Raw genomic sequence first — 72089 nt, 5'->3', positions numbered from 1 at the left:
CGATTTTTTATTCCTGATTGGAAAGTTCAATTTAAGGATTTTTGTTTTATTCACACTTTTCCATACTTTTTCATACTTTTCCATATTATTTCAGTTTATTATGCCACTTTTCTTCAACTGCCGCTCTACTTTCAGCACAAAGATTAACTTCCGCACAAAAGGCTTGAAAGTGCGGCAGAAAAATTTGCTCATTTGAGTTGAAATATCCTTTAAGCCGTTTTCAGTAAAGATTTCCTATTTGCCACTCATACCGTTTTCACTCCCCTCCACTCCCATCCACTCCTCTCTTACAGTTTTTTCCTTTACATTATTTTTCCAAATTGTTTCTCAACTGAAAATTAAATTTAACATTTAAAGTTTTGTTCGCACTTTGTGCAGCACAGCAGGGCAGCAAGTGCCGCCACCGGTCCCGGTCCCGGCTCCGTCTTCAGCTCCGTGTTACTGCAAAGGTGCGTATGCAAAGTTTTCCAACACAAAAACTTGAATGAAATGAAAAAATCCAAATAAAATCATAAAAGCCAAATAAAAAATATTAAATGGGAAGCAGCACGACTTTTTAACATTTTTATGGATTTCGAAAAACGTTTTATGACTTAAGTAACCGCGAGTCGACACCGGAAGGAACATTAACCGTATTTGTTCTGAAATGTGCGGCGCGGCTAATGTGACTTTAAAGAGTTTCTCCAGCTGTAGTACCTGAAATTTATTGCATGTAAATAATTTCAAGTGGTTGGTTGCCCGAATGCAGTTTCACTTTAGGTTACTTGGGTTTCGGAGTAAAGAGAATCTCCGGTTGTATACCTAACAGGAGGTACAAATGAAAACTGCAAGTATCATTAAACAGTATATTAAAACGATGAAATAGTACAGTCAGGAAATAGTAGCAGTAGCTTAGAAATGCCAAGTTATCACTAAGTGAGTATGCCTAACAGACTAATTAAACTATTTATGTGTAACTTAACGGCGAACTTATTGTTAGGTTCTGATCTGTAACTGGTTTGGTTCTTTACCTTAGTGGAGTATAACCATTTATATAATTACATTTATGCTAAAGGCTTTGGCGCATTGTATTCAAGGTCTCCAATTGGATGGTGCTTCAATACTGAGTAAAAAGGATTTATATGACATATTTGAATACTGTCAATGTTTTACAATTTAATATCAGTTCCGGTTGTGAAAGTTTCTTCTGAGTTATCGAGAAAATGCGAACCGTCCAGCAAGAGACAAAGCTAAAACTAAAACATAAAAAGGCTTAACACACTACACCTGCCCTCCTTGAGTTTCAATTGAGAAATGGATATTCTACTGTGACATCTAATCTTGAGTAAGACTTTTACTTTTAGTTTGAAGCAGAGGAATGTAGTTACCTTGATAATTTCTGTTTTTATGTCTAAATACTTATTATTATTTAATATTTATTAATATTACTAGAATTGCATTTAAAGTCATTGAAGGATTAATATGCATATGTTGTTATAATCTCATACCATTTACCTAAATTCTGTTCACAAAGAAACAGTTTATATCACTTTATTGATTTTGATAGAGGATTTAAAAAGGGTTTGCAAAACTTTTAGAAAACTAAAATCTTTGTAGTTTGACATAGTAATTTATAGCCCCACTCGCCTTTATTCAAATGCGAAATGTGTTTTTTCTTTAAAAGGTATTCTTTACAGATCTTCACTGAACCTAATAATATATTAATGAGCACTGCAATTTTGAAATATGCATTATAAATCCGAACGTTAGTCTTAACGGTGTGATTATATTAGTGTACTACAAAAACAAGAAATTAATTGAACTCCAGAAAAATAAAGAACGAAACAATTTGGACTGCTAAAGCAAGTAATCTGAAAACGACTTGGAAATAAACACAGCCGTTGTAGTGCAGAAAGTTCAAAAATTTCTTGTAATATGACATAAGATGCATTTTTTACGAGCGTCAAATTAAATAGGCGAAAACATATACATTTGTATTAGCCTAATCAATTTACCATTCACTTATTGAAAAAAACTACAAAGCACTAGAAAAAAAGTTGTCCTGAGTCTTAAACATTGCATACTAAAACAGAGTATCTGGCAACCTAGAGGTTGTGCCTCATAAGGGGATGGTACAGTGCCAATAAAGTGACATTTTTTTCTAAAACTTAATAGTTATCATCCGAGTAATGGTTCCACATCCTCTAATGACGCCGTATTATCATTCCAGAATCGAATGAATAACCAAACGGAATAACCAATTAACTGACTAATCCACAAACATACTCTTACTCTGGGCTCTGTGCTTTTATGGGCGCCCTAACCCACACTTACCTTCACGCTTAATTTCGTTAATTTACCACATGCTAAACTTTCATTTTATCGCATAATTTTCTCAGAATTTATTTGCAGCTGCAAAGGAAGGACGAAGAAGAAAATACAAACGAGAAGGAAAAAATTGTCTAATGTGCGACGCTAAAATTGCATTATGGCGCCGCAATGGCGACTTGAACAGCAGCGAGAATGCCGCCATGTTGTCATTTAAGTGAACTAAACGCATTAGCAGCGACAAAAACACACGACAACAAAAACGAGAACAAAAATTGACACAAAGAAAAACTGTCAAGCAAGTAACGAATGTGCTGCCGATTATGACACGAACGCTTACAGCGAACGCTGCAGTGATGCGGCGACTGGAGGCTTCGCCTGGAGCAGCAAAGCAGCGAGCTGTGCACTTCAGCTATTCACTATGCAATGAGTAACGCACAGCCAAACGCAGTCCCGGACGCGCAGTGGAAATTGGGTTTTATTGTTATTCCTCGTTGCGCTGCAGTCAGCGTTTGTGTGGCCACTTAGAGCACACATAATCCGCCGCCGCATCTATAGTTTCATTGTTTTACAGGCAAATGGCGACATCTCAGCATTACGACTATCGCATTAGTCTTAGCCGTTCTCGTGGCAAGTGGACTTCGGGGTCACATGCCAACATGCATTATGCCAACGTGGCGGAGGTCGGCACGCAGGATGTAAATTAGTTTACGTTTTAAACGTAATGTTAAACGTAAACACAAGGACTTTACGGTTTGCCAAAACGAAATAGAAAATATAAAATAAAATAGGGAGTTGCGTTGGAAGGTGTGCGCGCAGCAGGATGTCGCTTATACTTAAGCAAGGTCACATTGTAGTCAATTTTATGCGCATTTCTCCTGTGGCGGGCTTCCAATTGCTACTTTTACTTTGTAGCATCTCAACGCCAGCACTTTTTCCAACGCTACGCTTTCGATGCCAATAATTATGCTGTTTTAGATTTGTTTTTGCTTTGTCATTGCACAGAAATTACAACGACTTTACTATGTGTCAGCAGTAAGCGCAGTCACAGTGCCCATCTAGTCCCTCTCCTGCCTTGTGCTGGGAATGTGTATCTCCCTGTGACGTTGTTGTTATCCTTAATTGGCAATTAAGTGAACACGATACAAAATAATTAAATTCGGTACACTCCATGTGGTTTTATCGCAGCGCTCCAACGTAGGTGTTCTACCCTCTTCATGAATGTTTCTCGTGTCCTTCGCATGGCTTGTTCACAAGTCAACACGCAGATTTGTGCTACTTTGTGCTTTTGTAACTTATTGAAAGGTAATTAAAAAGGACATTTTATGTGCATTAAAACAGCACTAAGCAGAAATTTTTATATTAGAAAAATAATGTCTTTAGGTTTTGTTTTTGTTGTTGTTGTTATTATTATTATTATAATTAGAACTCACAGAGACTTAATATGGTAGAAATGGCATGGAAAAGTTGCCAATGAAATAAGTTCATTCATAGAGCAAGTGTTAGAGTTCGCATTTCTCTTCAAAAATTTTGTACAATAAAAAGAGCTTTGAATAAAAAGTTTAAAGAAATACGATAGATTGTGATTAATAAATCTTCAACAGTAAATTATCTTAAAAGTTGAGACAAGCAAGTAATATGTGCGAATTGGTAGGCTAAATAAGTGTCGATCTAAAACAACGTTTATCAGAAAGTTTCAGAAATTACCGTCAGATAGCGCTTTCAGGAAATGCCACCAGTGAATCAAGATAGGTTTGTCATTAACTTAAGTCTTAGCTTGAGTTTTATAAAAGCGGCACCGTCAAGATTATATCGTAGCTTTTGTATGTGTTCTTTATCACTGCGGATGACTTCCGCAGTCTGTTATCCTTATTTATAAGTTCTTGACCAATAGCAATACAAATATTATCAAATTCGCCCTGCGATTTCTTCCTTTTAAAACGACTCAAGAAACCATTTCGTGGGATGCGTTTTAACACATCACATAAAATTACATTCAATATCTTGTTAATATTAAAAACTGTCAACTGCAATTCAAACGTTTAAACGCAGAATTCAAGTTAACGTTTACAAATGGATTAATTTGATAAGATGACGGCATATATAATGCTTACTACGAGTATAAAGTCAAAAATCAAATTTTTATGTATTCTGCAATGAAGTCTTTAAAGTTATACAGTTATTATTGTGATGTTTGGCTTTACCATATATATTAATTACAACTTTCAACTATCATTACTTCCGATGTTTCTAAATTTGTTTTCAAATACGAATATTTTTATTACCATACTTTCGACTGTTGTAGGAGACTTCTCTTCCAAATAAAACGCCTTCTTCTCTGAACTGATTGTATTTGTTAAATAGTAGGGTATGTGGTATATTTAGGTTAATTGAGTCAAATATTTTTGAACACCTGTTCTTTCAAGTATGGCTAGTTTGTTCAACACTACTTCAGTAAAACCTACAACTTTTACGCCTGCAAATCACTGTCGCTGCAATGTGAGCCTTATGAACCTTCCTTCGTGCTAAAATTTCTAATATTATGAACGCTGACATCACACTTGTAAAATAGCATATAAAAGCAACGAAAATCATCCGCATTATATACCCAAAATTAATTATCTCAAAAAGTGATTTACATTCCAAATTATAAATAAAAACAAAAAATACCTATTATATCAGTTAGCGCTGTAAAAAAGTGTATCCAAATAAATTCTCATTAAAAGATTTTAGCGTAACTATGACAATTTCGATAAGTTAATTAATAGACTGGTTAAGATACTCGTATCTGTTGTCAAATAAATATTCTACTAAAATTAAGCTCAACTTTACTCATTGAAATTCCGTTTCCAAGTGAATGACCCATCAAATAGGCAAATAACGATGTTTACTTTCCAAACTTGTAACCAAGTCCAAAGTACAATGGATGGAGGGTCATATCTTATTCGAGTTACTTAAGCACACGCACATAGCTTTAAATTATTTCTTCCAAATGACTTCCTTCCGTTTACGAAAAACTCGATTACAGCTCATATTTTCTGCCACTATCTTCTACTGCCCCCTTCTCCTGCTATTTTTTTGTTTTTCGTCTTTCTTTACTTTAATTTTATTTTATTCATTAATTTCACTTTCTCATTTCTTGCAGATTTTAATGTTATTAACAACTCTATTCTGGCATATGCTGCCACTATCATGTCCTTTTGCTTTTGCCTTTGTGGGTATGTTCAATGTTCAATGTTCAATGTGATATGGTTTTAGTTGATGATAAGTTGGTTCAGTTTTTATGCGCTGCGTTTCCGGTTTGAGCTAAATATTTCTGTGGTTTTCAAAAGTATGGCAATTCTGTGTGAGAGCCAAACAATAACTTTTGTTTTGCGTTGTGCTGTTATGTTGTTATGCTGTGTTGTATGTTGTGTGTGTATGTGTGTATGTGTGTGCGTGTTTGTGAATTTATCTTTAATTTTTGTTATTGTGGTTGATGTGCTCGTCTGTGATTGTCGTTGTGCGTGTTTGTGCTGCTGGGCATTATCTTTTGTCACATTTGTGTGTGATTTCTTCAAGCAAAATGATTAATGAGCTGCAGTGCGGACAAATAGCAGGATTAACGTGTAGTTTTTGCATAAACTTTCGGTAAGTTTTTGTGTGTGCTTCCCTTTAAAAACAACTGTGGACAACATCACTTTGTGCTTATTGCCATTTATATTGCATGAAAATTTAAGTTTTATTTTTAAATTCAAAATTGTTGCATTTTCTTTAATTAGAATAAGTCTAAAAGTAGGCAATCAATTTTTGGTCGAACAAAGTCTTTTGCAGCAAAATTGCCTGGCACCTTCAAGAGTATACAGCAAATATTTGAACGCAATGTTTTTTTAAACTGAATCGAAACTATAGGTGAACTACACATCATATATTTGATCAACGTTCTATTGCTATTGTCTTTTTATTAGACAAACACGTGTACTTCTTTTGGAAAAGGCTATTGTACAAAAGACGAGCCACAAGACCTTGACAAACAAGCTATACTGCTAAAAAAATATGGATTTCATTATCTATACTAATTCTTAAGATTTTTACTTGGTTAGGATTACGAAACCTAACCAGTAGATTAGTATTTGATAACACAGTAACAAAGACAAATACAGATTGTGTAAGTATTTACTTAGAATATAAGCGTTGCTAGTATTTCCAAGTTTAACTACTATGTTTTTGTACTTTAGGCACGTCACTGATAATATAAAATTACTCACTGCTAAAAGATCATGAATAATTTTGTGATACTAAACGCACTTTGAAGTTAGTAAGATAGCACCTTTTATACTTTAACAGAGAAAACATAAAGCTTTTTCTGTTCTTAACACACTCCCCCATTAATATCTTTGCCTTTCAGTTGCTAATTTAATTTTTCTATTTTAAATTTTTTTTAATTTCGTTAGAGTTGCTCTAGAATTAAATTTGCGTTGCAATATCAATTGCAATTCACGTAATTGCATTCAGCATTGTAAATGCAACTGCGTGATGCGTTTTGTATATCAAATCAAGCGAGTATGCGTGAGTGTGTCTGTGATTGTGTGTGAGCGGAATAAAGTTGTCTCTGTGTGTGATGATGTGTTTTGACTTTGTAATTTAAATGCAAATTTAGCGACAGACAACTGCGGCAAAAATTCACTCAAACTGCAGTAGCAGTGAATGCACGTACAAAAACAACAGCAACTGCAATTATACAAACACTAAATGCAATAATACAATTACTTTATAATCACATCCAGTTCCATTATTTAGAAGCAACTACGCAACAACGCAACTACCAGCGCAACAGAACCTTTTACCGAAGATGCGTTCGGTTGTGGGGTGATGGGTGTGTAAGCGTTTACATAAAATATGGTTAAGTTAGTTGGGTAAATATGCGTAAGTGTGTGAGTGTACTTACAGCATAAATAAACACACACTTAACTACAATTATTAAAGTAGCGAACCTAATTTATAAAGGAAATTATAATTGACATACAAAAGGAACTCACATACTATTACCTTCCAATTATTCCCTATTTGATACATGCTACTTGCAACCCACTCCTCTCTACCCATACTCTCCGCCTCAGTCCAGTGTTTGCAGACTAAGAGGGCAGCGCATAGCATAACCGCGTGTCCTATCTCATCTGCTAAAACATAATATTTGCTTATTCGCGTACAAGTGCAGTACTTGTTAGCTTGTAATTGCATTTGTTCACCATTCAACGCTTATCCTTTAGTTTTGCAACAAGTAATACACCCTCAAGGATATTGGCAATTTGTTAATTTGGTGTGAAATGACGTTCAAAATTTAATTGAGCAAGACAAAGTTACTGTTGCGTCGACAAATTTCTATTCACATTTCGATTAACAATTTAGATTGCTGCCTGCACCCGAACAGACTTACGGTAACATGAGCAGGGGCAAAAAGAGAGTGAATCCGAAAATATAAACAAAATGAAAACAAATTTTGTCATTCAAGAAGCTCAAGCCACTCCACTAGCCATATTTCAATACAATTTAATACGAAATAACTAAATAATTTATAAATGAAGCTGTCATGAATGTATTATAATAAATCGAAATTTTCTGGAATTTTTTCGAAATTTTTCGAAATCGAAATTTTTTCTGGAATTATTTTCTGGAACAGTTGTAAGCACTGGTCGTTTTGATTTATCAATTAAATCTGACATAAACAAACTAGGCACAGAACATATGTTATCCGTCTTATAACACTCTAGCAAGGTGATTTCATATTATAATTAATTCTGCATCTCACAACCGTGGTATTTTTTTACAACAAACGTTTTAACTTGAACGTTCTACGGTGATAGAAAACGTGTATTAAAATTATTGCATAATTATAGGGATAATGAAAAACATTTGTTTGCACATCTTACAGTTCATAACTATTATATAAGTTTACCATACGCGTTTTCGATTGGTAAATCCGGAGTAATATATTTAATCGAGATATTCTTTTAATCCTCAATATCCTTAAGCGAAATATATAACACTCGAGATTAATTTATGACACTCTAGACATTTTGCCAGAGCAGCAAGATTACACTGAAATTAACAGCTATTTTATATGATTTGACAGATAAACTGTGATTTCATTCGATATATATATGCATTTGTGAAAAATGTAAATATTAGATTACTCTAAAAATTTTCGATTCGCCAACAAAATTTGGCAAATCAAGAGTAAGTCCAGGTAAGTCCGTATAATTCAGCTTAAGTCGCTCCATCTTAGTAGCTTACGGCTTTCACTACTGTCCAATTATATGAAATATAGCAGCCAGCAACTGCTTAAATTCAGTTTTCAAATTTTCAACTACTATGTCCAGCTACTGTAGCTACTCGTGTATTGGGCACAGCTTCCAGTACAGACATCAAAACATAGCTAACGAATTTTTTCCTATTTTTTATAAAATATAAAAAGGTTTGTTTGCAAAAGGTAAAAAGATTTGAATAAAAACTTTCCGCGTTTTTATAAATACGCTAGAAATAATCGTTCTCAAGTAAAGGCACTTTTTGTAATGTGAAAGATCACTTTAATGAGAACACAAATAAAACTCCATAAAAATAGTAGAGTAAGAATTTCTTCTGATTTACACTTTAAAAAGTTCAGTTCAGTTAATGACCGAAGGTACTTTTTTACGTTGCCATGACGAAAAGGCGAAGGAAAGTCAACAGCAGAATTCGGGAAACGCAGTGGCCATTTCGACTTTAATTAAGCAATGAAGTTAATTTGGACTCAAAAGATGCAAGTGGAGTTGCGAAATTACTGTGCACATTAGCGAGACAAACCTGTGAACAAGCGCGTACTCTTATCAGTAACAGAAAAATCCAAGATCTCAAATGAAATTGGCAGCTACAATATGAAATGATAACGACCGCAGCGGACAAGAAGCACAGCAGCGTCATCACCATCGTCAACGTCATCGACATTAGAAACAGTAATTTGCAATCTACTTATCACTTCTAGAGCATGCATTGATGTTGCCAGCATAAAATTCAATTTGACGCAAAATGTTTAATGAACTCTAAAGCTTATTTTCCGTCTTTGAAGCAAACTGCAGCAAGGGCACAGGAGAGTGTTAGCGGCACAATGCACGATACTGAAATAAAACTAAATAAACTGAAATACAGTAACGCGTAATAAAAACACGCCCACTTTACTTACGACAACAGAAATCATTAGATGAGCAGCAAAGATTTAAGTACGGAACACGAGAAGACAAGACACAATTTGAAGTTGCATTTTGCATAAAAGCGCACTTAGTTTTTAGTTAGGAATTCTCGCCACCCCACTTTCTGCAAATTATGCAAAAGCAAGAAATTTTCTTAAGGGTTGCAAAAGTAACGAATCAAAATAAGAAAAAATCGTCAACTTATTAATACAAAAAAAAAGTTGAACGTAATGAAATAAAAACGTAATGTAAATAATTTTAAAATTTTCATAAAATTGCGCATAAAATAAAAATTAAAACGATACGCTCTGTTTGACATTTGAATTAATTGAAAACATCGTCAAAGCTGAAGCTAAAGCAGAACTGAAGCGAAGCAAAGCTGAAGCTGAAGCTGAACTAGTAGTGGAAGTCGAACGAAGGGTAATAGTAGCAACAGTAATCAACCATTATGAATACCGAAGGAAAAAACTGAAACTCACTGGAAAACAAGAAAATTATTTAACTGCAAAATAAAAAAAAAACAAAAATCAAAAGCAAATGGCAAAAAAAATTATAAAAACAAATTAAAAAACATTTAAAAAATTATGAAGCAGAAATTAAAATGGCAAAGTGACAGCAAAATTAATAAACATACAACAGCAATGTTTTTAAACGATACGCAACAACAACAGCAACAACAATAACAACATAAGAGACAATTATCTTATGTAATAAAATTAAAAAGCTGGAAAATTAATTGCGATTTCTTGCAAATTTTAATTATTCACGAACTCTGACAGCACCAGCAACCATGATTAAAATAGAAAATAGAAAGCATAGTTTTAGGCAAAAACAATCAAATGTGAGTGATAAAAGTGCACACGTGGACCATTAAGCAAGTAAATTGCTAAGACAATTCTGAAGGACATAAATGTGTTAAAATACGAAAATAAAATAAATTATAAATAATAAAATAATAATAATTATTACTATAGCACCTGTTAATTACGAGTTTTTTAATTCACGTCTTTAACTGCATACACACAATTGCATATATGTATGTATATACATACAAATTAACTCCTGTGAGCTTGTTTGTTTCAAATGATTTCATTCTTGTCTTTTATGCTAATCCAGAATCAGCTATCCTGGATTGTTAAAACGCTGAAGCATTTTTCATATTCACCAGATCCTGTATTGTCTTTCTCAATGACTATCTTAGAAAAGAGTTTTAAGAAGTCTTACATAAATTGATTAGATCCTTAAGTCTGTGAAATAAACTTTAGAGGCTAGAATTTATTTTACACTTGGTTCCAGGGCTAAATAGTACAACATTAACTAGTTTCCATCTCCTGACTGCCAATGATGCACATATATCATAAATACCAAGGCATTTATAAAAATAATTCTTCTTACTATGCACTATTAGTGAATCATTTTTGAAAATTAATATATGTACCGGCATTCTAAATTATTTTAAAGTGTATAAGAACTTTTAGACTTTCATCCCCACCGATATTGAAAAGTTCTTTACCAATAATTTGGAAGGATGTAGCTTGACGTAACTGCTCAAGCACATTTTTTGATCAATTTCACAATATATAAAAGCGGTGTTGATAAGGGTTCAGAAATTTTCTGCCAACCCAAAAACAAATCTTTTCGACAAGTATTTCGTTTATTTGTCACCCAAGCAAACATTTATACCAAAAGAATATAATATGTCTTTGCATCAAATGCTGTGAAACTGATATTCTCATTAAATTAAACTTATTTATGATTTGAACCCAAAATTTACTATTTTTTTCCCTTCAAGTTAGTACTAATAACGCAAATCTTGATAATGTTGCTTTGAATCCGATCTCATCTATTGTTTGACTGATCTCGTCAGGTATGAAATTGAAATTCTTTAACAATATTCTCTGGAGAATAAAAAAAATTGAATGTACAGTTTTTGATCAGTTAGATTTAGTATCCGACATAGTAGTTCAAGACTTCTAAGTCTTCTTACGGCTAAGACTTCATAGCGAGAACACATGGTAAAACAATTTAAAAGTCACAAAAAAGCCTTTTACATAATGGAATGAATTACATATGGAATTATATGTAACTATAAAGGCAAAGAATTGACAAAAATAAGAGGCGATAATCAGGCTAGGCTAACCACTTACGGAGAATCGCCTTTATATTCAGACTTAGCAGTAACTACTGAAGTAATTTAGAAGTCATCGTTTGGATTTTATATCATCTTAATGTTTTCTTATTTTAAAAATAATTTAAATTTTGAAATTATAATCAAAATATTTAAAATCGTGATATGTTCAAAATTTACAACCAATCAAATTGCAAATGTGAAAAACAAGCAAAACAAGAAAATGTATAAATAAAAATGTAGACTACTTTTAGGATGATTTGCATACTCTTCCGTAGAAAATGAGCAACGCAAAAAATTTACAAGCAATTTTGGCAAGCACTTACCTCCATGTTAGATCCGTTTTATCCCATTTAGGTCCTTGCAGCACATAACGTTTCATCCGACTTCCATGTTGCAGATTATCCGGTGAGAAATTATTCGTGTGACTGCTGTCTCCAACGCCACAACGTGGCTTCATGATAAGCTTACGTGTGGCAGCGTCGATTTCGCCGGTCACTGGAATGTTGCCAAATCGCTGCAAAACAGAAGTTGCCACAAGACAAGAAGAAAACATTAAACAAAATTGCAAGCAGTAGAAAATCAGAAAGCAAAATGCTTGGAATAAGAAGATAAAAAATATGCTGGATGTCGTATTTGTTGCATTGTTTTGCTATTATTATTTTTTAAAAAGTTTTTTTGAGTATTTTTAGGTACTTTTTCTAAAACAACTTTTGGCTCAACGCTAGCACTTACCTGTAAGTTTCTTATGGCATCCTTCAGCTGCTCTTCCGTACGTAGTGCGCCAGTTTCGATGTCGGACTTTGGTAGATAATCATACTCCATCAGGTAATTGTACTGCAAAAGGAAGAAAACGGATACATAAAAATATATTAACATACTTTTAGGTAAAGAAGCCAAGATAATGCATATTTATGCAAGTTATAATGCCACAAATTAGGCTAAGCGAAATTAAAAAGTAAATGCAAATTTACAAAAATTAACAACTATATTGCAGTTTATTTTTACCATTCATAGCATAGTTTTAGGCGATGAGCATTTGGAAATTCTGTATAACTCAGTTCCTTGTTACTAATAAAAGGACGAAGTTTATTAACTGCTGTATGTTTTACATTTTAGTTTAATGACAGTAGAGTTGGTGCCTATCAGTTGCTCAGCCTAAAAGTATTTTTGGCAGCTGTTGTGTGAGTTCTTTTGAGTGTCCTTTTTCATTTATTAATATTTGAATGTATTTGCATTGCTTCAACTTTTATCATGTTTTTTGGCACTGTTAACGCTATTGTATATAATGCCAAGAAGTAGGTTACCTTTAAGTGTTGAAATATTTCCCAACAATAATTGTCATACATTCGATAACTAGTAAGAAGTAAAATTTAATGCGACTAATTTTAGTAAAAGAATCTAAAATGTAGTAAATTAACCAAAGCAAAGAAAGAAATATGATAATTTAAAGAAATTCTGGTTATAAGCTTGGTAAGTTTTAGAGGACAGTAGTGAATGCTTTGTCAACGCTTGCATATTCATTGTATATGAAAGATATAGATTTTTCAAGGTGATCTTAATTAAGTACCTATGATCAAATTTAGCAAATTTTTATAATTGTTGTGAAATTTTCATTTTCAATAAAAAAAGTAGTTTTGAAATTCCAGCTTATGGCATTTCTCAAACAAAAGTATTGAATGATGAGTTTAAAATATAGAACCCCAAAAATGTGTTTTTCTTTATAGTTTTTATTATTACTGAAAATATTTTTATAAGCAGTTTTTGTTAGCTTCTTCTTCTTCTTGTTTTTTAGCACTTAAATTACCAACATAAATTACAAATTTTTTACACAACATTCAATGCTTTCGTATGATGGATTTACGGAATTTTTGATATATTTTCGATTTTCCGATTTTATTGGAAATCATAAAAATATTAAGTATACTGTGGGTTACAGTTGGTTACAGTGGCCATAACGCCACGTGAATTGAAGAAAGAAATATCTGACTGATTTTAAAAATTTAAATACGTCAAAGCAAAATATGAACTTCTTATGTATTAAAGAGCCATTGGCACCAGACAGAGTATTTCTTATTAACTATTTAAAGGCAATTTTTGTCCTATGAGAAGAAATCTATTTTAAATGGAAAAGGATCAATTTCGAAGAATGGATATCAAATCAACTATTGTAAAGTTTTTAGTTTTTTATTCGAAAAATTTAAACCTAAGTAAATCAACCCAGAGAGATTATTAAAAATTATATGAGAAATATTAAAGGAAGTACTTCATTGTTTTGCTATATATAGCAAATATGTGACGCACATATTAGCTGAGATATAAAGCATATTTTCTCAGCATGCTACCTGAACTACTTGACCTATATCAATTAATAAAATAATGGATTACAAATGAATATGATATTCCATTATAGTTTGAAGGGTAACTAATTTTTTTAAAAGTTTTCCACTGTGTTAAGTGGAGTCTCAAAAATTTTCTAAATAATATGACCGCTTTGATTGTGACAGAATGGATTCACAATAAATTTTTACTCTGCGTATACTTCAATTTTTGAATAAAAAACGTGATTGTTGAAAAAAATTTACAAAACAATTCAAAAAAAAAAAACAATCTCCTAATACAAAAAACAAACTGCATGAATTTTATTGGGTTTTAATGCGGAAAAATCGAACTTGCAAATTTATCACAAAACGTCCTTCCAGAGCTATTAACACGTCAAAGCGCATACCCAGTTCGAGTGTCAAAAATTATTAATTTAAAGGGTTTGTCTTTTTCGTATGACGTGAAAAATGAGAACTTTTTAGTCATACAGCGGCTAAGGCTGCGTTTTTCAAATATGAAATCGATTAAAATTGTTTCCAATCTGGTTGAAATATTCAAATCCCTTGCAAAATCCACGATAATCCCTTTTACGATTTGTGTTCGGCTTTCATTTTTTACGCTTTTCCGTGTTTTTAATTTTTCAGTTGATGAATTGTGGCAACGCTGTTACCGCGGAACACACACCCCCACAAGTGGATACTTTTGTAAGTTGCGATTACACGTTTACGTGGCACCAACTCCACTCGTTTGATGTTGTTGAGCATGCCACGTCGGTGGCGGGGAATACACGCGTTGTAAATTGTGAGTGCATCATTTGGTTACACTTTAAGTGAACCGAAAAAACTACAAAACAAAGTAAAAATCCTGCAAGTTACTAAGCAAGTGCACGAAGGTGACATAAACGTGCTATAGAAAAAACAAGGACACGGCAGCCACAGCAACTACGATATTAGCAGTAACCACTTCAACATGCGGACCAGAATATATGTCCCAATAATGAAACTAAACATTTCTGCTCGATAGCTGAAGGATAACTACGCACCCACATTTTATGTAAAGCAGCAAACAGCGAACCGTTGAAACGTAGCAGATAACCCCTTCTCTACTGCAAGTTTGATATACAAGCAGCTCCCATACTTACTGTGTCACTTCACCTATATATTAAGCGCCACATCATCAGTGCATGCGATATTTCTACTCCGAAAAAAAGATATATCACATTTTGCAGTTTCAATTTGTAATAACTGTCGAAACTGTAGAATTTTATGTGGTCATTCGTTTTATTAGCTGAGTTTGTGTATCTGCGAATAAATTTGTATCTGTTTCTGTTTATTAGTTATCACAGATACTTAGGAGAGCTCATATCACAGGCGATATGCCAACATATTTGCATTGAGAGGAGTTATACTTTCGTGTATGAAATTGACGATTTATGAATGCAATTTGTTGCGCCATGCATCATTACTGCTTTCGCATGTAAAGTACTAATGGCCCAGTTGAAGAATCTGGTAGATGTAGAGATGAAGAAGGGGTGGGCTGTAGGTTTATGTATTACTTATTACTTATTCTTTTAGATTTTTCACAAATTCAAAATTTGCTACAAAACAAGAAAGAAAACTTCGTACAGAAAGGTTTATTGTATATCCGTTTAATATATTATTTTTTACTGTACAGAATAGTAACATAAAGGATTTTAAGAAAACAAATCTAAAGCTGAAAATCTAAGGTTATTTTACAAACAAACAGTTCTGTCTCTATATATTAACTAATTATTCTAAGTTTGCGTGAGCCACAGATACTCTTTTATCTTCTATATAGTAATATTTTCATTATTGCATATCAGCATTCTATTATTTGCCATTCTTAGTAGAAGCTGAGGTTTATAACTATCTGCCTTCGTCGTTCTCCTGAAATGGAATTCTATACCTAAATAAGGTTGATTAGTGTTGATCACATGAAATAGAAGTCTACACAGTTTGTACAGGGTACAATATGACTAGTTTCATAAAAAATACGAAGTGTCCATCATTGTTTTTATTTATTTAAAATAGTCCTCCAGTCAACGGAATCTTAGAAAGGTTCGACTAATTTTTCAAATTAATTTTTTATACTCCTGAGTCGAAACTGTCTTTGACGTAACTGTCTTGTCGATCGAACTTTTTTGTATAATTGGAATTGGAATTAATGGAATTGAAATAATTTACTTGCAGTGGTTATCATAATAGAATTATTGGCTGACATTCATTATGGAACTCAAAGATGATATTCTAATCTTCAGTGACAAATTCAATGTGTATAACTCGCTTTAAATCAAAGAAAAGGTGCAGTATTGGTTTTAGTTTAGCCTTCTGAAAGTGTAATTCTCGCTTTGTTTGTCATTCAGGTGACGTCCATGCCGCCCTTCATGCGTTTATTGCAACAAGTTCCATTGCTTGAAGTGGAGCTCTTCTGTATGAGACCGAAACATCAGCGAAAATAGGTAGTTGAGATACTAAATAAATCGGATATTTAATGAATAACTAAAGATATTCACATCTTCATGGTTCTTCCTTTCATTCAAAACTTTAAAAATAAAAATAATATAAAAAACTATCTAAAATAAGCACTCGTCATTGAAAACAATTAAATTTTGTACTGTTATTACAACAAAAACTTATTGATAATAGATTTGAATAGTCTTCAAAGAATTCAAAAAAATGGGTTTTTCGAGCACTTTCGATAGGTGTCCAAAGCCGTTCGAACTACATATGCTTCTTTGCACTTTAATCCCATCGAAATGAATCAAAAACCGATTCATTGGTGCCATCGGTCGTGACAATAATTGCTCGAATTACACAGCAATTTTGGTTTCCACATCTACAACAACTGTGCCATTTGCAGCAATGAAATGCCATTGTCGGTGTTGGACATCGCTGATGCTGTTCCTGTTGTTGCTGTTGTGGCTGTTGCTGCATTTGTTGCTGCCATTGACACTTGACATTTGCTGGCTGCTTTTTACATTTGTCATGATCGCAACGAATCACAACAAAACCAAGTTTATTTCACTTAGAATTCATTTAAATTTAGATTGAGTTGTGCAATTGTTCGTATTATGCGTTCGTCATTCAGATTTAATTGATTTCATAGATAATTCATTAATTTTTCCATATTTGGGAATAGCAACTGAGTTGAGCTTTAAAGAACAAAGAAAACATAGCGCATAAATCTTGTAGTGATTTATTCTTCTTGTTTAAATCCTTATGGGTTTGGTAATGAGATTCAAGAATTCTTCACTTCACGGCTACATATTGTTTTTAGCGGGAACTGAGATGAATTAGGTGTGGAGATAAAGTGGTATTTATTGACTAATAGTTTTTACTTATTAATTATCAGCAAAGAGTCAATGGAGAGCGGTGGCAGTAGAAATGTGGAAAATATTCAATAAATAATTGTATATCTAAAATCAGTGAAATAATATTGAAAGTAACACGTTATATGACTTAATAAAATCTGTTGAACATCTTCCCTCGATAACCTATTAGAACGAAACATAGACTAGTGTACATGGATTAAAAATAATGGGTTCACTCTCATGGATTGGAATAAATGAGTTTTTCTTTCATCTAACGGAAATGTTAACTGGAGAGTATTGTTTTTAAAAGATCTTTATAATGCCGCTCACATTAAGTGTTTATTCAGTTTGCTAAACATTTCAAACAGAAAGTGCATGTAAAAGAGACGAAGAAGATTTCGATTATCATAAAAATTATATATGAGTATATCCTCGATCAATATGACACTGATAAACTGATTTAGTAATGTTTATTTGTCAGTCAGTGTAGATAGCTATGTCTTTAAGCTAGGTATTCTATTAGCTTGAATATATAGCTATGTGTTTATAGACTTTTTTTTGAATATAGTCATCAAAATCGACAGATGAATGAATGCATTTAGTTGACTACTGCATAACTCCCATACATGAGGTACCTTTCGGATATAGTTATAATTATTCCAGAGTCGATATCAAGTTCAGCTTGTTTCTTTATGTGTTTGTAAGACATGAATTTACAGAATCATTTTTACAAAAAATTTTAGTAAAAATACTAATGCAAAGCAAATTAATTTGAAAACAAAGAAGTCAGATACTAATATTTCAAATTCACTAAGAAAATTAAAAAATTAATATAAATTCAAACATGCACCTTTCAACTTCTGATCTCTCAAAACACAAATACTCTCACCAGCATTGAACCACCCTGTATTGAACAGTTTGGTGTACTGATATTCTAGAACATATGATGGCACATTTATTCTCGGAATTGAATTTCATTTTTGAACGTTAAGTTTAAAGCAAAATTCAATAAATATAATTAGTAGGTTGACCTTACTTGCGTCAAAAAACTCATTATCCTTTACTCACAGCAATAAAATCAAAAAATAAAACACTTACAGTTAAAATTATCCTTTTTAATTTCATTAAATTGCTGGATTTTAATATTTTAAATATTATTGGGTCAGATTCCAATTAATCAGATTGACTGGATTTTGCGAGTTGAAATGTTCAACAGAATGAGAATCGCACAAAAGCCGTTTGCCTTATCGGCAATCCATTTTCATTAAAAAATTCAGTGAAACTTAGTCACTTCCAACAAAGCCAACAACAAAAACAACTCAGTTAATAAATTTATTACATATTGAATACGTAATTGACAAACAACAGTAATTAAAATTGTCAATTCACAACATTATGCCACCAACAACCAACAAACAACAAGCAATAGCAACAGCAATGCCAAGTACGTGCAACTTGTTCAGTTAAGTATTTTGTTAAAAAATTATTTTTAAATTTATATATAAATTACAAAAAAATCTGCAACAATATTAAACAATCTGAAACAATGGAGCACTGAAAACAATATATAAAAAATTATTTAAAATTATTTAAGAGGTGCTGCAGCCGCTTTGCGCTGTCAGTGGCTTTTATCGAGCTGACAATATCAGCAGCAAAAATAGTCGAACCGTTACTTGAAACGTTTTTGTTATAGGAAAGGTGACTGCCTGTCGGTGCCCCAATGGGCGGGGGATAAGTTTACACATGTGTGGATTCAAAGCCGATGAGCAGCACACAAGCTTGATACGTGACCTGCAAATTAAGCGCTCAACAGCATAAACGGAACGCTGCGGCAATGACAATAAATTATCACGCGCCAAACCGAAATTAGCAGATTATTACGGTCGATCTTTGAGGCTATGAAAATGAGCTCTGCAGGGAAAAGAGAAATAGAAGAATTAGTAAAACATAAAAAAGGAAGATGTACTTTCCATTAAAATTGTTTAAATTACGATTATAGAGGACGAGACTTGAGAAAAGAATAAAATAGAAAAATTGATACAACAGAAGTAGAAACCAAAATTTGGTCAAAAATAGAGACAAAAATTTCTTCAGAAATAGAGACAAAATTTTGGTCAGAAGTAGACCCCAAAATTTGAATACTTGGTGTGAACATAACGAGTAAAAGTAGAGAGATTTGATTATCAGAACTTTATATATACGATTTTATACATTATTTCATTTTTCCAATCATGCATACGAGTACACTAATAATCTCTTTTCTAATTCACAGGTAGAAGATAAGATTTCTGTTGGTGATAAGTGATTTTAAATAATTCAGATTATTTATTAATAGTTAAATCAAACTGTATGAAAAACATTGTTTGGCATAAGTAAACTGCGCACAGATAATAAGCACTAAAGCTTATTTCTATAAGAACAAAATTGAACCCAGGATTATAAAATGGCCAAATCCATCATCTGAAGATGATTATCCTCCCTCAAACTCGTCCATAACTTTTAAAATTAACTGAAATCTTGTTCAGAGTTATAAATTCAAAGGGGATTCAAATGGATTCAAGAGTATTTAAAGCTCACCAAACTGCTAATAGAATGAAAGTTCGGGTGATTTAAAATCTTACTATTAAAATTTAAAGAATATACACACACACCAACCTTTGTCTGCCGTCAATTAATGACTTTTTAAAATACGTTATTGATATTGATATTAATTTGGGTGTTCATTTTTACTGCCACCGTCTGGTAAATTTCTTAGGCGAGCAATTTTTAACACAGGAATGTTAATATTATGAATACAAAATATGTATAAAACTAAATTATTTAAGATAGATGTTTGAGTGTAGACCGAAACATTAGTCAATACTATAGAAACCTCATAGGAAAAAGACAGGCTTCTTGTCGTTGTCAGTATTTTTCTGCTGCAATAATTCTAGTTATGTTGGTTCAAAATGAATTTTACTAAACACTAAACTTATGAAAAACTGTGAATTGCCTATGGACTCAAATGGTTTTATAGTGGTTAAAGATAGTTAATTACCTTTACCTTATAGTAAGAAGTAATCCAGTTCTTGATCCTGGTTTACTAGCAATGATTCAATAACACGTATCCAAAAGAGCTACCATCCACTGAATTATATTGGATGATTCAATCATTAATCCATTTTACTGATGTCTTTGTTTGGAACCACAAAATGGATAAACTTTAAAATCATCTTTTTTCTTTCATACTTTTCCAGTATGAATCTTGAACAGTAAGCTTAGAGCTATTTAGATGAAATAGACAGAAATATTCATTACGAGAAATAAATAATTTCATTTATGAAACTATTAATAGTTGATTAAGATAATTGTAAAGAAGTGCCAGCTAAATGCACTAATATACAGAATAAAAATTAAAAATATATGTGTTGAAAACCTTTGTAAATATATTAAAATACAAAAGTTCTTAATATCAGTGTATCAGATTTAAAAAACAATGAGATCTACTCTATTTCTATATATGATCAGCATATTTGAAAGCACCTCCACAATATCGTAGCTCCACTAAGAGTGCGTACATCAAGTGATCGATTGCGAAACAAATAAAAATGTGCATAAATTTAACTCCGGGGAAGTAATGAGAGGTTAAATACGAGTGCACAGTTCGTCGCAGAGGAAGGAGTTGATTTTGAGCCAAAGAATGAGAGAAAGTCAATGGCTAACTGACTGTATCGAGTGTTGATGAATTTTTATTAATTTGTTTAATTAAAATTTTTAACACAAAAACAATGGAAGTCTGCTGGGGTTTGAAAGTAGGTGTATATGTAAAAACTTAAAAACGCTGCAAAATATGTTTAAATTGGAAAAAATAACTTTTTTGAAAACAACTCCGTCCATTTTTTTTATAATTTTACGTGTTTTTACTTTTATTTCAGGCGTTTGGGGAAACGATTTTTTTGAATTTTGTGATATTTTAATACGTGCGTTTGACAGTCCAGCAATGGAGGCAACGCATTCAGCGGAAGTGCTGCCATTATTATGATTCATTAAGCAACTTTTATTGAGTTTTTATGTTAAAAATGTTTACTCTTGTACATGATTTAAGCATTTATGGGGAATGATTTTTGAATGCATTAAAATTAACTTGTTATAAGAGAAGATATGTCCGTGAAGCGACTATTGGATAGTTCATTTGAAGAGAACTGAACACTGAACACTATATGTTGTCTAACTTCGAAATCATAACTTATTGAACTAAAAATAATCACAGAATAAGAAGAAAATAGTAGTTACTATTACGCCTATCACTAAATCAGTACCATAGGAAACTGCTCCACTATAAGTGAACCAAGAATGGCTGATAACAGTGATTCGTTACATACAATCAGTAGCAACAAAATACGGCAAATTAATGCCATCAAACTGCATGGTAAATGCATTAAAAGTGTAGCACATATCACAGCAACACAAAAATGAATAAAATTCTTTATTGCTGGCAACATAATGTGGCCTATGAGAAGCATTTGCCGTACGGAGTTGGAGGCAGTAAAAGAGTCACTACCTTCCATTTGATTCTGCACCGCAACGATATCAATAGGAAAGCAACATAAAATAAATAAAATGTATCTGCAGCAAAATACAAATTGTTGTAGAGTGTGCATATAACTGCTGCAGGTGGTGCAGGGGGACTGTAGAACTCGTACTTCTGATACTGAGGGAAACCACAACTTAGTGCTTGCGTCTAACCAAATGTGGTAGACACAGGAATTTATTTTAGCTGCAAATTCTTCAACTAAGGAATGTGTGGCTAATGGGTTTTCGATGAAGAAGCATTACAGATGCATTTTGTGGAATCACTGCATGTTGCATAATGGAAACGTATAAATTCGAGCTTATCATTGATTATCGGTTATGAGGATATATAGTAGCGACATTTGATACTATATTTTTCCAAGAAATAAAAAAAAACTTCTAGCTGAAGAAACTATGTCTTACAGTATAATTTGAATCAGACTTGCTGCCTCTCTCAACAATATTTTTCAGTGCAAAAGACGAGAAGAATAATATTCAGTTTCGACTATGAGGAGTGAATTAAGAATTTTATAATAAAATTAACGTCGATGATTTGTTATAAAATAATGGATTGTACAATATATTATGAGAATTGTATGCCCGAACAGATGAACTCTCAAAGAGAATGTTTCAATTTTGAAAAAAAAATAACATTTTCCGACACTAAATTAGTAGAATGAACAAACTTCCATGTTTTAATAAGGAATAAATAAGTTGAGAAAAGAACATCAAAGTAGAAGTAAAAATCCAGTGATGAAAAGGTTATTTTGCTTAATATATCTCTCTGAAAGGTTTGGATATACACCTGGCGTTATGTAAGCAGATGTTAAAATCGTACTGTATTAAGCAATACTAGATAGAAAAACTCATCGTTTTATTAAGAATAAATTTAGCAACCTTATTGCAAAATTTATGATCATGGTGAAGTTGAATTACAATTATAGTTGTATATTTTGAAAGATTAATTTTAATTTATTGTTAAAAAGTGAGTTTGATATTATATTACTATATTTATATATAGTAATATATATTATATTACTAATTTAACTATATACATTTACTTATTTTACGTTTTTATGATAAGAAACAATAATTACTTCAGTGTGAACATATTTTTGATTTAAAAAATTGCATAGGAGATACGTAGTTTCGACTTTTTAGACACCTGACAGCTATTCTGTGTTCTTGTCAGTTATGAAGTGCATCCATTGTAGCACTGCCAAGGGGAAACTGTGCTAAGGTGTTCAAATGTGCTTTACAAGTGTCTCTTACTCCGATGATGTTTATGTAAGATTAGTGTCAAAAGCAATCTGTAGTTCCAAAACTCGATGAAAAATGTTAGTATTTGTTGTATTAACCGTCACAGTTTATTGAATAGTGATGAAAAGAATCTAATACAAATGTTTAACCAGTGTTATATATATTGTTCACTTCACAATAATAAGTTAAAATAACTTAATGATTGCTGTAATGATATATAATATAATATAACATTATAGTAAATTACTTCTGAAGTAAAGTTATTGTTATTAATATTATTAACGGTTCATCACGCTGACGGACTTACATAGAGATCTTGTATCAAGTGCTTAACTATGTACATATGTAACTAGGCACTGAAACTTATCATCGACTCTAATACTACTTTCTATATGATTATTATATATTATACCACACAGTGATTTTGATGCCAAATTAATTAAGTCTCTGTTATCTATGATATTGATTTTAGTATATAATTATATGAGTATAAACTCATTTTCTAATATTTTCTTAATTTTTGACTTAATTGCAGCTGCTGCGAATATTAAATTCAGTAGTCTAAATTTAACTATAAGATTATTTTAAAAATAAGTAAATGTTCAATTTTACAAAAGAATCACTCAACTGATATCCCAAAAATGTGAAAGTAAAACACTTCCTTTAACAGAGCCACCTGCTCCAAAACCGCAATTAAAGAGAAAAGTCTAAAAAATCATTTCCGGTGTTTCCGACTTAAATAGTTTGTATTAAATTTAAGGGAGTAAAAAAACATGTTGTGTAACAACACCCCTTCGGAAGCCCTGAAGTCACATTTACGTGAACAGAAACGAAGAAGGAAATTAGAGCATGCTTGGCAAAAAACTGCAAACAAACAGACAAGATTCTCCTATTGTCGAAAGTAGCAATTAAAATCAATTAAGGCATTTAACTTGCTAGAACTGTGAAGTGATTATATATGCAGTACCCGTGGGAATAGTGGGAGCCTTAATGATGATGATTTGGACTACTGGTTTACAATGGAAAACAAGCGCAAATGGTACACGATAACGTTATGTAGAGTTTAAGAACGCACGCAGGACGCATGTTAAATTTAAAAATAATTGCTGTCTGATTTCCTTGAGTGTAAACAAACAAAACATTTACAATACAAGATAGCATTTTAAAAATGCGTAAGTGTGCGTGTCAACTGCGTTGGTATGTGCATAAATTGAATGCCATAATTGAGTTTCGCTTAAGTGGAATTCCATGTCATATTTCTGCATGTCGTCCTGGCTGCAGTCTTAGCATTAATTCAAATGAGGAATGTTAAGTATTAGCAGATACAAGCGGAGGAGGACATACGAATACATCACATTAGCTCGAAAATTATTGCTTTTCGGTGTTGGCCGCTTGCCATTAGTGCTAACAATTTCACGTGGCTCGCTAATCAATTTGAAAGCAATCAGAAGCGCCGAGCCTTGCAGCACAGCTGGTCAATAATCAACTGACTATATAACATGACTCATGACTGCGTCGCACATACTGCTGCTTTCAAACAAAACCTCTTTCATTCTCTGCCCAGTAAGATAGAATTATGCAGATCACGTTGCTTGCGTCACGTTTGACGTCTATTGACTGGAAGGGCTTCTGGTCAAAACTTGCAGTTTCTCGAGTTGTTAACAAAAACGCACAAACTACAATGTGAAGCACAAAGCGAGAAATCATTGCAGTACGAATTGTGTAAAAATACTAAAACCCGCCTTGCAATTTATGCAATGACAGGCTTCTCGTGCGCCTGCAGTAAGGATGCAGTATTGTCATCCTTGCAAATTGTTTATGCTGTAAAGTTTAATTGTCGTAATAACGAAATGTTTACGAAACTAAAAAGTTTCCATTTTGATTCAGCAACTACCCTAACAATCCGGCACCAAGGCAAATAAACAAATCTAATAAAATTAACTTGCATAAATAAACAATTAAAAAGTCAAATCCGGAAAAGTTTCAGTCTGGATTAAATAAGGCAACGTGATTCGAAAACGCCACGTTTTAGGCTTTGGTTTAATAGTTTTAGGGCGAGTTAAAATTTGAACGGACTTAGTTGAATGTGAAGCACTTAAAATATAAATTGCCTGACAATATCAAGACGATACTACAAAGATTCTGTGAACTGTAAAAGGGATTCAATAAATTATACATGTATTGTGACGTAAAATCATGGGGATATTAAATAAACCAAAACAAATTTTAATAAATAAAATGTACTTAACTGATCGAAATGTATAAGATCAATAGATATATATTAAATAATATAGAATATTACCGGACACACAATAGACCGACTACTCTCATTGCTATTAGTCGAACTGTGTGGTGCCATAGTGATACTATAATGGCTCTAAATAATACTGACCATAGACACTATCAAATTTAATCCGACATCTCACACATATATATATGTACATATAAGATTTGTATGCTGCAATATAAAAGAATAAGAGAATACAATAGAAACTATCCTTTATTTTATTAGACAGTTCTAATAGAAGTAACAATTTTTTCAAATTATATTGCAGCTATGGGATGTGGTTAACCGTTTAAGATAATTTTAAAAAAGTTTGTGATCCGTTCCCAAAACTTTTATCCCAAAACGTTGCTTCAAAATAAGCACATAGACCGACAAATGAGTATGGCTAAGTCACTTCGATTGTCGATCTATAGGTAAATATACAAGCTATAGAATCGCTGATAATCGCTTACTGCGTTACATACATCTTGACAAGTTAAAGTAAGAAGTACTTTATGTAAGAGAAAATGTTTTAAATATGCATATATATATATATATATATATGCAAATATGGGTTAAATCATATACAACCTCAAAATAATTTACATTAAAGACGAAAACTATTAAACATATATCTTGAAAAATTATTAAATTAGTAAGATTATACTTCGAGTTTTAGATTAATCAAAGAAAGTGAATTGTTAGCAATTATTATGATACTTTTTAGTATTGTCAAAATTTATACTTGCATATCTATACAAAAATTTACATATTTTCTTTTAAAAGACGCAAGCTCTTGCGTTTTTTATTGAGGATCACTGTTTTCAGCAAAATTATGACCTACGAAAAACCTTGCTTAAACGAAATTTCTCACTTGCTCCAATTTTCAACTTTTTTCATTTGTATTGAAGAAGAACACAGTTTCACATCAAACGTGACCATGACTGAATGCATAACATAGTCATAAAACACAGCTATTATAAAGGAAATACAGCTTTAAGTCTAACATTACAGAGTTCTCTGATAATGCCAAATATCTTTTGCTGGAAATATATACAAAGTTTAATAAATGTATACACATTACATAGTTAAGAAATAAAATGATTTTTTTACAATGAGTGAATTAATGGCATACTAATATACTTCTGGCAGATTCTGTGGAAAAGTAAACGATATATATTCAATTAGAAAGGTTTTTAGTTTAGAATTGTTATTTAGAATGTTTAGAACAAGCCATGTAATGGATTTTAATCCTGTGATAACGAACTGATTAGTCTTTTGTGTATTATTCACACTTGTTACATTTATTAGCAAACATGGGCTTAAGGGATTCTTTAACTATACTTAAGACTCAAAAGCGTGTATGCAATTGACGCTTATTTGTGTTTATCTAATTGCAAACTGCAAATGCATTTCAGTTCGCAATTTCAATAGGGCCTGCACTTATGTGTAAGTATTTGCATTTATATAAAATAGAAATGGAAAAGTATCTGTCTCACAACTGAGCTCTTTATTCATGCCGATGATGCTTGACTGAAATTACTTCACTTGTTTTATAACAAAAAGCTACAAATGCGTACGCGCGTAGCATTGAGATAATCTCTTCACTTTGCAGTGAAAGTCGCCTGCATCTGCGAACGCATCTATTAGTATGAATTCTTAGTTAGTTAGTGGCTTCACATCATACGGGTATCTGTGTGGTTTCATGCAAGCGAAATGTATTGCAGCAATTTGTTTGACGACAAATGGCGACCACAGCTCGCAATCCTTGAGTACGTGTGGCGACATACAAACGATAATTTTCATGTTAATGCCCAGCCAGCAAATTATCATAGCCGCACTTTCCGACATTTCACAGATACGAGGCACGAGTACTGCAGCGACGATGAAGATACGTGCGACTCTGCACTTTAGTCCAAAGTTAAATATGAGAAGATAATTTTATTGACAAATTTAATATCGTTGGAAAATTGGATTTCAATGATTTTTATTGGCTGGTAGTTGTTAGTCGTATAGCAAAGAGCAAACTTTAATATGTCACACTGCGAAGAGTGTAATGTGAAGAAGGCACTTCTTGAATACTTAATCTTTTACTGAAAGAATGTTCAAATGAGTATATATCACTTAATTAGTATGCACATATTATCACTTAATATGTGTACATCAAAAATTATTTAAAAGAAAAATGTTATAGTTTTATTAAATTTTTATTTATTCATTCATTTATTATTTTTGGTTCTAAGTTATATGCATGGAAGCATATTTCATTTTGTCTTGTATCCACTATTTGCAACTAATAAATTGGTCCAAATAATAGATAAAGAAACCCAATAAAATAGCGATAGAAAGATATACAACTTCAGTGTAAACTATTAGAAAAAGTACTAGTCTACTAGTATTAGTCAACTGCCAAAATTATTATTTGATTAGATTAAGTGTTTCACTGATGAAGAGTTCATATGTCTCATTATATAGATTTAGATTAGACAAATTTCAATGATTTCATTCGATGACATCAAAATTATTTTGAAGATTACATTAGAACTGTGGTGAATCCTCTGCAGCCAAGCAATGTTCTTAGCATAGTCAATTACTCACGTAACATTACTTTCATGAATCTATAAACTCAATCATAAAACTCTATTAAAAACTTATTCCTTTTTATAGTCGAAGCTGAGAAATCACAGAACCAGTAAGTAATTATTTCTTTAGTGTTAAAGGTGGTCAATTTCTACAATGAGTAAAAGAAATTCACAGTTTTTTTCCGTATTACTATACACCACTTTTTGAAAGAAATGCTATAAGAGAGATAGATATCTCTCTCAACGTTGTCCAGAAAAATGAAGCCGGTAGCTCTCGAAAATATTTGTAAAAGCACCAAGATGCTACTTCTATATTACTATGATCAGAAATCTAGACGAAAGTGATATCAGAAAGTCAATTTAAACAGCTCATTTCAGCTCAACGGCTTTGACTTAATGGTGAAATATTGCAACAAAACTTTAGGTACCACTTGACTTTCAACTAAAATCCCAATTTTACACCTATCCTTTATGTAGTTAAATGCAATGAATCGTCATGCTTCTTAATTGCTAAGGCTTTATTCTGAAAATTATTTCTTTACTGGGAAGACAAAGAGTATAATTAATTTAATAATTCATACACTGTATAGCGATGTTATGAACTTCTTTGTTATTCTATACTCATTCATTCATTGAGATATAGTATGCTAAGTAGTCTGTCGGTGGCATATGCAGATGACAAACACGATTTTATTTATATTTTTCTACACAAATAATAAATATCCTTTTATTAAGCTCATAAAAATTTACAAATTAACAGCAAAGTAGAACCCCAAAAGAGGGAGTGACATTGCCTAAAAGTATTAAAGCCAAAGGAAAAGTATTGACCACACAAAAAATTGTGACTGAAGCGTTTCCTCCACTATTTAAAACAAAAAATAACTGCCATAGCGTCATAGCGACAACAGAAATATATGCTACAACGATATGAATCATGAAGTTGCAGAGTTCTTCCTGCTCATACACATATCAATCATTCGTTACTAACAGGAAAACAAAAATGGAGAGAATGGTATTAAAATATGGAAAATAACAGAGACGTCCGAAAAAATATAAAGTTTTTCTGCGAAAATATTTTCGATGATTTTCAGAGTATTTCTACTTTCACATTAAAAATGTCAAATTGCATATAAATTGGTCCTTCAATTGATTTTATATCATTGACGTAGTAAGCCTTCACTTTATTCATGCACGCAGTTAATGCTATAATGTTAATGTTATATTTTGAATATATTGAGAATATTTTAGATAAAGTTTTTTTGGGTAGACTTTACTTTAGAGTTTTATGTCTTAGTAAATATTCACTATAGACTACAGAATCATCTCCGAATTTTACGAAGTAATTCCAAGAAACATTGTATTGGAGTTTGGAACTGTGGGCTCAATAAACTCCTAGAAACACTTCTTTCCCTCTGATTCTAAGTATACATAGTACTATATCACTGAACACTGTTTGTGAATATATAGTATTGTGATTAAATAGGAAGAGTCAAAATAATATAAGAAATTTAAACACCTTACTTTTCCTCCCGAAACGGTAAATATTCTCACTACTCCTCTGTCTGTGCCAAATATAAGTGTACTAACTACCAACGCCGAGACTCTCTGACTAATGTTTTGCATGAAGCCAGCAACAACAATAACAGAAGCAGCAAAACAAATCGTGTGACAAATGCTTTTACAACAACAACAATGTATATCACCTTGTCTATGGCACAACTTAATATTACAACAACCACATTTGCAGGCAACACAAATGTTAATGAAGTAACGTTAATTGTACGAGAGCACTTTAATGAAAATTAATGAAGGAGCCAATGAATTATGAGATTTATTAACTTTTATTGCTGCCTTTATTGTTGTTGTTTGTTTGCAATTTTTCGTGATTTTTATTAATGATAATTAATTAAATTGTTTGTAACTATCCAAGCGCAATATATAGTCCACATATATGTATGTTCAAATATGAATTGTTGCTCTAAACGACCGACGCTCAAGACATTATTAAATATATTTTGATTAAAGTTGGCAATACTGTCATTATCTTATATGACAATTTATCCGATTTGTCATGATCTACCAAGTAGTAGTGAATATAATTATGTCTAATCTAGTTATAATTCTCCGCAATTATTTGATTAAACACATCTCTGGTTTTACTTCACAAGATCCATAGTTCTCAGGTAGAGAGTCTGATAGAAATTAGTTCTCAGTGCCAGATTTTAGCAAAGAAAACGGAAGAAATATAATTTATAATTTGTAAATTTGTAAAATATAAATTCGCGAAAGTGACTAAAGGATTTACCACAAAGGGTGAATGAAGAATATTTTCAAAATCGGAAAAAATATTAGCATGATGAAGAGAATGATATAAATTCACAAAAATCAAATTTTATTTTTTCAGTGCATCTTTAATGTTTTTTTTTTTTGAATATTTTTTAGATAACAGATCACTGCAATCATGTAATTAAAGTTTTTTGTATTTAATTATTTTAGTTAGTTAATTATTATTCATTGTGGGTAGTGATGGATTTAATGGGCTTTCATAAAATTGTATATAAGGTGCAAACAAATAGTGACGAGATGACAGATGATAACAATTGTTGGCAAAGTGCCTCAACTTTTATGTTTTATACTGAAACCAAGACACGTTTAATGTAATTAAAAGTAATTAAATAAAAAATTCAGACTTTTAACTTCGCATTGACATTTAAACTATTTGACACATCAAAAGAGACACCTTATACGGCGCGTTGGCTTAATTGGTAATGGATTTTTTTATTGGGGACTTAAATAGTTGTTAGTACTTACGGTTAAGTCGTATAAAATCCAACATAATACATACCTAAAATCAGAAAAGAAAAATTTTTATTATAAAATTAAATAAAAATTTATTATTAGCAAAAAACTTTTTAAAATATAAGAAAATGTCATATGTCAATGACGTCAATTTAATGTAATTTTACATTAAAGGATCAAATATAGATTATTATTTTACCATACCATTAATTATTAGAATAATACGAATAAGACTGCCTTTTTTTATATTACATTTAAGCCATCTTACTATCTATTCTGTAGTATTAACAATATCGAAGATGATAGTTTACCAATTATAAGAAGTTCGTTCAATTTTTTACTCTTCCAGTCTGCTAAATTTTTATTAAAAATACAAAAATTTTAATAATAATTTTCATAACTAAATAAAATCTGAAGATTAAATTAATTTATTGGATTTAAAATAAATCTTCTGTGAAATGAAATTTATTTATTTAATAAATTTTTATAGTGAACATTCCCAAGTGCATAAAAATGCTGCCAGCGCCTGAAAATTTAACAGATTTTTCGATGATTAAAATGTTGCTCTCAATTGATTCATTATGTTTGTTGCAGGCAATAAAAGCTATCTTAACTCAACAAAAAATAACAAAGCTTTATCTTCATCAGTGGAACAATATTGTTGTCACACTATTGACAGCCATAATTCTACCGAACACAAACCACCTCACATCCATTAAAGCAAAAAACAACAACTAAAACTGAAAAAATAAAATTAAAATAAAGGAAAATGAAATTTTTATGGCCAACATACCTTAGTTCGACCAAGGCTGAGATATGTAGGATGCCCACAATAGAAAAATTGCCACTGAACCGAAATGACACATGCTCTGCTTCTTGCCAAATACATGACTTCATAGCGTTCATTGCAAAGCCAAAGATGTTTACCTGACTACTCTGGACAAACAAATAATGATAAATGCGACAAAATGCATACGGAAAATAGATGAAAAATAGTTTTGGCGTGGAATAGGATGCGCTCAACTCTATGCATGCCGTCTTAGAACTGCTCTGCCTTACTCGAATAATATATCGACTCAGGATTTAATAAAAACAAAACATTAATATAGCCATGAACTATATTTCAACAAGGTTGCTGATGGTGCCACTCGAAGCTGTACTGCCACTCAGGCACTAAATATTCCGTTTAATTAATTAAAACAAACATTGATGAATGTTTTGCAAGGGGAAAATGACTTGCACGAACAAGAAAAATTATAACATACTTTTATTGCATCTTATAAACTTATGAACAACAAATACACGGAGTCGGTGAGCAGCAACAGGATTAGCCAGAAGTACACTTCCATTAGTGCACACCCAGTGACCAACGAAACTAGCTAGTTGCATTTACTTCAATTAGCGCAAAGTTCCTTGCCACACCCTCGAGTATGTACTGCGCTATATTTGCGTAGCTTTTATGTAAGTTCATTTAAGAAGCACTTGTTGATTGCCAGGCAAGTTGGCAGCTGTTGAATCCCAATGCAACACAGCGACGCAACGACGCAATGACGCAATGACGCTCAGGACTTACGGTAACATAAATTAGGAAGTACCTACCAAAGGCACACATATGAGACCTATAAGAGTGCTAGTGCAGTGGCTCACTACATCGAACAGCTACGATAAACTGCGAGTGCTGCACCCACCAATGTAAGCACGATAACCCTGATATCCTTTGCGCTGAAAATAAATATTCCTGTGCAACCAAAGGACACTGCAAGATACTGTGCAGTATAAAACAAAAAATAGAAAAACTTAGTTACACTCATAATAAATTGCAAGTTAGCACAATGTTGTTGCACTTTATATCTATCGGTTGGAGGCACCAGGCAGAGCCACAAATAGATAGAAATGCGCATGGAATCAAGCATAGTAGTTGCTTACGATGTTTAAGGGGCGCAACAGTGTTGCTATCGTTTCTCAAAATTAGCTTATAAAATTCAATGGCTTAGCTGCAGAGCAATGATTCACGTGTGTGGATCCTCGCTTCCACATTTCCGTATGTGAACGGCTTGGCTTGTTTTGTGGCACTGCATTTGCTTTATTTACTGGCATTGTTTGCTTTATGGCAAAAGTCCTGGAGTCAGCAAACTCTTTCCGCATATGCAACGCCTTTAAAATGAAATTTTTATTTATTATCCTGTAAAAGTGCATTATATCGAGCTAAGGAGCGGCATTGTTAAATTTTGTGCGGAGTCATTGAGTTGGTAGGGTTCTTTGTTTGCTCAAAGTGAAATAAAATTACTTACGGATAAAACTTTGTGACTCGAGCACAAAGACGTTGTACGCTACGGCAGAGCTGATTTGGAAATTAAAGAACTTAAAAGTGCAAATTTCAAACAAATTCCATGCGTAATCAATGGAAGGAAATCAATAAACACTGCAATAAAAATTCTCTTGCTTTTTTTACTAATTTTTTTTATCTACTTAACAAGCAGTAGTTTTTTTTTAGCTATATAATATATTATTGAATGACTCCGTTCGTAATTTGTACAAGTAAACAATTGTATATATATAATTATGTTAATTTTATTACCAACAAGGGCATTTCAAAAATTTTATAATTGAAATCATTCATAATAGAGAAATGACTACTAATGTTGACGGTAATCATTACCGCTTAATGTAATGCTTAGTAAGAACGAAGAATGAAGCGAAATTCAAATAGGGATTGGACATACTATCAAACAAAATAAAGCAATGTAACATAGAATATTTAAAACAACAATTTTTCATGCAAATATTCGGGTCTATATAGTCATGGAATTATCTTTTGTTTTACTACTTAGCTATTTGGCACGGTTTGTGAAGTAGATAAATGTAGAAAGGTAGGAAAAATGGACACATCTCTGAGTTATGTGGATAAAAATGTAGGAAATTAAACAAATTGTTACGAAATCAATTTGATGCACTTAATATTTGGAGGAGTTTTAATTATTCCTTAATAAACCACTAAGTCTGCCCAAATTCAATACTGAAATGAAATTAATTATAGCGATTATAATTTCATTTCAGCTTGCGGCGGCTGCATAAAAAGACTAGAAAAACAGTCAATAAAGTAAAATTATTATTTTTAACGAATTTAACGAAAAACTATGCAAAAACGTGAATTGCTAGTCATTTTTATTGCATTTTATTAATTTATTGTTGTTTTTGTTTTATTAATAACAACTTTAGTAGCTTAAATTGCATAATTCTGCAGATAATAATAACAAATATTGCAACTGTTCGATTGAAAACAAACGCAACTAGTTTTTGCCGACATCAACGTTGTCAACAAATGTTTATATACATATAAGTAGTGAAACATGTTGAGGGGGATCGTTTACGAAAATCAAGTTTGGTTTCATGCAAGATTTGCTTAGTTGGGCAACTCAGAAGAAATATAAGAAAAAGTAGATCTATCGAATTGTCTGATTCTCTATTTTTCTGACAATATACTTGTCTGTTTGCTACCTTCTATATGATATTTTGTGAGCTTTTAACAAAAAAGCAAAAGTGTTGAACATTTTTATTTAATTTAAAAATTATAACATTTCGATTAGTGGTATTTCAAAATACGTTTAAATATATTACATTAAACAAAACTAAAACAATATGAAGACACATGTCAGTCAGTATAGTATGAAGTAATGACTTCCCCTCCTTTAACCAAATATGATATAATAATGCTCAAGTTTTCAAAGTTATGTTGCAAATAATTATAATTGTAATAATAAAAAATAATAATAATAAAAAAATAAAAATTCAAATAAAAGCTGAATTTATGTACAGTTAAGTATAATTGACTTTAAAAGAAAATATGAGTTAACAATGTCATCAGCAAGCTTGAAAATGAAAAAAATACTTCACATTTCTATACTTCAACTACTTCGTTTTTAATATAGATTCTGAAGTTTACCCAAGGTCATGCGATCTATCACAACCATCAATTGGTAAAACAAATAAAGAAAGCTAAAGGCTTTCCTTATAGTTGATAGCCCTTGATCGTTAAAAGCTAAAAACTGTATTTCAGTATGCATGTTACTTCTGTCACACCCTGTAGTTACAGCGCATTTTTCTCGAACACATATACCTAGATATAAAAAAAAAACTAAAATCACTCAGTATCTGCAGCACTGCAGCAAAATTCACATTGCACGTTTGCAACTAGCAAAACTTTACCAATTTTTGAAACAAGTTAAGTATTCCCCCAGGATGCCAATAAATGCAAAATAAGTCAAGTGTCATTGAGCAGTTGACACAAGTGTGAGTAGGTGAGCCAGTAGCGTCAGTGGTAACAACTCCAAACAAAGCAGTCTACAGCATACGTAGGCGTCAAAACTTTGACAATAAGTCAAATGGAAGGTAATAAAAGTTGTTATAAAAATATGAGTTCGAAGACAAAAAGTGAAGAAGCACAACAAGAATGAAACCAAATATGAGAACGGAAAAGTGTTCTTCAATAGTATGCAAAGTAAGCAAATTTCCCAAGATTTCTAGATATGACACGGCATATGTAAAGAAAAGTAATTCACTTGCAACTTAACTTTAGTCTCTTCTCCAGCACAAAAGTTAAAGTGGCTTATTTCTATACATAAATTGGTGAGCCACAACGACACACAAAAAAAACGAATCTGCCAATGCCAAAGTGGACACTAAAAACAATTTGTACATTTGCATATCTATCGAATGTATCTTTCGATCGGAACTATTTCGATTGCGCACATTAAAATATTTTATTTGCATCAAGCTGTGCTTGCCAACGCTGCAAGGATGCTCATACACGAGTATTCCGTATGTGAGCACACATATGCAGATGCCAATATCATCGTCATCATAATCGGAATCGACATCATCGAGCACAACAGGGAGTTCACAAAAAGCAGATGCCATACGGTAATTGACACCTTGGAGGACGACATTGTTTATGAGTTGCTTTGGGTTTTGTTTATTACGTCGATTTGGAATCGGTATCACTTTGCAAATGTCATAAATTTTTTATTTAATTGACTTGGTGGGTGGGCATAGCTCTCATTGTACACTCTTCGATTGTTCGTTTATTTACAATAAATTTTTAATATTTTTTTTACAACTTCAATGTCTTTGTAAATGCAGTCCATATAATGTTTGAATGAATAAGTACAGTGCAATTACAAATTGATCCATTTACAATGGAAAAAATATTGATTTGTTTTGTTTTTTTATTTATTTGTTGGTAATTATTTTATTAATAAACTGAAATTTAATTAAAAATTTCATTAGTGAAGAATTTTATAAATTAATAAATAAATTAATAAATGAAGAAGAAGTAAAATTAAAATTTGTCAAACAGCTTCTATATCTTAGCCCAGGACTAGTCCAGACAAAGCAGCTGCAATGCCCAACGGCGGAAGTAGTCTTATCGCATCTTCTCAACTTCAGCTGAAAAACCAAAAAATGACAGCATGTGATGATATATATTAAGATAACAAAGCTAGCCTGCTCCTGGCCATTATTATATTACAAGGCATAACAATGGATATTAGATGTCTCCGTGTGTTATTGTTGATGTTTTGCACCAACACTGGCGTCTTGAACATAACCTAACATAATCTGAATTTTTGCGGTCTGAAAAATTAATATTTTACTATAGTTATAGAACTACAGTTTCACAAAAATAGAAAAATCTTTTTAGTTTTTGCCAATTTAATTCACTACTCTTCACATGATAACATGATAACATGATAAAAAGGCCCATAATGATCAAAATTACGGTATATAATTTGAACGTAATTAAGACTGGCCCATTTTTTTTTAAATTTTTATTTCGTATATACTAACGGTAATACAAATTATAAAAACTGAAACACAATTTGAAAAATTCTCATTACATTATTTTCAAAGATTAATAAGATTATAAAAGATTAATTACTTATAAAGTTATACATTGCTAATAGTAACTTCTAAATAAATTTTAACGATACTTTTTGATAAATAATAATATAATGCTAATACCCTTTATGAATGTAACCATTTGATTCAATTATTGCTATATTATCTTCGATTAATTATCAAAAATTTTGCGAAGTGATTTTATTAATGAAAATGATGCAAGACGAATTTTGTTAATAAATTATAAACATTTAAAGGAGTTGTATCTATTTCGTGATAAACTTAAGTAATACTGCAGACCTTTGAATTCATTGAATATTATATACCAAAATATATGATTCTGCTACTAAAAAAATTGGTTACTGTAGCGATTCCAAGCAGTTGAAATCCAATTAAACTGCTAACTACAGATATTATGAATAAGTTTAAAGTGAAAATTCGATTTACGATGAACAAAATAAGAGCAAACTTGTATATTGAATAAAAAAATCTCACAACGCAAATATAAACTATCTAATGACGTTTAAAACGAAATGTAAATCTGAATATAAATAAAAAAGTATAAATTATACTTTTTGAAAGTACTTTGAATTTCCAGTAACTCAGTCTACATTAACATAGATGGAATTTTCATTTAGTTATAAACGACTTATTCAAGTTTTAAATATTAAAACTATAAAGCGAGCCTCAATCTAATACAAAATTTGTTAGAGAACACAAAAAATGCTAATTTCAATCGAGAAATCAAATGTAATAATGAAAGTATTATTTAATTTTCATTTAATTGCTTATAAAATACATAATTTAATAACAAAACAACAAATTTTAGAGAATATTTAATTATCTCAGAGCTAAACGATTCACTACAGCAGTTGCTTGCAATGTAGCTCGCCGATGTGTTGGAATTTTTTTGCGGTTGGACCATACATCAAAGGGCATTAATTAATTTCATTAAAATGATTCAACACGTGTGATTAACAAAATGTGTCACTAAACGTAAGAGTAAATAATATTACTAAAAAGTGTTTATTAACAAAAAACGGAGGCATAAGCCTAAAGTTGAAAGCCAAACCACATAAAAGGGCAGGTCATTAATGGTGAAAGAAAGGTAAGGGACCGCAATAGAATCTAAACTTCAATTGGCTTTAAGACTATCTCTAGTTTGGAATCTCAGATGATTCACGCTCCCAGCTTGAACTTTAAACATGAAACGAAACTTCTTTCTTACTGACGTTCACTATCATATGTGAGAGTGGAGACTTTGTAACTTAATTATTTGTTGTTGTGGTTTTTTAGGGTATTTCCATTTGAATTTCATTCATATTTGTTTCTACTGTCTATTTCATAAAATTAAACCAAAGAATGACTCAATGTTTTAATTAAAATTTTGTGGTTGCTGCTTGGTACTGTGTTCATTGTCTTGTGTTTATGTGGTTTTACCTTTAAATTTTTAAATTGATGTTCGCTCGAAGCTAAAGGTAACGGAAGTGTCAAAAGGTTGTATGTCAAATCGTAAATAATATTGCGCGTTCCATATTTAATATGCATAAAGGATGAAGCCATAAATTACCTGCTTCAATATGCAACATGAGTTGCACATAAAGTGGAATTAATAAAATTACTTTAATTTATTTAATGTTAATAATTGAAAGCATTAAAGTAATGGAAGTACAGCATGAATCTTTGTACAGTACAAAACACTTCCCACATGTCAACTAGAGGCAACAATTGCAGTGAAGACACAGCAAAGAACCAACAGAGCATCAAAAACTGTCTTGCAACTTGCAACCACGCATTGCAGTTCAACTGCAACTGCTGAAAGGCTGTCGGTTCGGTACCCTTAAAAGGAAACCTGCGCACACCTTAAATGTTTAAAAATAAAATTCCACTTCAGAGTAGCAGAAACTGGTAAGCCATATATGGATTAAATGCCAAAAAGATGTTTTTCTTTGTGAAATAAAGGAATGGTATTCGGCCATTCGGTGAGTTAATATCTTTAAAAAAGCACACAAATGTTGAAATAAGCCTAGTCAAACAGTTTTGTGTTAATCTTTTACACACACTCGGTACACTGAAAATCATAAATAATAAATAATATTGGTTAAGATATGAAACAAAACAAACCGAATCAACAGAAAACATTATTAGATATTGTAAGCAGTTCTTAAGAGGTGCCCAACTATTCTCAACACCACACATGAGAAAGGATGACAGATAGGAATAAACGGGGTACTAGCTCCTAACGGAGCGGAGCACTGTGATCATGTTAGATCTTTTGTGCTGACGAAGATGAAACTCACTGTTTCAGCACTGGCAAAAAAATAAAGGTTACTGTAATAAAATGAGCAATCAAATTTAAACTATTCTGGTACCCTGAACTAGAATAGATAGGGTGTATTATCAATTGGGAGCCCTTTTAATTACGTTATATTACGTTAACCGCACTTTTTAAGACGGAGAAAGATTACCACCGCTCAGTATCCATTTTTGGCTACGCAACAGAATAAACTATATATATATTAATACCACAACGTAAATCATCATCATCTCACTGAAAAATTTTTATCCGTTCTTAAGGTCCCATAACATTTACATGGTCTCCTATTCGAAAAATGATGCTATAGTGAAGGTTATAAGAAGTTTGAACGTATGTATAATATATTTCGAATAAAATATATTCATCTGATCGCACAATTGAAGGCCTGTGGTGATACAAACAATACTTTTGAACAAAAGAATCACAGAGGAGTCCTGAAAGAACTCACCGCCATCTTTTGACTTTGAAATGAAAAGATTCACGAAACATAATTACTATAGAGCAGACATTAAAAATAGAAATCATACAAAAACTATTAATTAAAATAAACTTTTAACTTTTCACTGGACTAGACACAACTTAAAAAACCGAATTACCTCAATTTCAAAACAAATAAACGCAATCTTTTTGGACCTCAATCGCTATGGGATTCTGAAGTCATTGCTTAGTCCAATTTACACTAATCAGATAGATATTTGCACAGTTCAATTTTTGTTAGTCGTTGCAACTGTGCAGTTTATTATTGTCAAATGCAACACAGTGTCCATATGAATTGTCAATTCATATGTCAGCTGGTTGTTGTTTATGCGTTCGTTTTTGTTTAAGGCGGTTGTAACGATCAAGTGTAAGAAAAATAATTAATTTTAAGTATAAATACTAAATGAACATATTTTATAGTTTTTAATGCATCACTACATCTCTACAATCATAAATAAATAACTATTTGAAATAAACGTGATCGTTTTTTAATTGATTTCTAACAGTAATAGTTAATACAGTCTGAATGTAAACTAATATATATCATATGTATGTATATCATGGACATAATACAAATATATTATAAATTTATAGATAACTTAGTTAAATTCTGTAGACATTGGTTGATTATTTTACAATATGTAATAGCACACTATAAACATGACTATCTTCATGTCAACTTGTAATGAAGAAGAAGAAACTGGTTAATATCTAAATTATTATTCCTACGAATTTATTTTTCTAAATAATCTCAGTGACATTTTAGAAACAAGTCAACAAATTTTGTAAAAATTTTAATATCATTAGCAGAATATGTATATGTAAAATCTATAAAATTAATGTATATATATATGAATGCAAAATTAATCTGATATGGACGCATATATAGAGCGAATTTATTAGTTTAGCTAAAAAATATTGGAATATATACGATAACTGATAACTGCAAAATTCTTATATCAAGAGGTAAATTTTTTCAGATGGTATAAATTATCAGAAAATCTTATAAGCCTAACTTACAACATTTATCATAGAATCTATGGTTGTTTCAATAACCAGCATTAAGTAAATAAAGTGATATTAAATATATTGCTACTTTTTTTATTAAAAAATGTGTTATAATTAGGAAATTTTATTTAGTGCGGAGTATTGCAAGCCAAAAACCAGAGCAACAGTGAAATCATCAGCAACGCAATTAACACTTGCACAAGCAAAAGAACGGAGCGGCCGGGAGCAGCAGCAATGGCATCTGCTAATGATTAAATCAAGATTTTGTCGCTAAATGTGCGAAAAGTTGACAGAATTTTTATGAATTTAAAATTTAGCGAAGTTTTTATTGAGGCAAATGCCACTATTGAAGTTGTTCCCTTTGTTGTTGTTGTGGCTGCTGTTGCTGCTGCTGTTATTGCTTGCTGTTGCTGTTGTAGTTGAAGTTGAAGTTGCAAAAGTCAGTCTGCAGTCCAATGCGGGGGCTTAATAACTTACAAGTTACATGGCAACTGTAATTACAACGCTTAAAATGGCGCCAAACTGATCAAGAGTGCGATTTTTTGCTTTGGATTTGGTATGCCAAGTGCCACATTCATGAGTTTGCAACTTCTCTGAGGTTCTTGACCTCGAAGCAGCAAAAACAAGTAGAAAACTGCTCATTCAAATATTGTCACATAATTTTTAACTTCTTATGTTGTTGTTATGAACATCTTATGTTGATGTTCATTGCTGGTTGGGTTTCCACTTTTCTGCTTTTATGTAAATACTTCCTACGAAATATTGTAGATTGCATTCCCAATTGCATAAATCAAGCAATAACATTAATATAATTTATAAAGAGGTTTTTCCAACAGTAGTGAACTACAACAACAAAAAATTAATTGAATTAATTGAATTTTTGGCTGACTGTTTCGGGTTACAACTGTTTTGAGTAGTGTCGAACACCCATCATCAATGGTTTTTGAAATAATTCTTTGATTTAATTATTCGTGAATTCATTTTTCGAGACTACAAGTACCAGGAATACTTATATTATAGAATATTATACTTTCATAGAAATGTTGAGGGAAAAAGAGTTTTAAGATACTTTTAAATTCAAACCTTTTTTTAGATTATACTCATAGGTGTTTCGTTCGTATTTTATATTATTAATAAATTTTTATTAATTATTATTAATAAAAATTATAATAATTATTCTCAGTACTAAGAATATAGATATTGCTAAATTTTTAACATATGAATTGAGAACTTTGAATTTAGCTCAATGCGATAATTTCATAATTTCTTCATAATCTCCATCGAGTGCGACTTTTTGACAACAAAATCGTTTTAGTGATGAATATATTATTATTTTTAGTGATAAAATTAATTATATTTATATATCAATTTTAATGAAATTGACTAATTTCACTTTTTTCAGTGAAGTTTATTTTTTCAAGACTAATTTGCAAATTAGATTTGCTAAAATTTGCTAACAATTTCGCAGAATTTAGCCTAATCATTTAATAATTTTTATTCCAAACAATAATATTGAATTAAATAAGTTCTTTCGAAATTTTATATTCAATACTAACAAGAAACCGGAAAAAATAGAGAAAAAAAACTACCAAAAAATGTGCATAAAAAATGAATTCTAAATAAAACCGACATTCGTCATAATTTTTGTATATAAAAAAATATTTGTGGAATATACAAAAGCAACAACAACGACAACAACAACGACAAGGAACAAAACAATTCCAAATAAAAAATCCAATAAAACATTTAACATACAATCAAAATTATTGCCATAATTTATTTAAAACACAAAATTGGGTCAAATTCAGTTTCCCAAAAATGAATTATTGCAAAAAAATGTTGAAAATATTTCAGATAAAATTTTAAATAAAAATAAAAAATAAAAACAAAAATTGAATTTTGCTTTTGGCAGCGAAACAACAAATGTTTGTATGCATGCCCCCATAACAGCGCGGGCGTGTGACTACGAGTTCTGTTGACGGTAATAACACTGGGTGGCCATAATTTGTATTCAGGTTATTGGCTCAGGCTCAGGCGCAGGCTGAGAGACGGCTGCAAAATGTTAATAACAGGAAGCAATTACGTTTACAAAATTTACATTATTTTTAAGCATTCTGTTAGTTAAATACATTGTAGTCGCGAACTGTTAATCGTCTTTAGTACTATATGGTCTATTTAAATCAAAAATTGACACGGCATTTTGAATTAATTCAAATACTCGATGCCCTAATCACAGAAAAGAGATCAATTTAGTAGCAAAACCTTGATCTCCAATCTACTATGTTCTAATTTCAAAAGCAATAACCCGGCCAAGAGAAAGTTTAAAAGTCCCGTTGTGCGCAATGATAATGAGAAGATTGATAGGCACAGATAAAATAAGTATCTCACTCTAATAATAATTACCATATACTAGTACGTTTGAGGGACGCGATAGCTAAAGCACAACTCTAAGCGCGGAAGAAGGAAAAAGTCTTATATGAAGACAATGCACTATATCACAATTCGTTGGTTAAAATTGTGAAGTTTCACGAGCTACATTTCGTGATAGTTTCAGCAACCACCATATTCGCCAGATTCTTTTTTTGTTGCAAAGAAGCGTTCAGTAAATCGTTTGTTATGGAATCTGAATCGATACTTGAATGGATTAAGTGTTGCTTATAATTAGGAATTCGACACTTGAACCAGTTCCTATTGCGAATATTGAATTTGGCACTTGAACCAACTTCAGGTAAACTACTGTTTGGACAATATCTGCTTTATTTATTATTTTGACCGACTAGGCACTTTAACCTATTTGCTTTGAGTTATAATCGGCACTTGAAAACAAATTAAAACTCCTAAGATTTCTGTGATTGAATTGAATTTTATTATTAAAAGTTAAACTTTTTATACAATTTTTGCAAGGTGTAGATGTCCAATTTAGATAAGTAGATACGTGTTATAAGCCAGTATAATACTTGAAATCAGATGTTATAATGTTTTTATAAATATTCATATGGGTGTCACTTCCAATCACTTAAGTTCATACAGAATGACTTATCTTTTATCTTCATTATTATAAATTTATTTATTCTTTAAATTTCTTGCTCAAATACTTAAGCATAAATAACATCCAACATCAAATTTTATTTCTTAGAATTTACAACTCAATTTACTACATTGAAAATTCAATGAGCATAAATTTTGGTATGAATAACCGCATAATGCGGAAAGTTCTACTGCGATACTTTTCAATCAGTTATGCAATTTAGTATAAAGTATTTCTACAGATATGCGTTTTATCTGACAATAAATCTTGTATAACTTCGAAGTGCATGGAGCTCGCATCGCCTGCACTGGGCGCACACGCTCACACATGCCATGGAGAAGGAGGTGAATGACTGTCAAATATTTATCTGCTTCATAACTCACAACAATAGCAGAGCAACGACAGCGCAGCAAATGCAAGTGTGACACTTTTTAAAACTTCACTCCGTGCTATGCACTGCTCACGGCTCTTCCTTGTGTTGTCGTTCCTACTCTTCCCCGTCAAGGCAATGATACCAGCAAATCCCTAAGCAAACAAACAATTTTTTGATATTTTTAAAAATTTCGAAAAACATAACAGCAGGACGAGCTCATTTCTGAGTCACAGCGGGTACGAAATGCAAAAATTTTGGTGTTTAACATAATTGCATTTTTTGTTTTTGTTCACGCGTCTCTCCATTTTCTTTCCGAAATTTGACAAAATAACGCAAATAAAGTATGTGAACGTTTAGTGTAGACTAGGAAGAGCAGTACACTTGATGAGTAAAAGATATAAGATTGCAATCTGTAAAAACTTTATTGAAAACTCCGATATGATGAGGTTATTACAACTAATTTATGGCAAAATCGGCTAGTACTAATACTGAATTCGACTACTAACCTAACTACCAATCAAAACTAACTACTAATCTATTTATATTCTGCATTCCAATCATATATCACATTGATTTAAAAAGAACAAATAAACCAAATATACTACTTGTGCTTTTGTTTGAGGACTCTATAACAGATCCAAATTCCAAGATCTTTCTCTATTCTTTAGTCTATTTTTAATCACTTGATTTCTAACTGATCGCATCACTAGTTTAGTCTAAAGAATATATTATATCTTATCCATTTATGGATTGATTATATGACAGAGAATAGAAAAGCAAATAATGAACTAGAAGCTTATATATTGTTGTTATGTTAGGAAGACAGCAATAGTAAAGCATAAAACTTTAAAAATCTAAAGGACAACAATATGAAACAAACTGTTCTGTTTAATAACCTAACCTAAAATAGTTGAGTACGAGTAAATAAGGCAAAAGATAGAAAAAAGGCAAATATGTCTACTATATTTTAGAAGGCACAATGTGTTACACTGATTTATAAAAGCTGAATTAAGATACATATTTAGAATACCTATCTGAAAAAAGCACCAGAAGTTATTTAAAAGTAAAATCCTCAAAACACAGATAAGTGGACGACCAAGAAAAATAGACTATTGTGAGAGGAAAAATGTTTAATAGTTCTAGGTTGTTAATGGATTAACAATGACCGTATATAATGATGAAGAAAATTCTTCAAGGAATTTATCAAAAACTTGTACTAAATATATACACTTTGTCGGAATTAATCATCAAAGTTTTTCCGTGATTTTCAATTAATGTAAGAAATAGATTCTGATAAAACAATTTAACTACTTAAATCCATTGTAGCGCATTAAAAACGACCAAAATTTATTTTAGGGTGTAATTTGCAACATATGTGGGACTTATGTGTGCGGAAAAGCAACTAGAATCAAAATATAAAAATTTATTTCATTTTTAAAAGTTATAATTGACTTTTTAAATCAAAGGAAATTAAAAATTTAATCACAAATAAGTCAATATATTCGTGCCAAATAGCAACATCAAAAAATTTGGATATAAATAGAAAAAAATGTGGCCAAATTTAATTTCAATTTGCATTCATTCGGTTTTACACTATAATCCACTTGTCAATGCATCGGGCAATATAAATCTCTAACGCCAACAATTAATCCACATCCACTGGGGCAATATTTAGACATATTAAAAAGTGACACGTTCAATTAAAATCATTAATAAAACGCTTTGGAAACTCGCAATGAGTATAAATCTTAATGCTGTTACCAGTTCGAAGTGATTTATGCTGCCATTACGTAGACAAGTATGCGACTCCTAAGTGCTAACCACTTGAGACGCACATATTTCTGTTCTGGGGAGCACAAATAAACTTCAGGAATAGCACTGAGTAATTTGAGCTACTTCGGCTATAAATTATTCAAATTTATAGAGAATTCATTAGGCAGCGCGTAGAGCTGATAAAAATAGGTCGACAGTCGTGGTTACGCAAATGCAATGCCATGACTACTTGGGTGGGTGGACAAAGCGCGTTCCACAGTGATCTTCAAATTGACTTAGTGCCTTTATGAATTCAGTTAAACGAATTGTTTTTATTTTTATTTTATAAGAATAAGTTTTCTTTTTCAAAATATTGAAACAACTTACTTTCAAGTACGCTTAAAAATAAACAATTTATTAAAGGGTTATTAGTTTAAGTCTTATGTTAAAATATAATACTATCCAAAGAATCAGTTATGTTTGTTTATGTTAGTTTATTGTTTATTAATCTTAACCAAGAGTAGGTTGTAAACTTATGGACAGAACACTCATATCAACTTTTTTATTTAGTTCTCATAGCAGATTGCAGCTTCAATTAATGAACACCTTTACATAAATATATTTTTTCAAACAATTTGGTAACAAGTATTAACCAGGAAAACATGTGGCAATCACTTTTAAAAGTCAAGACCATGAATCATCAAAGATTGCATCAAATACGTTTCGTTTAAAAGTGGCAGCTCCATTGATTTACTTAAATATCAAAAGGTGTTGAGAACTTTATTAAATGGTGAAATATTTATTTTTTGTATTGAAATAACTCATTTTAAATAATATTCCAGGCTAATAAGCGGCAAATGTGTACATTTCATCAACAAACGCAGACGCTTCAGTCTTAATGTAAGTAACCTTTTCGCATATTTTTAGCAACTAACACGAAAATGGACGACGAGCACAGGAAACAAGGGCAAAACAGAAGTCATCCAATTCCAAAAATTGAAAAAGAAGAAAAACCAGCACAGGAAATTGGAGTTTTTACGGTTTATACGAGTCCCAAGAGGCAGCAGTGCTTGCATATTGCAATATCGCAAGTATGAAGCAATAATAAATGAGCCCAGACCATTTCTGAAGCTAATGCGACTGTTAGATTTTGCTCAAATTGCTCCAAAAAGGCATTAAATTGCGTTACAATTTGTTAGCGAAAAACCGAAGTTTTGAAACATAAAAAAGTATTGAAGTTAGTGCAGGCAGTTAAATAAAAATTAAGTAAAATGTTGCCATAACGAAAATTGCAGGCATTCAGAAGGCAGCAGAGGCAACGGAGGCATCAGAGGCAGTACACAGAACAGCAATGATGATGCATTACCAGCAGCAGGAGTTGGCGGTGCCTGGAATTTTTTGTAAGTACACAGCATTACTTCTTTGGTTTTTGTTTTGTTTGCCTTAAATCTCTTTCATCTGCAAGTCACTATATAGTAGTGCATATATCGCCTGCACCGCCGTTCTCGTCTGTTGCGTTCCGTTTGACTGCAGCAGACGGCATTCATATTTAATTCTAAAACTGTAGCCAACGTCGACACGCTTAATTGTAAAACATTGAATTAAATGCTTATGAAGTTATGAAAACATTTTTACGCAAATCAACTCCACTACGCCACTTACTCTTGGCTGCCTGCCCGTCTGCCCGCCTACTTGACACTGTTGCTTAAATTGAAGTTCAAGTTAAAGCAGATGCAGTGCTGCCATATTTTCTTATTGCTCGTACTGTGTTGTATCAGCATCTTCGGCCTCATCACCATTACTCATTCAATTTCACTGTTTCTGGTTCTTCTGCGTCGTGTCTTATGCCATCTTCTCCAATTGCTGTGTGCTATTGTGCTCTTGTTTTATTCTCGGTTTGTACCCTTAGGAGGTCATTAGGATTGTTGCAGCGCCTATCAGTGTTAATGCCACTGGCGCTACCGCTTTACGCAGTTTCTTCCCTGCTGACTCGATCTACTTGCATTTGCCGTTGATGAAGTAGTATATGAATTGGAATCATTGTGAATGCATGGGAACGCCGTATAATTTATGAAAATGAAAGCTCAACTGCAGTTTCATTTCAGATTACAAATTGTTAATTGCCATGTTGCACCAGCGAAGTTGCAAACTGCTTAATTGAATCTTATTTAAAGCCCTCCTTACCTTCCTCTTTCGTTCGAATCGAGTCTCTATCAAAATCAATCATGTCGAAGCTGTTTAAGTTGTTGCACAAATTAAAGTTTCTTTGAATTTTGTTAACAATTAATGAGAATACACAAAATTTTCAAAAGAAATGAACATGACGAATTTTACAACTCTTTTTTCTTTCAGTGCCCGCACTTTTCCTTCATTTTATTGCTCTGTTTTGGGTGACTTAATTGAGTGTGAAAATATACAAAATTAAGTAAATTAATATTAATGAAAGCTTCTGAGATGAATAAATAGATATGTTAAAATAGTTGACTTTGAGCGATTATGCAGCCTGGAACTGGGTTACAAACAACATCTCATGAAAGCAAACTGATTTGAAATAGTGCGTAGAAATTTTTTAATTATTGCAACTAAATTAATGAGATTTGCAAGCAAACATATCATAAGATATGTTTAGCTTTTGTTTAAATTAAGAAGTTTTTTTATATAAAAACAGTGATATTTTAAAAGAACTGCATCAAGTGTATCAATAATGAGTAGGTGCTCATTACTTGGTATATAAGAAATAAGTTAGTTCAGAAGGAATTTCAAGTGGTTATGATTAAATCAAAATGATTAAATCGCAAAAGTAAGACAAAAACACATGCAAACTTTTTAGTTAGATAGCTTATTTCTACGACAGTACACTCGCACCTAAAAAACCAGGACTTCGTGCTATAAGTCAAAACTAAGATTTGTGACTGAATATGAAACATCGTCAGAAAAGTTAGATTACAAAGTAATATGAGTAGCATCGAATAAATAAAATTAACAACTGTTAAGATATATTTTATTGCACAAAAGAATCCTTTCAGAACCTATTAGCATAAGTTGTCTGAATTCTAATAATATCGGTTAAAGATTAAGGTACCATTCGTGGAGTCTTTCTTAACCAGTCGATTTATAAAAATTAGTAAAAATGCTTTCAAATTCGATTAGCTATATGTATGCCGATGTTTCCTACAGAAGTTGCTTTTTTAAGTTTTGGGCCATCACCTTGTTTTCCATTGGTCCACCTTTGAAACATTATTATATTTAAAATGTGACCCTGAATATATTTTAATCCTATTTTTTTTTTAACTTTTTGACAGGAGTTTGTACAAAATGTTTGTCCAACTTCATAATACCTTAAAATTCAGTACATAATTTAGGTCAAAATATCACAAAAATAAATGTGTGTAATTTATGGACATACAGACGCACTGTGCAAATGATTAAATTTTTAGATTTGTTTTTTTCCTTTTTAAGAAACTTCATAAAAAAATATATATAGATCTAGAAATTCACATGTATTATTAGGCAACATTCAATTGACCCACACGTCAAATCGATTTCATGATCGCGGACAAGACAATTGAAAAATTAATTTAAACAATTGCGATTAGTGGGCCAGAAAATGCAGATACTAGTAAATATAAATAACATATCTCGAGGTAAATACTAATAAAAATTACAAAAAGTAGAAATGCCAAAAAAATTGCAAAAAAATTGAATTTATCATAAGTTGGAATCGCAAGTGAAGCTAAAAATAAAATTATTTTCGAGCACACTGACGTCCATTCAACGAATTCTTATATTTCAGATTAAAGTGTCATCGGAAATAAAACTCAGAGTATCAATATTTCATGTTCAGTCATATCTCATAAAAAAATGTGAGTGTAATTGTTTGAATGATGAACGCAAACATTCAAATGAATCATCAATTACTTAGTTTCAGCACCTGAAAAGCAGAGTTGTTAATTAAATAATAAACGAATGCCAAATACTCAGTTCAAGTCAATATTTGTACATATAATTCACTTTGAATAAAAAATTCTCATACAATTTGGCAACATTTCATCAATAAAATAAAGAAATGAAACAGGAAAGTTTCTGACCAAAAGAAATCGAGTAATATGGATGATTTCAGTTTTTATTTTGAATTGAAAATGGACAAAATATGGGTCAATTAAAAATTCGTAGGGTGTGAACACTTATTAGAGATCTTAATAAAGTACTTCCTGATGTTGGCAACTATTTGATATGATATCTTTTAATTTTTATTGACATCCCATTTTGTTACAAGTCTTTAATATTATCGCAAAATGTAATGCAATGTATGTTTATTACTGTAGTATACCTGAAGTAATTTAATAATAGTTATATAATTAAAAGTGCATTACCTGTGTATTGTGTACCGTTAGGCTTGGCTTTTATTAAACCATAGGAACAAGGACATTCTTTGAGAGCCACCGTTTAACTTGTGTACGTACTTTAATGAAATTATTAGTCATGACTTCTAATTGCAGCACATAAAACTTCTAATTGCATTAAAAATACTGTACAGAGAGAAACAACAAAAGCTGAATGAAAATGCCTTAGTACGCCTTGAAGTATACAATGAAATTATTTGTGTTATTTAATTTTAATTTTATTTGGTTTTTTCTCACATTTGCATTTGCATTCATTTTGTCATTCGGCACGCAGAGCTACGCTTTTATTAAGCTCACATAAATACGCCATCAAGGACATTGTAAGTGAAACCATGGCGAAATTGCAAAATTGTATGTTGGCACACTTTGCCACACCCACGGCGCCCACACCTTTTTCATGCTTTTCCAGAGCGTAGCCCTTTTGGTTTTTCCGGTGTTTTGTTTTGTGTGCTTTTTGTGTGCTTTTAGTGTGTTTGAGTGAACCATTCGGCCACGCAGAAAATAAAAATTTTACGTGACACAATTAAAAATTGCAGCACAAAACTGCACCAGAGCACCGAAGTGCCACAGCAAAAAACTAAAAATAGCCAAAGAAGTTATAATAGAAAAATAAATAATAAATTGCATATAAAAGTTAAGAGGAAAGCATGAAACCTGACGCTATTTGCAGTTGTTTTACATACTTTCAGCCGCACCAGTGTGGCAACTCTTTTCCCACGCCAATCTTTAACACAACCTGGCGATTGCGGGAGCGTTGCCATTACAAAATGCCAGGCACGCTTCAAATTTTTAAAATTGTTAATTTTTTAAATAACAACGAAACTGCGCTAAACACATGCGAGCCAACAAACTAAAATGTGTGCAATTCTGTAGATTTGATAAAAGAATTGCATTCCCGTCTGCAAATTAACGGAATGAAAATGCACTCGCTTAACTGCAGCCTTGCCTTATGCAAAAGTTGCCTTCAGACGCCATTTTTTGTTTTTTTTTTTTACTTTGGTAACTAAAACAATAAAATCGTAAGTGCTCCATTTTATTTTAGTTTTTGTTGCTTCTTCGCAGCTTAAAATTAATAAAAACTACAAAATTAAAGGGAAAATGCCATCGAATTACTGGGTTCGCTGGCAGAGTGCAGCATCCACTTCACCCTTTCAGCTTTGTGGAAGATGTTAGTGGCGCCATTTTACGTACTTTCAACTTGCATTCTTCTTGCAGTTTTTGCTCTTTTAGCTGCTTTAGCTGCTTTAGCTGTTTTTGTTTTCCTCCTCTAAAGCAATTTTAATTACACGAATTTACGTTGTTTTGTGGATTTATATCTGGAATTGTCGCCTTTGTTGAAAAATCTGCTGCTGAAATTTTTCTTTTCTCTTCGAGAACTTTTTTCTCTTCTTTTCCAGATATTTTATTTCACTTTTTAGTGAAGTTTACTGCAGGCAGTAAAAACAGTTTTGCTTCAATTTATGTTGTCGTTTTAATGATGGAAGCAATGTTTTAATTTTATGTATTTTTTTATATTTTGTGCAACGGTTAAGTGCTCTCAAAAACATGAGATTCATCAGATAACATTAAAAAATAATAAAATTAAGAAACAAATTAAATGAGATTACAATTTGAAAGGAAAGCATCTGCAAAATCTGACCCTGGTGTCTTAAAATGGAAATTGCTATTAACAGGAGAATCTGGACTGAAGTCCACAATAATAAAAACGTTGAAATATCTTATTTGCCGTTCATTTTGAGGTTAAGTAATTTGAAATCATTTAATCATTTTTTCAATATCCTCACATTCCAATATATTATGAAGACTTCAAATGCTTTATAAAATTAGTCTTCTTAAGTATTATATGTACCGATTGTTTTAATTCCTATTAAGACTCATATTGATTCATTTCATTTATCTATAAAGCTTATTACCTATAATGCACGATAAATTTCTAATGTCAAAAATTATTAAATATTTACATCAAGAAATGAAAACCTTGAAAACGGTTTATATCATTCAATATGGTCAATAACAAACAAGTAATAACGTTTATATATCCTAAGCATTAAATAATCTTTATACTATAATGAGTTTTAGTAGGAAACGAAAATGAGGTAGTAACATATTATATAGTATAATTGGTTCCATGTTTTTGTGAATATCTAATTTATTCAATGGCATTTTTTGATTAAATATACTTTATCAATATTAATTTCATCAGACAACCAAAATGCCGTGAGTATTCCAAGAAACCTTCAGTGAAAAACCCACAATAGCTCGAAAATAGTTCTAAATAGTTCTAAATAGTAAGCAAGTTCTTGCAATATTATTGCCCAAGGCAATAAATTGATAGATCACATTTTGACTAGATAGGCAGGACTATACTAAATAAAATAGAAATATTGTAATAGAAATCTTAGTCGATGTGTGGGAATTGAGAAGAGTCTGCAAACAATAAAGAAGTTTTATGATTGCGTATTGGTAGATATGATAATACTTAAGTGTTAGTTTGCTTTTTAAACAACATTAACTTTATTTATACAGACTGTCTTCCAAGTAAAAGAGTGAATGAATATCTTAATTTTTATATATCTCAAATACAATTAATTAAATAAAAATAGTTTACTATTGAATAGTAATTATATATTTCCAACATTAAGCATCGATTTAATTTTTTGAAAATTATTAAATCAAAAAATTTGAGACAAAATTGCTTTTTGACATGAAGCAAAGCACAAAGACAAAAGCTAGTATACTTGGTCCTATAAAAAAATGAATATAAGTATAAAATTAATAATATATTTTGTGCTATAAGACCACAATTTTTTGCTTATTGAATAATCATATAAGCTTGAATGATGAATAAGTAAAATACCTGATTTAAATTTCAATGTATGAAAATAAAATAAAATAGGTTCCAGAACTATTTAATTTGTAAATTTTATTTTACATAATCGAAAACATTTCATTGACTTTCAGTAAGAATTAAAAATAATCAAAAATGGTTATAAATGTTATAAAATTTGAGTCTATGAATTTATTTGCCATGAAGAGTACGTGATGATTGTGCAGTTAAGTGTTCACAAAGTAACTGACATTTATTTCGATACTCGTATCCAATCTGCCTTCGTATTTGCTCCCAGCAAATAAACAATTTTATATCTTTTTCTGCTCCAAATCACTCCAGCCGATTCGCACACAATGTGTGAATGCATAAATCTTGATTTATTGTAGTGCATGTACACGTAGTACTCAGACCATTCTAAGTCAATATTTTCCTCTTCTGTTATCAATCGCTGCGCTCCATGCATTATTTATTGTTTTTTAATATTTTTCAGTGCATTTGTTGCAAATGCTTTATCAGAGAATTTATTGCAAAATAAATACGAATCATGTGAAGATTGCGTAAAGACATTAATGCAAATGCCTCCAGATTAATGTTAAAATACAATAGCAATATGAAATTATGTCCTTTATTATCCCATTACACATATGTTATTACCAAAAATATTCAAAAATCCTGATTCATTATATACGCAGAGTGAATAGTACTAAGAAAATGTTGATTAAAGACTATTGAAATATAATATAAGTTTTTGAAAGATTTCAATGTTAGATCATATGTTAGGTTATCACGTCTATGCCTTGACTGGATGATTGTTTATCACTTCATCAGACTAGCCAATAATTGACCTCAAATCTGCATATCTCCCCGAGGAGCCTGTAACCATTCTAAATTCGATAACACGGAGTTGGTAAGCCTGTCAGTTTTCATCAATAATTTCAGGACTCTATCCTAAATGTATTTTTTGATCGGATCAATCATGAGGTCCTTCAAGATGTCATTCGTTTTAATGTACCATGGTACCTTGAAAAGTCTTTTCAGAGTCTGGCTTTGTGCAATTTCTAGCTGACGAATAATAGTGTTTGAGCCCTTTCTAAACGCCAATGTAAGTATCGTTTAGAATAATTAACTATTAAATCAAATGCGATTCATTACTTCCACTGCTTTGTGCAATATCCCAAAAAGACCTTGAAATCAGTGATCGATTAAAAATAACTGCAGATAACATATATATTAATTCTTGATTAATTTTTTATAATATTTAATATAACAATGAAAAAGCATCTGTCACAAGATTTTCCTTAAAAGTTTTACTATAAAAAGATATCGCAATTAGCCAATATATAAGTTCCTGAAATAATAGTGCCACTTTCCCTGCGACCCATTAAGTTTTCCACAAATATTACCCAACATTTAATGCCTTTACTGATACTTCCTGTCCAGTGGCTCACTCATCGAACATAAATATTTTTACATTTATTGGTTGGCACATACCTAAAATGTCAAAAATTGACATTTTTGCAAATTTTTATGACTTTCAGTGCGAGTTGGGTCAGATTTTTTGTTTTTACGTGCAGCGGAAACAACGATTTTATGACAAATTGTCATAAAAAGAAGCAGTCGTTGTTGTTGGACATTGCTTGAGGTTACTGTGGCCACTAAAATTCTTAAACGTAACGAAACATTGCATTTAATGACAACAGGAAAACAAGTCGTAACGCAGCATTAAAAACATTTTTAGACCAAAGGCAATAAAAATTTTGCTTGATGGCTGCACTAACAACGAAATTTCATCGTAGACACGCAATTAAAGCGTCACTTCCCACTAATATCGAAGCTTTACTTAAAGCCATTCTTCGGATGGTGCTTCCCGTTTAATTTATGTGTGGACACGTATTCATCCAAATTTGTTATTCAAGAAGCATAAAAAACAAACAAAAATTTCTTGCATCCATAACGGAAGCTGTTACTTAATAAAAATATAATTTCTTTACATAAAAAGTTAAAAATAATATTCATAAGCTTTCCTTTCAATTATAAACAAAACTGTAGATAACTACAGAATCAGAAGCAACTTTCTAGCTTTCTTCTGCTAGAAGTATAGCAGTGTGTGTGGTAGTCACGAAAATACATGCCACCGAATGCAAGGAAAATCCATATGCCCTGATAAGTTGCAGACGGACTGTGAGCTACCCTTTGTCGTCAATCCGCTTAAGTTCTTCGCTGCTGACAATTAAATACTTCAATTTTCTGTTCGGTTTTAATCAAAATTAATGCGAGGTTAACGCACTCGAAACTTAATCCACAGATAAGTCGTGCTTTTTTCTCAATTTAATTTCTTTCAATGACTTAAACGGTTTTTCACTGCTTCTTGGCTTTTGTTTTTAATTTTTCATCTTTCATTGCCTCTGAGTGCCCAGCCGCCTGGCTATTGGCCTCTCTCAGCAAAAATGACTGATGTTTATATGGCATATTAAGTAATTTGCTTTGTGACTCAGATGCACTCAGTCACTTTTGTGGTGATTAAACCACGCAACAAACTTGACAACTAAGCTGTCTATAAAGCATAAGCCTCATAAATATGATTTTCTCCTACACACATTGATGCCCCTTTCATACACAAGCATATAATCATAGATTTATATAATGTTGATGCCTAAATAATATGTCAAGTTTATGTTATCAATATTTGGAGCCTCAAGTCTTTCAATTTGTTCAAACAATCTCGTTCAGTTGCATTGAGGTGAGCTATACATTACGTGCTTATGTTCAACAAAATTATTTTACATAAATCGCATATGCGGAAATACCAGACCATTTCTATATCAAAAAAAAATGATGACTGAAAATTTAATACGAAACAAGACCATGTGAATAGATTCACAGTCTGCATATAACATACCGTAGAATAAATTACTAAAGATAAGAAACATAATTTCATATTTTTACAGCCATATATATTCGAATAGTAAAACGGAATTTTTATTTTAATTTTTTTGTAAATAAAATAGATTCGAATGTTAAAAAAACAATGAATCAAATTTACAGATAATAAGCTATTCTAATATTCTTATCATAATTAATTCATAAATATATTAAAAAACGTTTTCATTATGTGTTAAGAGGCTGTTCTGCCTCTTAATACATAAAACACATTTTCCTAATTCATCCATACATAATGGATGTTTGCCAGTATCAAGATTAGATGCTGTTATGTTGTGATAGCTATAGGAGAATATATGCTAAATTTGGGTTTAAAGATAATTTCTGCTAAGATTTTTTTCTAGTTTATTAATAACTCGACACGAAATAATCGAACATATGTATATTTAATATTTGTACTTACAGAATACGCGATCTAGCATTTTGCAAATCATTCTAAACTGTCTAGATATTTCAAATTGTGTGTGTTTCGTAGCTTAGTAAGCAGTTTTAATATTGAATAATGATAAAACTATTCGAAATTTATTGTCACTTAAAACTGTTTATATACAGTTATATAAAACTGCATATACAGATAAAGGAAGAACTTTTCGAAAAGATAGGGAATGAATATTGGAATAATCAGACTAAAAATTAATACAGCTAAAACTTTGTAATTTAAAGTGTTCAATAACGAGCTGAAACTGTTTCCAGGGGCTATCACAATAACCAAAAATGCCATTGTAGAGATTTTCCATTTAAGTACATGGGTGCAGCCATAAAAAAACAATAACAGCACGAATGTTACATACATACATACTTATATCACATTAACTTATAGCAAATAACACAAAACAATCGTAAGTTTATCACTAACCTAAATTGTTGGAATCTTAACGACGCCACTGGTTTTTGATTAGCATTAAATGTTTAAAAAAATTGTTATATATCATTGCTCTGGTCACATTCTTTAGATCATGAGATAGATTAAGTCAAATATATTTTTTAATTTATTAATTACCTTTAAACAAATTTACTATTATAACTGTGGTGGCTTCTTAAAAAAGCACATTGCAGTATAAGTTTAGTTACAGATTATTTAATTAAGAGAGAGACCTAAAGATTAAGGAGCTTAATTTGTGAATATAATTCACAAATGCATAATATACGTAATATATGTTATATAAAACATTTACCATTTTTTCGTATATAATACTAACTATCTTTTTTGATATATTATATATATATATAGGACTAAAATGCATATTCTTTTAAATGGTCTCTTGATCGCAGAGGATTGGAAAGTTATAACTTTACCTATATGTATTTAGTTGTTATATTATTTCACAAACTTTTTTGAATGTGTTGAAAGATGATTTATAATCTCATAATCCAACTAATACAAATAATATATATAGATCTATATTATCTTGGTATATATAAATCATTTTTTAATATGAGTAATTGATTTTTAGCAAATCATTTATAAAAACATTCCCAGAATTTAATTTTTGAAAATTGTTCACCTTTCATTATTTTCTTACTTCTCTCCCACATTATTTTATTAAGACTATGAATTATACAAAATACCATTCAGATGTGTGACATATTTATAGAATCTGATTTATTGCTCCTATGCCGCGAAAGATTAGCATTACTAACACAAAAATCCAATACATAATGTCAAAACGAATTACATTTGGCAATAAAAGTGTAGAACAAACTAACGTACAGACCCGCAAACAGCTGCCAGAATGCAATAAATTCATATTCTGAAATATTTTTAATTCCGGGGACTTCTAAGAAATATCAGAAAGATGCGTTACTACTTAATATCCAAACAAATTAACAAATCAAAATAAAAACACAATCAGAAGAAAAGTCCACAAAATAAAGCTCACAAAAATGCTGAACGCATAACTCAGTGAAACGGAAGTAAACGCTACTGACAGCAGCGTGAACGCGCGCCCTTTTTTCAGAAGACACAACCACGCCTCTATGTTGACCGCATTTCTACTACTCACAACTGCAAATCAACGAAGAACTTGAAAGAAATGGTTATGAGTCTTCTTTGATAAAAATACAATTATTTAAATTTGTTGCCACATTGGATTGTTGTTGTAACGGCAGGGGGCATAGATGACCCAAGTGAATATGTGTATGAAGTACGTAAATGCATGAGCTCATAGGCCTATTTTTGTGCAGTGCTGGTTGAGGCATAAATACGTCTATAGCTGTATAATTTGGAGAAGTAAATATTTTGAACTTTAAGGTGGGATGAGTTGGAACTTTAGATTTTACTAATGAATAAACCTCGAAATACTTTATAATTAGGAAACTCACCTTCCTGCAGATAACCAACAAATCAATCGTATGAGACTACTTGAAGCTACTAACTGAGACACATAAAGTCTGCTTGTTGTTTGCTCCTATTCGATTGTTCACATGAACCCTCTTAACATTACTCAAGATTACTCTTTTGCCATTTAAATTTGTTTTTTAGAACGTTTACAAATCAAATGAAATCCGAAGTAGCAGAGGCACATAAAGTGACAGTGGCGTAGACTGCAGTACAATCAACGCTCACGTTTTGAGACTTGGGTATTGCGGACGTTGCCAGCATATGTGACCCTAAATTCCGTATTATACCCGCCTGTCTTGTTGTTTTAAGCAGTTTGTCTTTAGAGCTGCAGTAACATTATGCCTACGAGACAGCGGAGTATGAATAGCGTGCGTTGGTTGCAACTGCAACTACGCACCAACACATGCACATGCACTGCTCGTATTTGCGCGCACAATGACAGCAATTGTTCAACGCTGACTGCTGCATTCAAGTATTTTCCTCAGTTTTCTTCGCTTTTATTAGGTTTTCTTGTTTTGTTTATGTTCTTTCATGTGATTTTTTAGTGCATTTAAAGCATAAAACAACAAGAGAAGTCATAAAGTACTAAACGAAAAGAATTAAAACAAAAATAAAATAAAAGCATTTAAAACTAGGCAGACTTTATTCCCTCCATCTGACATAAAAATATGTATTTTGAATTCTCATTTCATTTATGGAGAGACGATAACACATTATGCGATTTCAATGAGTTGCATTCTAGTGTTCACTGGCAGTTTCAATTAATGTTTTTCATAATTGCAATTAAATTGATTTCGAGTTAAATATAGCAACAAGAAAAGGTTAAGGCGACAAGAAAAGGAGTTGGGGAGAAGTTTGGAATAGACAATATAGAGGTAGTTACAGTTTCTTTGGAAGAGTCTCTATATTTAAAATCATTTCATTGACTTAGCTACATTTTTATGTACTTATAAGAACTTAATATTCTACGGCTATATTATGTTAGGAAGTCACTTGAGCGAACCCACGTCATCAGACAATTTTTATAAGTTCAGGTGTCTGCTGCCATCAAGTTCGTTCTAAAAGAATTGTGTACAGAAGACGGCAGTTTCTTTAATGGGGAAGTTCATTAGAATGATTCATTATCGTTCATATTTTGAGAACACTATCAAAGTGTTTATTATTCTTTTAAGTTGCAGAATACATGTTTTTTTATTTATTATTATTTTGTCACAGCTTCTACATTACATTAAGTGAAATTCACAGGAATGAAATATGGAAGGTGTGTTCACGATATTGATTAATTGATTGGGTAACATAATAATAGTAATTCACAATGGGACAATAAACTAACATTGTGACAATAACACACACTCCTAGTGTTTATTATTATTTCAATATTTTATTAACTCCAGTCGTGCGAGAATTATATAAATCATGTAAAAGATGAGTATTTTTATACGTTTTACTCGTATAAGAATATATAGAGAATATATGGTTGCTATAAAATTGTTCTATATTGATTGTGATCGTCATTACGACCTTAAATTTCTTTATTTGAATAGAATAAAGAGTTAAAATGACAAATATATTGATTTTCATTTCTTTATCTAACGGGAATTTTAATATTTCAGAGAATTTCCCTTAGTAAGTTATCCAAATTTTGTAATATTTATGAAGTAATCATATTTTTGTCAACGAAACTCATGTATTTAAATAATAACTGGAAATGATTAGGAAATGACTTAAACTTAGTCTATGCTACACTTTAGATAACGAATATCGGAAATAATATTTAAAATATGATACACCACAATAATCAGTCATCAATTTAATTTTGCTGCGATAACACTTTAAACTACCTAATGTCTCATAATTATATCAATATACCATGGTGAAGACAGATTACAAAGTGTTGCGAGAATGATTACGAATGTGAAACCTCACAATAGGTGAGAAGTTCATAGAATAAGTTTATTGTTATCTTATTGCAACCATAATAAATAATCAAACATTAAGGTCGCTATTTTCAGAAGCTATAGTGCAAGAGACATGATTCTTCCCGTGTTAGGTGACAATGGATGAAACGTATTTATACTTAAGTCCAGATAGCTGCGTATTCTTCGTATCTAACTTCCAGTGCCTGCTGCCTGTTTGGAGCCTAATTTGAGAACAGGACCAATGTGTTTTCAGCGATCGAATGAATTATCGGACTTGAAAGCAACTATGTCGCTGAATAATGTCGAATTTTTTCTTAAATTTGTTGTGAGTGACGGGCTATATATCGATACATCAAAAATGTGTTGGATCCGAAACCTTTTTAAAAATCTTTTCAATTAAAAACTTTTTTCAATAACATAAATTTATGCGCCTCATTCTCTACTTCTACTATACATTATCTTTCCTTTTATTGTTAATTTATTGTAAACACATCCAAAATGTGTGAAAACAGGAGGCGTTGCTCCGTCCATTATATTTTGTGTTAAGGGGATACAACCATATCCTGCAACCACTAATTAAGTGACCCTCTTTTAAAATAAATTAATTAATAGTTTTTGAAAACGCTAACACGTAAATTAGCTATTTAAACTGTAATGTAAAAAAAAAACTCATTAAATACGTAATAACACGCACATTTTTTAAAAGGACAACGAACTCAGACTCTTCACGAAGAAGTAAGAACGTAAAGAACTCAATTAACAAAGCGATTCGCTCAGAAATGCGATGTCTCGTGAATTTCAAGCCGAATGGCAACCAGATATTCTCACGAACGAACAGTTTTGAACCCTTAAAATAGCAAACAAGGGTTCTATATAAAACGACACAAGCAAACAAAACAAAGAAAATCGTTTGCAGGACGTGTCGGCAACGCGGCGCCAACGGCTAAAAGCAGATTTGACGCTATAAGCAATGTGGGCCGAAATTGAGTAAAAGGAAGAGTGAAAGTGAGTGACGTTTGAACATGTTTACTTACGCAGAATATTCCCTTATGTTGGTTTCTTAATTTGTAAAGAGCTTGAAAAACCTACCACAGAGTCCTGTGAAACAGCTGATTCATCCTTGATACGATTTCGGTGTGAAGCTTCAGCAAGCGGTGCGGCATGGACTGCCAATGTTATTGCCACAAAAATCGTCGTTTTATATGTAAAAAATATACTTGGAATTTTGTTAGCACGTTCGACACCCATTTTCTTAACTGAATTTTAAATTTACTAAATAAATTTATTAAATACTCTATTATTACTATTATTTAATTAATTAATTTTTAATACTAATCACTCTTATGCTCAATTTATATATTTTTATTTTTTTATATTTTTTATATCACTTTTTATGAAATTTCCTGTTGCTTAATTATATAATTTATTTCACTTTAAATTTTTTAAATATTTCTTATTTTTGGTGGAAGTCGGAAAATTTCTATTTTTGCAGCTGTGTTGCTTCACTGAAGAATTTCACAAATAAACAAATAACGGCCAAGAACCGGGAAGACAGCAGCAGATTTCAATAAAAATCTAATGGAAGCAACTCCAAAGTCACATTAAGCATTTTGAAGGCGGCACAGAAAATTTTATTCACTGATATTCTAAAATTATTTCTATTATAAAAAATTTTTTATATTAATATTATTATTTCTATATATAATTAACTTTTTAAATACAAATTTTAATAAGTAGAAACCAAACACTGCTGTTTCATGTTAATCATTTTCGTTAGCCATGCGCATTAACAAATTTTTCATTGCACAAAGGACTCGCTTCGTCACGAATTCAAGCTCAAAACAAAAAATTTGCACTCAATACAAACATTGTTTATGAGGATTTTATAAATTTCAAAAAGATATGTTATAAAATTTTATATATATATTATCACAATAAACGGACGCCGTTTCGCTCGAATTTGAAGCGAAACGGAAATTAAATTCTATTCAAACTGATATTAACACAAGCGCCGCCACACACCGCACAATGCGCGTTTAAATTATTACTAAAGTGCGTTCACTGAATGCGCTTTTGTTAAAGGCAGTTTTTTCTTTAAAAAACATAAAAATATAAATAAAATTCAAAACATAAAGAAACCCAACAACAACAACACCGACACCAACAACGACAACGACAACAAAACTTGTTTGAGCAACAAAAACGTGTGGTGCACAGTACAAAAACAAACAGCAAGTAAAGCCAACAGCTGATGGCACTCGTACACATGCCGCGCTCAGTTTAGTGAACAAAACAATAACAAATTTTGTAAACAAAAATACAACATAAAAAAGTCAACCAAAAATGATGAAAAAATGAGAAGTTGTAAAAGAGCGGCACTGAAGAGCAAATGAGCATTTTGGAGAGTATTGGCTTTTAAAAAAAATGCTCAATTTTGATTATCATTTGTAGACAACAACAACGTAAAGATATAATCACCACTTTTTTCACTTTTTATTTAAAAAAGACAATGTTACTCATAGACGTTACTTCGGTACTAGATAAATGTTAGTACGTTTCAAACAAAACCTACGCATGTATGCTAAACATGTGTATATGTATATATGTATAAGATAAGAAAACACCGCAAGTGATCTTTCATTTTTAATATACATATGCACATATTTATGTACGCACCCGAATAATCATTTTTCAATCTTGTGGTGTAGCATAAACGATTTATAGTAGAATAAACAATAAACAATCGAATAAGTGTACGTTTAATACTTTCCTACTAAACTAAATAAATGTATAAGCTAATTAATTTATTCAAAAAATAAGGATAATGTCTGGAAAGAGGTGGTCAATTTTTAATACTGGATCCTATCAATAATTACTATCTCAAAAAATCGTTTACATTTTGTGTTGGGACTTTAAGCGTTTTTGAAGTCACTACCAAAAAAAAAAAAACCAAATTACAAAGTCAACCGACTCGGTCAAGTTACCAAACCTACAGAATATTTTTTATTATATTCAAAAAACAATTCATATAATTTTGGAGTTGCTAAGTGAAAAACAAACAAAAAATAAGAAATATAGGAAATCAAGTAAGGGTTCTCAAAAAAAAAATTATAATGACAATAAATATAATTTGTTGTATATAAATAAACCAATAATAATTATTTCGCGAACATTCTGTTTTAAACGAAAGCAGATATATAAATTTGCCACTGATTGCCTTATTTCCATATCTGAACCACGACAATACACATACTCTGATCAGACAATAATATTAAAACAGAGACATCACATATCTTTAGACGTATATTTAATGGGATAAAAAATTAATGCTCTTTGCAACAAGAAAAATAAAAAAGCTGAGATCAGAAAAGCATGAGGCTATAATAAGTGACAATAGTAGATATATTTTCTCTAAAAAAATAGTTAACTCCATGAATAAGTCTTCTCTCACAAATTGCTTGAATCGCTTCAAGGTACCGACTCGAAACTTTTATGTAACTTTTATGAAACATGAAGATATGTTTCAAATATAATTTTTAACAAATTATCAATATTTTTATGTTACAAAAATATATTAAATCACCTTTCCCATATTTTAACACATTTTTCAAAAAATTTCCAAAATGAATAATGAAAATTTTTCATCAAATAGGCTTCCGGAGTTGATCAGCACGATGACACCCACAGTTTTTATAATTACTCATGTCTATCTGAAATAAAGACCTCAAATTGTTAATATAACTTTATTCGTCACATTTGCAACCGAATTCAGATCAACAAATAGAAAAACGCAAATATTGTAATTCGTTACTACCTGGATGACGTGTGACATTAGGAAACTAGAAAAATTAATATCGAAATCGTGCAATTGCAGCGTTTTGGCGATTGTTATGTTAATTTGAATCAAAACAGATTATTTTATATAAAAAATTAACAGTTATGATAAATAACTGTCACAGAGCTTCATAATGTTACATATGGAATGTAATTTATAAAATATGTGCAGGTGTTAGCTTCCTCATAACGAACTCATTATTTTGTAAATTATAAAATATGTATGTATTCACAAATACGTATCTCGTGGTAAAAAAATTTCTTTCACAGCAGGAAATTACACCTTTAATTGGTGCAAAAAAATTGTAGTGCAATGAAATCCCTACATAGCAAACCTTTATATATCCATGGATTTTGAGATTCAAAATGACAATGGATTATTATTGCAAAGCCAACTATTATACAGATGTCAAAAACAAAATAGACAATGATTTCGAAAGTTCAGCAAGTAGTTTTATCTCAATAAAAGATGATCTTACTAACACATTGAAAGGCTTATGATTTCTCTCTGGGCACGTATGTACTTCCTTAATTTAAAGCTTTATTGCGTATATAAAAGAGCCTTACATTCTCATCACCTTTTTGCTTAGATGTTGTACCGTCCGACTTTAAAGTTTAAGTAGACAATTTTTATATAGCGTTGGACATCTTATACAAAAGCTATCAGTGATTATAGCTAACTAATGAAGAAGTCTATTAGCTCATATGATTTTGTGTCAGTATTAAAATTTCAACACAATTCAATATATCATTCATCTCTGAATTCAGTTAATAAATTGAAAAACTCATTAGGATAACAAAAAAAGTCTTTTATCAATTAATTAATGATATCTTCGTCATTCACTTTGTAAATATATATATACTTAAGTTAAAATTATTTATTCAACAATTAAGGGATTAATAAAAAATTTCTATTTCCCCACCATTAGTACCGATCGTTTAAAACATAGCACAATGAAATAACTGTAATTATAATTTCAATAAGATCAATAGTTTGATGTATGAAAAATTATTATATATATAATTTTAAAAATAGTTTTTCATTGTTTTTAGATAATAAATAAAAGTCAATCCTACGGAAGAGTCGTATGTATTTCACATCAGTCAAAACAAATGAATCACGATTTGTATATCGCAGCTAAGGAGAAAAATAAATTTGTTCCGAACGAAATGTAAAATGGCGACATATTAGGAACGTGCTATTCATATCATAAAGATTTGCGAAGTTTAATAGTTTTTACTAAAATAAAAACGGGCATTTATCAGCACTACAGGAACTGCGTTTTAATCAGACTCCCGTACATTAGTACTGCCGCCAGTGCCAGATACTAGTAAAACGATTGCGTTGCATGACAGTAAGCAACGGCCGACATTTCCACTGTTAATTGATTAGAGCCACAAAACTCTGCTTTCGCAGTTTTATCTATAAAAGAAATGGCAAATGAAATATTTCAGTTTCAGAAAGCAATAATTTTCTTATACACTGCCATTTCCATGAGTCATTTAGAAAAAGTAACGCAAGCGACGCAGAATACTTCAGACCGCGGCACATTCTTCCATGGACGCTTTATATTCGCATGGCGTTGACAACACGCTCCGAGCGGAAGTGCCACAAATGCACATGTAACGAGGGGTATGTGCGGGCAAATCGCTCATACGCCAGCAACGCCATTGGCAGCGCAGTCAAGTGGCAATGATCTTGACATTAGCCAGACAAACTTGTCGCTAACAAAAAAGGCAAAATTCTAATACAATGAGTGGGCTCAAGTTTTTTACTGTAATCTTATTATTTTAATTAATTAATAAAATAATAATACGTATTCATTATAAATGAAACAGTGAAACAGTAATAATTGCTCTTAATTGAAAGTCAAGCAAACCTTGAATTCGAAAACGTGATTTTGTTGCAATTAAGAAGGGAACTGAACTACCGATTTTATGACGGCGTAAAGTTTATTTTTTTAAGCAAAATTATTTTCTAGGGTAAGTCAGGTAATTTTTTATTATTTGATTTACAACACAAAATTGAAAATAACTATTAGGAAAGTCGTCAGTTACAAGAAATACAAAAGTTGACAGTAGATTATATATATGAGTCATTTTAGCAAGAGTTACGAAAATTCAACTGCATCTTTTATGCAAATGACAGACCAGCAGTTCAGAATAACATTGAGTTGGAAATTGTCTACTATTATCTCTTAGACTGCATATGAGCTTTGTCGCGAATATCCAATTTACTTCAAGCAAGGAGTAAATTTATTTTATTTTATATTTATTTTAAATTAATTAAAAACACATGCTTATTTTTATTATATTTAACATGAAATATAACTGCAAAACTATTACTTTTGTACCTAAAGCCACTAGTGTTGAGGGTGAAAGCACTCTCAACTCGCAGGACTAGAAAAATAAAACGTCATTAGCAAACTTTTTAACGTTACTTGACGCAAATTTATCACTTGTGAAATGCTTTTCACGACCTTTTTATGAGGTTTACATATGTATCAAAAATGGTGATTCCAGTCATTTGAGAGTGTAAACCCGAAGAAAAAGTATTTCTATCTCTAGCAGCTCAGTCAACGTGTAGTGTAACATACCTCTCCAAGCAACTTTGAGGATAGTGATGATAATAGATCTATCCAGGGGGAAGTGCTCACAGTTTTATCGGCACTCCCTCTTACAATCTAACCTAACCTAACCTAATAGACCACTACTTTGTCATGTATATCTTTACATTGTTTCTTTTTTGCAACCTCATTTTTCTAATCTTGTCTTCCTTGCTGTATGCACCAAATTATTTGCATACAGTAAATAATGTTTCCTTTCTCCAATCTTCTTTCTCCAGTGGCTCTTCTGACATAGACTCGCAGTTTTATTCTTCCATAGTTATTCTTACCAACTGACTAACTTTATGCATTGGGAATCTAAGTAACTAATGGCATTATAACCGTATGTGTTTCTTTCTATGTCATCATTGTAGTAAATTCCAATTGAGTCATATGTATGTTATAATGAGCCATATTTCTTTTATTCATATGTAAGTTAACTTACGTCTTTTGCTGGCTAAACTACATTCACGTCCTTTCATGAGAATGTATCAAGGTAAGGTTTTATACATAAAGTTTTTCCGTGACATGATATTCGACTAAAAAGGTTTTATCATCTTTCTGTATTTCTTTTTGAATGATCATCTATGATTTATGAATATTCTTTAGTACTACATACCACTGCGAAGTACAATTGTTACAATGTATCAACTCAAATTTCTTGATATTTCCCGTTTTAATAAAGATTTTTGGTGAACACGGGAACCTATTGTTTGGAATTTGATTGGTGGATGACAAACACATTCAACAATATTGACACCGTTAAGTTTGGGAAATAAGTTATGATTTCGACTCTTCCACAGACATTGACTGACTTTTGTTGATGCGAGAGATCATTGCCACTGTCTTTGAGTGCCGGAGAGAGCATTCCAAACTGGACACGTTATTCACATTTTGATTGATTTGTGCAAGCGTTAAAAAGCGGAATAATATTTACACTGTCAAGTTTCCGCATGGCAATCGAAGTGATTTATTGCGTTGAGAAATATGTAACGATCGATGCACTTTTCGCCTTCACAATATTCACTGTGGCTGTGGCTAAGGCCGCAGAAATGCAAAAAATAAATTATGTACTTATTTTCATTATCAAAATCGGAAACCAAAATGAATTCCGTTGTGAGCGTAAATTTGTTGAGAAATTTGAAATTTCTTTCATTACTTACATCTGTGAATGTAAGCATTTTTAGATTAATGAAGTTATATTCAATTATTATATAATGAAAACAACAATCTCTCCATAATTAAGTCAACTGATAAGTAAAATATTTATCATTACTTCACCTTTTGCTGAAACACACGAGAATCGAGAATACCGCTGTTGCCTCCAAAGCAATAACAAAAATCAGGTCACCATTTGCGATAATTCTGAATGGGTCTTCATATCTTCACTTGGTTTGACGTGTTGTGTTCAATGGTTTGTCGCTGTGTTGCTTGATTGGTGAGTCGAATTGTCGGTTTGTTTAGCTTTACGATTGGGTCTGAGTCAATGAACTGGTCAGTTTATTTAACGCTTAATTGGCTTGTGTGCAATTAAGTCAATGAAAATAATTTTAATTCTTTTTCTTTCCTACAAAAATTTTTACTCATTTTGTTATATGTTATTCTTCAGGAATTATTTTTATTTCAAGTTTTAATTTTGCATAACGTATCTTCTTTACTTTTTCTTCTTTCATCAGGTTGAGTGCAACGAATTTTATTGAAATTTTATATACCATTTAACACAATAAAATGTGTCACATTTTAGTGGTTTTACATAATGAATATATGATATATATAATTTTTAACATTAAAGAGTAAAGCAAAGTATGAAGAAAGTACCATAAAGCTTAGCAAAAATGCGTAGTTACGCTTTTTCCGCACAAATTTGTCATCTCTTCGAAGAACGCGAAGCATTATTTTCCGAATTGAATCATTTCGCCTACTGTCTGCTTCGGGATTTGGGATTACCCGGAGATGTTGTTTTACAGATAAGCAATTTTAACAAAAAAAACAGACAATGACGCAGCTACAACACAACGTCAGAAAGACAACAGACTAATTGGAAATATCTTAGCAATCAGAATTTGATGGAAAGTATCTCTGATCAAAAACTAGTTTTTATTGATTTACATATAACATGTAGTTATAATCGCATATATAATACACATTTATTATTTAAAAACATTTTGAAAGTTTGTCAAATATATTAATTAATTCATATTCAGCGATCTTTGGGTACCAAATAATAGAAAAACTGTTGAATTCAGCAGACACCAGCGCAAAATTGTTTATAATTATGTTATATGTATAAATCACGGTTTATAGTATTGATTGCAAGTAGTATTAAGATATGTTGAAAATTTTTTGATTTATTTATAAGTACACGTTATAATAACATAATAATACCTTTAATAACATTTTTATTGACAGCTCATTTTCAAAGAAATTGTGCCTTCAAATTTACCAAGTTATACTCGTAGTGGTAAAAAAATTTGATCATGTCATTCTTGGACTCCTACCACCCTACAACTGATAGTTCAATTAAATACAAAATGGACTTCAGCACTGAAAATACAACAAATGAACTTTACGTTGTAAAATGCAGTCAATGAAGTTACAGTATAAAGGATCAGGTTCTTCCAATTTTTTATACATGGAATGCAATCCAATATAACATAGAGCATATATTTAAACATGTGAAATTTCTATTTAATATTTATACGCTTGTGCAATTCTAACACAATATTATGATAGCAATATTTCTTACTCAGTTTTATTGATCTGAGCTTTAACTATCTATGTGGTACATAGATCTTCTACTGATATAGATCCTTACAATCGTTCTGACAATGTTGTCATCATATTTGATGGTCAATAACCACTAAACTTGGTGCTCTTGCCAGTGTTCCAGTTTATATCTAACATACCTGAATGAAGGCAAAAACCTATCAACCATCTAAAAAGACAGTTTACCTAGAGTGTCCAGTAAGTTTTGCATCTGAACGTGAATCAAATATTTTATGTCAAAAATGTGATTTAACAATCTTCTAAAGTGCAATCCTAAAAGGACAAAAAAGGTATGTGTCCTTCCACATATTTCACTATACGTCTAATTAACCTTTTAATAAGAATTACATGTAATAAGAAGTATTATGACTCATATTCGATTTTCATTCATAAAATATGTGTATTTCCAATAAATAGGAATTTATAATCAAAAATATTAACTATTTAAATGAATGTGGTTAAACAAGATAACTCATTTTTATATCAAAGTATTTAACAGAAAATTCCTAATTAACAGATAGTAATTAATAAACATTACATTGATGACGTCATAAATTTGTACTCGGTACGACTAAAAAATTTAAAGTTAGTATTTTAGAAGACATATATAAAACTAAAAAGAACAAAACTTCAACTTTGTGAAATCTAAAATATTATATATTAATTATTAGTTATTAATTATTAAATCTATTAATATTATATATACAGTCAAACTTCCATAACTCGAAGTCCAATTTTGCGAAGAAAAGGTTCAATTTATGGAGACTTCGAGTTAGAGAATTTTTTTATATTTGTTTTTATTTTTAAAAGAAACCAGAATTACATTTTAAAATATTTATTTATTAGCAGTTATATTTAATATATTATATTTAAGATTCATCAAGCCCAAAAGTTATTACTTTTTCATGCTCCAGTCTTTTATAAAAATACTCTTATTCAAACAATAGATACATATTATAAAACAATTTATATTTTCTAAAAATCTATAAACTTAATATTTCTAAATCTATAAAGATTCTAAATCCAACCAACGAAGCAACTAATCTGGAAGGGTATATAGGATCAAAAATGTTTGGCACTTAACGACTGAACGGATTTAGCGTAGGCAGCATTTATCGTCAGTCATCAATGACCAGCAGTTTTGAGCTACTGTGATGTTGCGATCGCAGCACTTAACTAATGAGCCATCCGAGTACTTGTGGCGTCATTGACGTGTCTTCATTTTGTGGTGCTCTGTTGTTGACGACACCGCAATTAGTTGGTTCCATTTCATTGTGTGACTCTTGTCGCATTCCGTTTTGCTTAGTTAGAAATATTTATTTTGTTCTCTCTTCACAGCACTCCCCAATCATTTGTGAAAGGCTGTCTCACTTACCAGTAACAATAACAATTTTTAAGTCATTTGTTATTATTTGTATAGAAAATTTTAATAAATGAAGGATAAGTTATTAAACATTGTTTTGACAACAGTTTCCTGATATGTAAAGTGTAATAACACACTTTCTGTAATGTGTTTAAGTTTGCAAACATATTTGTAATCCAGCAAATGAGACTTTAATATTGTAAAGACAAATATTGTAAAGACAAATAACACAGTTCTATAATCACCTAGTTGAATAATAATAGTTAACATCCATTAGCTGAAAGTGGCTGACATGTAGCTAATATAGAGAACTCCGTAGTGTATAGAGGTAATACCATAATTTCGATTAACATCCAGGTCTCTATTATCGTCTTTTCCTAGGGCGTGTCATATGTCTGGCAATACACCACGATCTACCTTACCATATGATGTCATTCTTAGGCTGACTACTCATAGCGATCAACGTGTGACTCGTCATCCATACATCAGGATTAGTCTTCACTTTTGTACAGTAACAAGTGAAATCCAATCATTATACAAATTTTCTAAAAGAATCTATTTCGTTTTATTACAAAAAAGTTTCTATAACGAATCCCGGTATTCTTCTTAGTATACCCCAACTTAAATTTTATAGATAGCTGTATAGAAAGTTGCAATATATAAATATCTTTAATCTTGTTTCAATGAACATTGTTAGTAGTAAATACTTAATTAATACTTAATTAAATACTTAATGAAAATATTCAGATCTTTTTAAATATTTTTACGCTGATGAAATTTAAAAGCAAGACTAAATTTTCTTAATAATGAATAATGTTTGAATGCTTGGTTTTGGTGCTGTTAGCTTACACTGCGTTTTGCTTAATAAATTATGTATTGAGGTACATATTGAAGAGGTCAAGTAAATAACTTTATAAGAATTTAATTCAGTAGTAAAATTCGTAGGCAGTGGAACATTTTTTTTACGTTTTTGACTTTTTTGCTTTTGGAAACCCTTTTCATTTCATTGCAATTTTATAGTAAAACCAAAACTATTTTATTAAGTTTTATTTTTTTAATTACGACACGTTTGCTTAGTTTACTTTCTGTACAAATGCAATACGACTTAAATTATTTTTTGTATTTACATTCTGAGTTAATATATTTTGTTATTGTGCTTTTGTAGTTTTTATACAAAAACTTTGTGTATATTTTGATTTTTTTATTTTAATTGTGTGATGAATCTCAGCTGTCACTCAACAAAGCAACACAAAAGCAAAACAAACACAATATCGTGTTTTTATTTCTTTTGTTGTTCCTTCTGGCAATGCTGACGTCGCTGTCGCTGACTTGTGTTTTTGTTGGTAATTGCTGCTTTTGTTGTTATTGTTGCGTTAATTTGTGAACGATATCGTTTCTGTTTATTTGCACTGGTAAACTCACTGCACAGTTAAACTTGCCCCTTAATTTTTTTAATTAAGTGAAAATTCGATTATGTTTGAGTTAC

General features: G+C 31.3%; 1 protein-coding gene and 1 long non-coding RNA gene across 2 annotated transcripts; one reads left to right on the top strand and one right to left on the bottom strand.

Annotated features, from left to right (window-relative positions):
• Positions 1-11921: 11921 nt before the first annotated feature.
• Positions 11922-61311, bottom strand: LOC119685811 (matrix metalloproteinase-2-like). The gene is made up of 3 exons (XM_038100194.1): positions 61124-61311; positions 12376-12477; positions 11922-12157 (listed from the first exon to the last, which is right to left on the bottom strand). The coding sequence occupies exons 1-3, from the start codon at positions 61280-61282 to the stop codon at positions 11963-11965; spliced, it is 456 nt and encodes a 151-aa protein (XP_037956122.1). The 5' UTR covers positions 61283-61311; the 3' UTR covers positions 11922-11962.
• LOC119685812 lies at positions 40299-61130 on the top strand. The gene is made up of 4 exons (XR_005252830.1): positions 40299-40406; positions 46172-46369; positions 46444-47001; positions 60741-61130. It is a non-coding gene; the product is annotated as an uncharacterized LOC119685812 (long non-coding RNA).
• Positions 61312-72089: the final 10778 nt, after the last annotated feature.

This window comes from Teleopsis dalmanni, chromosome 2 (assembly GCF_002237135.1).
Source record: "Teleopsis dalmanni isolate 2A chromosome 2, ASM223713v2, whole genome shotgun sequence".
NCBI lineage: Eukaryota > Metazoa > Arthropoda > Insecta > Diptera > Diopsidae > Teleopsis > Teleopsis dalmanni.
Note: the sequence above shows the minus strand (reverse complement) of the source record. Positions and strands in the feature narration are given on the sequence as shown.

Coding starts and splice junctions, on each gene's coding strand:
- LOC119685811 (XM_038100194.1), bottom strand. CDS start 61,282: ATGGGTGTCGAACGTGCTAACAAAATTCCAAGTATATTTTTTACATAT. Junction 12,478..61,123: donor CTGTTTCACAGGACTCTGTG/GTAGGTTTTTCA, acceptor TTCCTTTTGCAG/TACAATTACCTGATGGAGTA. Junction 12,158..12,375: donor ATGCCATAAGAAACTTACAG/GTAAGTGCTAGC, acceptor TCTGTTTTGCAG/CGATTTGGCAACATTCCAGT.